This window comes from Lolium perenne, chromosome 4, assembly GCF_019359855.2.
Source record: "Lolium perenne isolate Kyuss_39 chromosome 4, Kyuss_2.0, whole genome shotgun sequence".
Taxonomy (NCBI): domain Eukaryota; kingdom Viridiplantae; phylum Streptophyta; class Magnoliopsida; order Poales; family Poaceae; genus Lolium; species Lolium perenne.
The window spans coordinates 8,261,636-8,322,583 of record NC_067247.2 but is presented as its reverse complement, the minus strand read 5'-3'; the positions used below and the strand labels follow the sequence as shown (position 1 = coordinate 8,322,583).

Below are 60,948 nucleotides of genomic sequence, written 5' to 3'. Positions count from 1 at the left end.
ATGGGTCCATAGCAGTAGCTAGATGGTCGTCTTCTCCTCATTGTGCTTCATTGTCGGATCTTGTGAGCTGCCTAACATGATCAAGATCATCTATCTGTAATGCTATGTTGTGTTTGTTGGGATCCGATGGATAGAGAATACTATGTTATGTTGATTATCAATCTATTACCTATGTGTTGTTTATGATCTTTAGTGCTCTCCGTTATTAGTAGAGGCTCTGGCCAAGTTTTTTACTCTTAACTCCAAGAGGGAGTATTTATGCTCGATAGTGGGTTCATTCCTCCATTAAATCTGGGACAGTGACAGAAAGTTCTAAGGTTGTGGATGTGTTGTTGCCACTAGGGATAAAACATTGATGCTATGTCCGAGGATGTAGTTATTGATTACATTACGCACCATACTTAATGCAATTGTCTGTTGTTTGCAACTTAATACTGGAAGGGGTTCAGATGATAACCTGAAGGTGGACTTTTTAGGCATAGATGCATGCTGGATAGCGGTCTATGTACTTTGTCGTAATGCCCAATTAAATCTCACAATACTCATCATATCATGTATGTGCATTGTCATGCCCTCTCTATTTGTCAATTGCCCAACTGTAATTTGTTCACCCAACATGCTATTTATCTTATGGGAGAGACACCTCTAGTGAATTGTGGACCCCGGTCCATTCTTTTAATCGAATACAATCTACTGCAATACTTGTTCTACTATTCTCTGCAAACAATCATCATCCACACTATACATCTAATCCTTTGTTACAGCAAGCCGGTGAGATTGACAACCTCACTGTTTCGTTGGGGCAAAGTACTTTGGTTGTGTTGTGCAGGTTCCACGTTGGCGCCGAATACCCGGTGTTGCGCTCGCACTACATCTCGCCGCCATCAACCTTCAACGTGCTTCTTGGCTCCTACTGGTTCGATAAACCTTGGTTTCTTACTGAGGGAAAACTTGCTGCTGTACACATCATACCTTCCTCTTGGGGTTCCCAACAGACGAGTGCTTTACCGTCACAAGGAAGCTACTACGCCCACGTCAACTGTGCGCAAGCACTACTGTCGAAGCGGAATGGCTTCGTGAGCTCTTGATGGACTTGCCTATGGTTAAAAAACCAATACCGGCCATACTCATGAACTTTGATAATCAAACTGTGATTATCAAAGTGAAAAGTTCTAAGGATAATATGAAAAGTTCCAAACATATCAAGAGGAGATCAAGTCTGTCGTAAAGCGAAGAACTCCGGAGTGATAGCATTGGATTATGTCCAAAGTGCTAAAAATCTGGCAGATCCTTTCACAAAAGGACTATCAAGAAACATGCTAGACCTTGCATCGAGGGAGATGGGTTTCAGACCCACTTGAGTTGCCGAGGGGGTAACCCAACCTATGTGATCGGAAATTCCGTGAACTAGGACCTGGAAAAACAAACCGGAGCAACTGAGTTGAGAGAAAATTTAATACTCCCACTCTGCTGCAGATGCAATTCTCTCATAGCTACTGTAAGGCAGGTTGACAATGTCATAATGTGTTCTGAGCGGCTCTTGATGAGCGAAGACGCTGTCCTACAGGGCGATCTTTGAAGAGCACACCTATATAAGTGACAATACTGGTCATAGTGTGGGAGATTTGGGTGAATCTCTATTAAGCTCATGAAGGGCCGAGGAGTATGACTTATAAGCTCCACCCGAGGGGAAGGCTATGGTAGCCTAGTACTGTGCCGACATTGAGTGAAACTTACTGCACAAAGACTGACAATTCAAGGCATAGTCCATTGTTCAGTTGTAGTCAAGCGTAACTCCTTGTCTAGGTGGAATTCAACTTAAAAGTCTCCACTGAAGTGGAGGTATATTAAATAGTAAATGGAACTAAATGTGTCATCTGATGTGCATATGAGATCTGGTGGGGGATTGTTGAATGTAGATGGGTTGCAGCCCAATAAGGCAGCCCATGTGGTCTACAATTCCTGAAATCTCAAGGCCCATCACGTTGGCAGCTTGGGACAGCCTTGGGAGACAAAACTTTTGTCCCACATTGCTAGTTGGGAGAGAGTTGGAGTGGTATATAAGGGCTGCTGTTCTAGTCATTCCAAGTGAGTGAGAATAGAAGGAGTCCTCGCGCACTCCTCCTCCTCCGCCCGCCCCGCCTCGGCTCGGCACGTCGCGTCGCGTCGCGTCGCATCGCGTCGCGTTTCGTGACTCGAGTTCGAGTTCGAGTTCGAGTTCGAGACACACTCAAAGAAGCCTAAATTTTTTGCTTGGTGCACCAACTGAGTTGGGTACGTGTCGACCTGCATGTGCATGCTCGCCGCGTGTCCCTGGCTTCCTACGCGTGTCAACGCGGTCGGGGCGGTTCTCCTCCCAGGCTATACAAGGAGACCGATCAGATCTGGAGAACAGTGCTCTTAGATCTCTCTCTCGCGAAGTTCCTTTTGCTGTGTTACTCTCTAGTTTTCCGCATCCCGGCGACTGCGTGCACAGCCGTCCGGGAGAGCAGGCCTCCGAAACCCCGTCCGTTGAGATCCTGCACCGGGAGACGGGCGATAAGGTTTTTGAGGAGCGTCTCGGCGCGACTGCTCGCTGCTCTTCTTCGCCGGTTTGATCGCTTCATCGACGTCTCCGACTACACCATGGGCGACATCAACAACTCCCATGGTGGTGCTGGTGCTGCTACTGGTGCGACCTTCCCGGTCGCGATGTACGTGTTTTTCCTCTCCTACCTTGCACTGCTACTTGTTCCATGTTCAGATCTGATGCATGTGCTTAGTCTGATGTGTGTGGTTAAGTATGTTTGTGCATCTGTAATGTTGCTTTCGGCAATTAAACTCACACGAAAATTGCCTAATAATCCAACATGCATTGTATTCCAGTTCAATCATGTGAAATTATATGTTCTCTCTATAAACATCACTGTTCCATCGACTTGGAAACTAATATTGATTGTTAAAGTTTTATATTCTATCTTTTAATCAACGAGCACGATTAACATTTCGTGAGATAATATTTTAGTTCGACAAATAACATTTGAGTCAAGCCCAGGTGCATGTATCGGTGACTAGAAATTAATAATTAAGTGCAACCCTGTGTTTTGAGGTCAACAATGTTCATATTTTCTGCAATTGATCTACCCAAACTAACTTGCACTATTTCTAGTTTTACGTTGTAACCAGTTGATTGACCAAAATTTTGTTAAATATTCCCAAGGAAAAATATTTTGCAAGACAGGGCGGAGAGTGAGGAAGGGATCTAGAAATATTTTGCCTGCGCAGACAAAGGTAAAATTGGTGCAGCTGTAGGTAAAGCAATTTTTCTAGCGGTGATCTGCAGGTCAAGTATCTACCATCTGTTTCGCTTCGTGATTAGCGCTACGGAATACATAGACTTCACGATTCAGTTGCAATACTGCTTGTAACCTGATAAGTAACTAACGGTACACTAGGAGGTGCACCGTGCACGCATCATGATGTTTTTCAATGGTGGATATTTGACCGGTAGGTCACGGTGCTGCCAAATTTGCATTTCCGCAGCTGTAGGTCGATCTGATCCTCGCGAAATTGGTTGATGGGGAGGTCTATGTACGGCCACTTGAAGGGAGTGTGCATGCATGTTGTGTGTCTTGCACTCTCGATAGACGATAGGGTTATGATGACGCTGACCATTCTGGTGGCTCAGCCTTGTCTGTGCTTGCCTCCGCCCTTGTTCACCATAGTGCCAACGATTGCAGCTTCCTCCTCTTCATGGTCATCTTCAGTCGTTGATCATCATTGTCATCCTTGATTGCTTCTTTTATTTTTTGCGTGGAAGTAATTAGTCTGAGAATACTGCAACAATTACTTGGCAGGTAAAAAGAAGTGGGTGATGCATCAAGTTGATAAGAGCAGACTTGCAAACATAACATTTCGCTTGTATATAAATATTAGATGCCATATATGGCTATACACGGGTTGAACCATAAGGAAATTTGCACATCAAAGTCTGCAAACTGTAAACAAACGAAAATTCACACACACTGTTGTCCGTGAAAGCTTAAAACGTAGATGAATTCGCTCCTCCAACGACCAAGTGAGCTAGGTGAACTAGACTCAATTAACGTATATACGGTGGAAGTTCGACATCTTATTATTCTGCAAAGGTAGCGGGGGCGGGCTGACCGCGCTTAGTGCTGTCCAGGCAGCTTGTCCTTGATCTTGTCCATGATGCCCTTCTTCTCACCGGTGCCGTCGGTGCCGTGTGTCCCGGTGCCAGTGGTTCCAGCGGTGATTCCAGTGGTCTGCTGGTGGTCAGTGTGGCCACCGGGGAGCTTCTCCATGACGTTCTCCATGACGCCCTTCTTCTCGCCGGTGCCGTGCGTCCCCGTGCCGGTCACTCCGGTGTGTCCCTGCTGCCCGTAGGTGCCAGTGGTCTGCTGGTGGTCAGTGTGGCCACCGGGGAGCTTCTCCTTGATGTTCTCCATGACACCCTTCTTCTCCCCGGCGCCGTGACCCTGGTGCTCCATCTTGCGCTGAACTTGTCACTCGGAAAATCTATTAATTAGCACTGATGTTTACTTGCCTTGTTGTGTGAAGCAGGTGGGTTGTGTAAAGCAAGTGCAGCACGAGGCACTATTTATAGGCCGTTCGAGGGTGGACAGAGCACCACGTGTGATCTAATGAGTGGATGGGCAGGTGACTGCCGACTAGCTCATAAAGTGGGGTGGTTAGATGAGTTTGAGATACGTTAACAAGATTGACGAATCGCCGCAGCAGGGCGCGACGTGTGCTCGCATGAGTGGGCAGGCAGGTGGCTGCCGACTAGCCTAGGACGAAGAGGTGTCGGGCCTCTGATGGCACAGGGTGCGTCTCCGTCGCATTCGTATTCGTCCGGGAAGAATTATTTCCGCAGAAACATCTGATCCTTCTCTTCGTTTGCAAAAATGGTCTTGTTTGCCTCGGTCGGCACGTGATGACAACGAAAGTAACTATTATGTCACTACAATCTTGGTTTATAATGGTCTTGTTGATTCACCAGCAAGTATGTGAATCACGGTCACTCATAAATCCCAGGAAGCCAGCAAAAAGGGAGAAAAAAACGCTAGAGACCCTGCAAATTTTTGGGAATCCTGAACGAAATTGACCGTTGAATTGTGTCCGTCTTGACTGATGGATAACTGAACTAAACTGGTACGCTTTCAACGTTAGGTGTCTATCTTGTTCATGTATTCAGAGTTTCAGACATAGACAGTGTAGGCTGTTGACAGGCGAGCGGCCGTGGATCGGCGTCCTGCAGCCGGAGTATCACCACTAGCTGCAGCATGCTTTTCTGACAAACTGTTTCAGCCATCTAAACTGTTTCAGCAACAATGGCCATCTAAATTAAATGCTTAGCCATATAGATCTACCTGAAGGAAGAGAGAATATGCAACACAATTGTATTCATCATATTGTGGTGTATATATACACATTACAAAGGGGCAAACCACACCTCTAAACCCTAGCTCTACCCCTTACCCAAGACACAATCAAAACAAGATTTTGGTCGGTTGGCTAGTTTAGGAAGGTTTGGTAAGATAACAAACAGAGAGCATTATTTCCGTTTACATCCCCAGCAGTCGAAGCATCGTTGGAGATGATGCCGAGGCTGGACCGAAAAGACTCGAACGACGCAGTCAGAAGCCCCTTTGTCATGATGTCTGCAAGCTGTGAGGTAGTAGGAACATGCACGACATGAAACTGACCAAGAGCAACCTTCTCTCGTACGAAGTGGATATCCAACTCGATATGCTTAGTCCGTCAATGATGAACTGGATTCGCCGATAAGCAGACCGCCGAAACATTGCCACAGAAGACAATAGTAGCCTTGTCGATGACACAGAAAAGCTCCCCAACCAACTGTGGAAGCCAGCAGCGTTCTGCCACGGTGTTGGCCAAGGACCAGTACTCAGCTTCGGCGCTAGAATGAGAGACAGTGGCCTGGCGTTTGGAAGACCAGGACACGAGACTGTCACCAAGATAGATGCAGAAGCCCGAGGTGGAACGCTGTGTTTCTGGACAACCAGCCCAGTCGACGTCAGAGTATGCGGCGAGCTCGAGGTTGGTGGAGGCCTTAATGGCGAGACCATCCACCGTAATGCCGCGGATGTACCGAAGAAGGCGTTTGACGAGCACCCAATGGCAATCTCGTGGTGCATGCATATGTAGGCATATCTGTCCAAGCGCATAAGAAATGTCCAGGCGTGTCAGGTACTAACAGCGCCGGCAATGCTGCGGTAATGTGTGGCATCGGTGACGAGTGTACCCTCTGTGGCGGACAGTGTTTTTTTTCTCGGCCGGAATTTTCGAGATATCGGCGAAAACCGGTTTTACCGGTTACCACCGAGAAAAAGAAATACCGAACGAAATTCGCCGGTATTTAAATAATTTGGTCAAATTTAAATTTTTTATATAAATTTTGAACAAAATAGTGAGTTGGTTTGGCAAATCTCGGCCGGTATTTGGCCGGTATACCGAACGAAATACCGGTACCCACCGATATTTTTTGCCTACCGAGAAAAAAACCTTGGTGGCGGAGAGCTTGGGCTTGGTGTCAACATGCGTGGCGGCATCCTTGCAATTAGACATTGCAGCTCGATCAAGAAGCTCCTCAGCATACTTCTCTTGCGGGAGGAAAAATCGGGTGCGCGTACGCCGGACGTTGACGCTAAGGAAAAAGTGCAGTGCGCCCAAGTCTTTAGTTTGAACTCACAGTGAAGACGAGCAATGATGTGTAGAAGGAAAAAGTGAATTATTTCCGTTTGCACTACCAATCAAGCGAGCGAGAATCAATATTACAATTCCACCAGCAAGTTTATTCAGCGGAAGCATTCGCAAATGCGAGTAGATATTACCGGAGTAAACAACCAAAACTGGTCCTCATAACGAAAATACAAAACATTGTCTCCAAATGAAAACAATGCTTGATGCTTAAATCACCGGAGGTAAATAACAGAAACAATCAAACACGGTGCATGTAGCAAGTAGCAACTGAGAAACAACATTACAATTCAGCGGGAAAGTGTTCAGCAGAAACGAACCCATATGTGAGCAGAGATTTACAATAGCAAACAACCGAATAGCAATACAAGTTGTTCAACGGAAACATAATCCATGGTATCCCAGTGCAAACAAAGCTTGAGTTTTAATCGCCAAAGGTAAAGAATAGAGACAATCATATCGAACACAATTAAATGTAGCATGGAGCAAATGAGTTCACTCTTTGTGGAGGTGAACCTGTTTCAACTTCTGTTTTCCATCTTCTTGTCTCGAAGGGCAAGAAACAGCAGCTTCAGACCTCTTTCAGTATGTTTTTTTTTAAACGGAGGCAAAAGCTTTGCCTCATCCATTAATTAAGAAGAAAGTGCCCAATTTTTAGGAGAAAATCGGGCGAAAACCAACAACACACTGGACACCCCGACCAACCTGGCTACCCACACGGAGCATACACGCCATCGAGAAGAAAGACCATCGATGAGGATGTCATCGAGCGTCATCGTCGTCACTCCTCCACGAGCCAGCGATTCCGACTTCACCTTAGACGACCGCCACCGAGACCCTCGCCGCGAACGACACTGGAGCCAATGTGAGCCTATGCCAAACAGTCGACCCCCAAGCACGTCGAGGAGGAGGCAGCTCCGACTTCAACCGTGACCTTCATAGGAGAAAGTTGCACGCCTTGCACCGACGCAAGCACCAATCAAGTGGCATCGTTGCCACAAGTCGCCTCGCAGCTCCGACTTCACCATCACGGCAGGGGTGACGAAGGACATGCCGCAACTCCGATCCGCTCACCATTGTCATCGTTGCCACGCAGCCCACGACGCCAACACAAACCATCTTCCACGGGTCCCTCCGACCAAAGCAGCTCCAAATCGATGCCCTCAAGAGGGAAGACGACACAAGAGCGCCGCCATCGACCGATCACGGCGGATCTAGGGATTACCCCGGAGCTTTCCCAGACAGGATGAAAAACATCACCTCGGCGATGCCTTCAAGAAGGAAGCGGCGCCCAAAGCCATCGTCATCGCCGGCCTCGGCCAGCTGCCGGCCGGCCAGCCACCGAGGACAAGGCATTAGCCCGGAACGTATCACGCCATCCTGCTTCGTGCTTCTGGCCAGACCACCTCCCATCCCTCAACCACCATCTCCACCACGGCCGCCACACCCGCCCCAGCCCTGGGCTGCACCGCCGGCCGACCTCCGGGCGCCGGCAGAAGCACCACCGCGCCCCTCACGGCCACCCCAACCTCCCGCAGCACCAGGTACCCACACCATCAACGGAACTGCAGCCATGGACCACCACCACGAGCTCTTCCGCGCCACTCCAACACGCCCCTGGGAGGGCCGCCACTGGCCAGGGCCACCGCACTGGCCTCCGAACGCCGGCGAGCTCCAGCCGCTGCAGATCTGGACGGAAACGCCCATCACAGAATCCTCCCCGCAGCCCCGCCCTGAGCTCGACCTCCGCCCTCGCCACCACGCCGGAGATGCCGGCGAGCAGCCGCCGCCACCACCTTGACCCGAGCCCGCCGACTCGCCATCCCCAATCCCGGCCGCCGACGCCCCCACGGGACGGCCTTCCACCGAGAAACAAGCCCCCCCCCCAAACCACCTTTGGCAGCGGGGGATGCCGCCACCGCCGCGGAGGAGGCCAGCGACGGCAGCGGCAGGGGAGCCCTTGGGCGAGGGTGACCCGGCGGCGTGGATTTGATTGCCGGGTTGGTTTCAAATTTTGGTTTGACCTCTTTCAGTATGATGTTGCTTCCAAGCAAGCTTAGCTAGAACATTATCCTGGATCAGTAAAACTAAATGTTAGAGCATGTGAATTTGACAAGCATTCAGCAGGATTGGACAAACTAGAGATTACGTATTTAATTTGAAGGATAAAACAACAGGTTGATGTTTTGAGTACCTCTTACAACTTAGAAATTTTTTATCCGGAAGGATGACCATTTTAATGATTGTCCACTGGAGGGCCAGGCCGTACCTTCCTCGTTACCATGATAAGAGCATTAGGATGGTTGGGATGGGCACCTGCTTCGTTATTGATCACATCTGCCGCAGCCTTGGATTCTGAAGGTGTGGCACTCTTGCTGTCATTTATTACTTCTATTACTATCAGACATGGGAGATGCTCAATGCCTAAATAAAAGCCATAAGGTTCTGCCACTGATACGTCCAATGACAGATAGGGGGTGTTTGTTTGGGCTTTTGGCTTCGGCTTTTGGAAGCCAAAAAGCACCTAAATAGGTGCTTTTTGGCTTTTGGCTTTCGGAAGCCAAAAGTTAAGATTTTTGATTTTTGGCTTCCAAAAGCCGAAGCCAAAAGACCAAACAAACACCCCCTAAGTTCCTCAAGCTTCGGCATAATCCCTTTCATGAACGTTATATATGCCCCATCCCTAGTAAAGAGACCAAACCTCTTCAGACATGGGAATAGTCCAATCCGGAAAGCTTTTCCTTTGGTCTTGTATACAAGAACAAGTCTAGAATAACTAAGGATGGGAGCTCACCAAGAGTGTGCATAGCTTCCTCACTTAATTCAGTTAAATTAATGTTCACAATAGCAAGGCTTGTGAATCCCCGAGAAATCCACTTTGGAATGTTCGCTAAATATATATTAGACCGAACATACGGAATATTTGGAAGCAAGATGGTGGAGGAGACAACGAATCTATAAAGCTCACTGAACCATTATCCCTACTTACAGATAAATTCTGGAGTTTGCTAAGTTTGCGTAGTGAGGAGATTAGTATCTTCTCGTGCCTCTTGTACTCGTCTCCACAATCCAACCAAAAATGGAGTTTGTTTAATGTGGTCAGGTTACAGGAGCTCCTCCACTACATCCAAAGTGTTAGAGTATATATCTGTATATTGTAGTTTCCTCATATGTTAGGGGGCTTCCTGCATATTTGCGCCTGTACATGTACTATATATTGTGGCCTTTGGCCCCCTGGTAATACAATAAGCATATTGCCATAATATGATATCAGAGCAAAAATTGGTCCTCTAGTCCGTACGGCCGCCGTTGCCGCTTGTTCCGGCCGCCGTCTCCCGGCCGTCTCTCCTCCGGCCGCCATCCGCCGCCGCCGCCGGCCCTCCTCCTCCTCCTCCGGCCGCCGCCGGCCCTCCTCCTCCGCCCCGGCCCTCTCCACCACCGGCCCTCTCCGCCCCGGCTCGTTCCTGCCCCGGCTGCCCGCCGTCCACGCGCCTCCGCCGCCGCCAGCCGCCCGCCGTCCACCGCCGGATGCCCTCCCCCGGCTGCCCTCCCCGCCCGCCGTCCGCCGCCGACTTCGTCCCTGGCTGCCTCGTCCCGCAGTCAATTTTTCGATCGGGTGTGATCCCGATCTGAGTTGATTCCGAAAAAAAGAGATAAAAAAAAAGATATGTCTTCCTCGTCGGGCAATGTTGCGATTCCTCGCTGCCCGGTGATTTTTGATGGCGCGAATTATCCTGATTTCGTTGCCTTCATGCGCGTTCACATGCGCGGTCTTCGTCTTTGGGGTGTGCTTTCTGGTGAGGTCTCCTGTCCGCCGCGCCCCGTTGCTCCTACGACGCCTACTGCACCGACGTCCGTTGCCCTTGCCCCCGATGCTACTCAGGCGGTCAAGGATGCAGCCCAGAGTGCTGATGATACTGCTCTGGCTGATTATGACCGGAAGGTCCATGAGCATTCTACTGATGTTGCGACGTATCGGCTGGATCTGACTGACTACACTCAGTGGATAGATGAGGATGCTCGTGCTGCTGCTGTTCTCACTTCCAGTGTTCTGCCTCAGTATGCTGCTGAGTTCATGGGTCTTCCCACTGCTGCTGCTCAGTGGGCTTTTCTTCGTCAGCGCTATCAGCCGTCTGGGGATGCTCTTTACCTGTCTGTGGTGCGTCAGGAGCATGCTCTTCAGCAGGGTGATTCCACTATTGATGAGTTCTATACTCAGAGTGCTGCTATTTGGCGTCAGGTTGATTCTTTTCGTACAGCTGTGTGTGCCACCTGTCCCTGCTGTCTGATTGTGCGCGCGGATCTGGAGTTTCAGCGCGTTTTTGAGTTCTTGTCGCGGCTCCGCAAGGAGTTTGAGCCGCGTCGTGCACAGCTGCTTACCCGTGATCGTGTTCCGCTCTCTGAGGTACTGGCTGAGCTTCGTGCTGAGGAGACCCGTCTTCGTGGTGCTGGTCTTCTTGAGGTTCCCTCTGTACTTGCTGCTCGTGGCCCTCCTGTGCTGTCTGCTCGTGGTCCTCCTATGCCACCGGCTTCGTTGCTGTCTCCAGTACCGCCGATACTCTCTACTCCTCCGGTCCAGGGCCAGAGTCAGCCTCAGCAGCCTCGTGGTATGACATCAACTCCCTGCACCTACTGTGGCAGGTCTGGCCACCATGTCTCTAGCTGCTGGAAGAGGGATCACAGCTTATGTCAGCGGTACCATGCTCATCGACAGGCTGGTTCTTTAGGATCTTCTGCTGTTGCACTGTCTGATCAGGACATTATCCGTGGTCTTCATGGTCTTCTCGCTGCTACAGGCTCTTCCTCATCGGGTACTGGTTCTGTGCCTAGCTCTTCTGGCACCGCGCGACCACCACCTTCTACACAGTCAGGTACGTCATCCCCGTGGTATCTGGATTCTGGAGCTTCTTTTCATATGACTTCTGCGTCTTCTATTCTTTCTGCTCTTCGCTCTCAAATTTTGTTGTCCGTGTTCTCACGGCTGATGGTACCTCTCTTCCTGTTTTCAGTCGAGGCACCCTTTCTACTTTCTCTTTCTCTGTTCCTGATGTTTCTCATGTTCCTAGTCTTAAGATGAACCTGTTTTCTGCCAGTCAGCTTACTGATTCTGGCTGTCACGTCATTCTTGACGCTGACTCTTGTGCTGTTCAGGACCACCATACACAGGCCCTGGTTGGAGCTGGCCCTCGCAGCCTTGAGTCCCCGGGGTTATGGGAGTTAGACTGGCTTCGCGTTCCTTTTGCTGACTCTTCATCTGCCAGTTCTCCTGCGGTTGCTGCTTCCGTCACTGGTTCTTTTCAGCAGTGGCATCATCGGCTGGGTCACCTTTGTGGCTTCCGTTTATCGTCATTAGTTCGTCGTGGTCTTCTGGGGTCTGTCTCAGGAGATGTGTCTTTACATTCGTATCAGGGTTGTAGGTTAGGTAAACAGATTCAGCTTCCCTATCCTACTAGTGTGTCTGTATCTCAGTGACCTTTTGATTTAGTTCATTCAGATGTTTGGGGTCCGGCTCCCTTTCCTTCGAAGGGGGGCCATCGATACTATATTTTGTTTATTGATGATTTTTCACGGTACACCTGGTTATTTTTTATGCACTATCGTAGTGAGGTGTTCTCTATTTATCAGCGTTTTGCGGCCATGGTTCGTACTCAGTATTCCACGCATATTCGTGTGTTTCGTGCTGATTCTGCAGGAGAGTATATCTCCCAGCACCTGCGTGGTGTCCTTGCTGAGCAGGGCACCCTCACTCAGTTCTCGTGTCCCGGCGCCCATGCTCAAAATGGTGTCGCCGAGCGTAAGCATAGTCATATTCTTAAGACTACCCGTGCTATGATGATTGCTTCCTCTCTTCCGCCGCATTTCTGAGCTGAGGCTATCGCTACGTCGACTTACCTCATTAACATTCAGCCTTCTGCTGACCTTCAAGGTGGCATTCCTCTCGAGCGTCTCTCTGGTAGCTCTCCAGACTACTCGACTCTTCGTTTATTTGGTTGCGTTTGCTATGTCCTTCTCCCTCCTCGTGAACGCACCAAACTGACCGCTCAGTCTGTTGAGTGTGTTTTTCTCGGATACTGTGATGAGCATAAGGGCTATCGCTGTTGGGACCCCGTTGGTCGTCGGATGCGCATCTCTCGTGATGTCACGTTTGATGAGACGCGTCCCTTCTATCCTCGCCCCACCTCTGGTACTTACCCGGTGGATGATATCTCTTTTCTTCTTTTTCCTGATGCACCTCCCGCTGTCCCTTCTCCTCCACCTCTTAGTTCTGATGTGCCCCCTTCGATTTCGGCGCCATCCTCTCCTCCGTCTAGTTCCCCTAGTTCTCCATGTTCTCCGCCTTCGGACCTTTCCTCTGCTGTTCCTTCTTCCTCTTCTTCTGATGAGTCGTCTTCCGCCGATGAGCTTCCCTCTTCACGGCCTGTTGATGTCTACGTTCCCCCTCCTTTCCTGTAGACAGTGTTGGGCCTCCAAGAGCAGAGGTTTGTAGAACAGCAGCAAGTTTTCCCTTAAGTGGATCACCCAAGGTTTATCGAACTCAGGGAGGAAGAGGTCAAAGATATCCCTCTCATGCAACCCTGCAACCACAAAGCAAGAAGTCTCTTGTGTCCCCAACACACCTAATAGGTGCACTAGTTCGGCGAAGAGATAGTGAAATACAGGTGGTATGAATAAGTATGAGCAGTAGCAACGGTGCCAGAAAATAGCTTGCTGGCGTGTAGTTGATGGTGGTAGTATTGCAGCAAAGAGTAACACAAAGAAACAAGAAACAAGCAGCGATAGCAGTATTTAGGAACAAGGCCTAGGGATTTCACTTTCACTAGTGGACACTCTCAATATTGATCACATAACAGAATAGATAAATGCATACTCTACACTTTTGTTGGATGATGAACGCATTGCGTAGGATTACACGAACCCTCAATGCCGGAGTTAACAAGCTCCACAATTTGTTCATATTTAAGTAACCTTATAGTGCAAGATAGATCAACATAACCAGATAGATCACATCAATACCATCATAATGATAATTAACTCCGCAATCTACAAGAGATCATGATCATAGCCTACGACAAGAACCACACGGTGCACACACTAGTCACCTTTACACACGTGCAGGAGGAATAGAACTACTTTAATAGCATCACTAGAGTAGCACATAGATAAATTGTGATACAAAACTCATATGAATCTCAATCATGTAAAGCAGCTCATGAGATTATTGTATTGAGGTACATGGGAGAGAGATGAACCACATAGCTACAGCGAAGCCCTCAGCCTCAGGGGTGAATTACTCCCTCCTCATCATGGGGGCAGCGATGGCGGTGAAGATGGCGGTGAAGACGGCGGTGGAGATGGCTCCGGGGCAATTCCCCGTCCGGCAGGTGCCGGAACAGAGTTCTGTCCCCCGAATTGGAGTTTCGCGATGGCGGCGACGCCCCTGGAGTCTTTCTGGAGTTTCGTCAATTGGTGTCGAGGTTTTAGGTCACGACGACTTAAATAGGCGAAGAGTCGGAGTCGGAGGGGGCCTGGGCTGCCCAGACCATAGGGGGGCGCGCCCCCCCCTTGGGCCGCGCCACCCTAGGGTGTGGGGCCCCCATGGCACTCCTCCGACTCTCCTTCGGTGTTCTGGAGCCTTCCGGGAAAAATAGGAGGTTTGGCGTTGATTTCGTCCAATTCCGAGAATATTGCCCGAACAGCCTTTCTGGAACCAAAAACAGCAGAAAACAGCAACTGGCCTCTCGGCATCTCGTCAATAGGTTAGTTCCGGAAAAACGCATAAAAATGATATAAAGTGTGAACAAAACATGTTGGTATTGTCATAAAACAAGCATGGAACATCGGAAATTATAGATACGTTGGAGACGTATCAGCATCCCCAAGCTTAGTTCCTACTCGTCCTCGAGTAGGTAAACGATAAAAGATAATTTCTGAGGTGACATGCTACCAACATAATCTTAATCATACCATTGTAAAGCATATGAGATGAATGCAGCGATTCGAAACAATGTAAATGCAATGAGTAAACAATTGAATCATATAGCAAAGACTTTTCATGAATAGTACTTTCGAGACAAGCATCAACAAGTCTTGCATAAGAGTTACTCATAAAGCAATAAATTCTTAGTAAAGGTATTGAAGCAACACAATGGAAGATTAAGTTTCAGCGGTTGCTTTCAACTTGTAACATGTATATCTCATAGATAGTTGTCAATGCAGAGCAATATAACAAATGCAATAAGCAAGTATGTAAGAATCAATGCACAGTTCACACAAATGTTTGCTTCTTGAGGTGGAGAGAAATAGGTGAACTGACTCAACAAGAATGGTCCTTCAAAGAGGAAAGCATCGATTGCTATATTTGTGCTAGAGCTTTGGTTTTGAAAACATATAGAGAGCATAAAAAGTAAAGTTTTGAGAGGTGTTTGTTATTGTCAACGAATGGTAATGGGTACACTAACTACCTCGCCAACCGGACTTCCAAGAGCGGCTCCCATGAATTATTTTATTTTTGGGTGGCACTCCTTCCAACCTTTCTTTCACAAACCATGGCTAACCGAATCCTCGGGTGCCTGCCAACAATCTCATACCATGAAGGAGTGCCTTTTTATTTTAGTTTTATTATGATGACACTCCTCCCAACCTTTGCTTACACAAGCCATGGCTAACCGAATCCTTCGGGTGCCGTCCAACAATCACATACCATGGAGGAGTGTCTATTTTTGTTAATTAATTTGGGACTTGGAATCCCATTGCCAGCTCTTTTTGCAAAATTATTGGATAAGCGGATGTGCCACTAGTCCATATGAGAGTCCGTCAAAAGTAAATGACAAGGTTGAAAGCTAAACACCACATACTTCCTCATGAGCTATAAAACATTGACACAAATCAGAGGTGATACATTTTGAATTGTTTAAAGGTAGCACTCAAGCAATTTACTTTGGAATGGCAGGAAATACCACATAGTAGGTAGGTATGGTGGACACAAATGGCATAGTGGTTGGCTCAAGGATTTTGGATGCATGAGAAGTATTCCCTCTCGATACAAGGCTTAGGCTAGCAAGGTTGTTTGAAGCAAACACAAGTATAAACCGGTACAGCAAAACTCACATAAAAGACATATTACAAGCATTATAAGACTATACATCGTCTTCCTTGTTGTTCAAACATCTTTACTAGAAAATATCTAGACTCTAGAGAAACCACTCATGCAAACCAAATTTTAACAAGCTCTATGTATTTCTTCACTAATAGGTGCAAAGTATATGATGCAAGAGCTTAAACAAGAGCACAACAATTGCCAAGTATCACATTACCCAAGACATTATAGCAATTACTACATGTAGCATTTTCCAATTCCAACCATATAACAATTAACGAAGCAGTTTCAACCTTCGCCATGAATATTATGAGCTAAGAACACATGTGTTCATACGAACCAGCGGAGCGTGTCCCTCTCCCACACAAGCATTTATTCAAACAAAAACAAAAACAAGAAACATACAGACGCTCCAAGTAAAGCACATAAGATGTGACCGAATAAAAATATAGTTTCAAGAGAAGGGACACGATAATTTGTCGATGAAGAAGGGGATGCCTTGGGCAACCCCAAGCTTAGACGCTTGAAACTTCTTAGAATATGCACGGGTGAACCACCGCGGCATCCCCAAGCTTAGAGCTTTCACTCTTCTTGATCATAGCATATCATCCTCCTCTCTTGACCCTTGAAAACTTCCTTCACACCAAACTTCTCATAAACTTCATTAGAGGGGTTAGTACATAATCAAAAACTCACATGTTCAGAGGTGACACAATCATTCTTAACACTTCTGGACATTGCCCAAAGCTACTGGAGTTTAATGGAACAAAGAAATCCATCCCACATAGCAAAAGAGGCAATGCGAAATAAAAGGCAGAATCTGTCAAAACAGAACAGTCCGTAAAGACGAATTTCTAATAAATACTTCCGTTGCTCAGATCAGAAAACTCAAAACTAACGAAAGTTGCGTACATATCTGAGGAACACGCACGTAAATTGACATATTTTTCTGATTTTTCTACAGAGAGAAAATCCCAGATTCGTGACAGATAGAAATCTGTTTCTGCGCAGAAATCCAAATCTAGTATCAACCTTCGATTAGAGGCTTCACTTGGCACAACAAAACACAAAACTAAGATAAGGAGAGGTTGCTACAGTAGTAAACAACTTCCAAGACACAAATATAAAACAAAGTACTGTAGCAAAATAACACATGGGTTATCTCCCAAGAAGTTCTTTCTTTATAGCCATTAAGATGGGCTCAGCAGTTTTAATAATCCATTCGCGGGAAATAGTATTTGAAGCAAGAGAGAGCTTCAAGAGGCAAATTCAAAACAAATTTAAGTCTAACATGCTTCCTATGAAGAGGAATCTTGTACACAAATGAATTCATGAAGAACAAAGTGACAAGCATAAGAGGATAAAACACGAGTAACTTAAAGATTCTCAACATAAAGAGGGGAAACTTAATATTATTAAGATGCATATAACCATATTTCCCTCTCTCATAATAACTTTCAGTAGCATCATTGATGAAATCCACAATATACCCATCACTTAAAACATTCTTATCATGGTTCATATGCATAGAAGTATCATTAAATTTGGCATAAGAAGAGTTATTCTCATTAATAGTAATTGGAGCAAGATTATTATCAAGAATTTGAACATGGTAAACAAGTTGCCTATTAAGGGGATTGTTTTTGGTAATCCAATCATGACTATGACAAGTTTCATAAGGATAGTTAGAACCTATATCATAGCATTCTTTATAATAATCATTAGAGATCGGAGGCATAGTGTCATCATAAGAAATAGAATAGTTATCCTTCACAATCGGTTTATCTGTGTCCACACCATTATTGTTATTAGAAGGAGATGTATCAAGAACATAATGACCAGTAGCTAAAGGATTTGCAAACACCTCTTCCCCAAGCTTAGAGCTTTCTATATCATTATGGGAGGAAGCATGGATAGTACGACACTATGGCAATTATTATCATCATCATTTTCAGAATTAGTTTCCAGATTTGCAATATCAAAAGTAGTGTGCTCATTCAAATCATGATTGCTAATGTATGTAAAGGGCATAGGAAGATCATCATATTCAGATTCATTATCACAATAATCATTAGGAGCAACATACTTACGGTTACCTATTGTTATCTCATATACGCGGGGATATGATGTTACCTCTTTCTTTTTATTCCCCTTCTTCTTCTTCTTCTTCTTCTTCTTCTTCTTCTTCTTCTTCTTCTTCTTCTTCTTCGTTCCCTTCTTCTTCTTCTCCTCCTTCTCCTCGTTCCCTTCTTTAGGAGGAAGAGGCTTGAAGGGTGGCTTGTCCGCATAACCTGATTTACTTTCTAAACAATAGAAGAAACTTGGGAGAATCCCTCCTTTTCATTAATTAGTTGAAAACACACAGCAGTCCTATCATATTTTGGCAAGGTGTCATCTTCTAAAATATTTTGTATGTAAGTATTTGTATGGCTATTATCAATGCAATAAGAAAAACACCCATGCAGGACATCATCAATATCAAGATCACTCATATGTAACAAAGAGATTTTTCTCGACAATTCTTCACACCCCAAAAATAAAGTAAGTTCATCATGCTGATTAGGAGTAATTTCATCATCACAATACAAATTTGCAGCACTCATTGGGTTCAATATATCACTGGAGGAGCATTGAAAATTAAAATGACCCACTTCATGGCAAACTTCACAAATAAAAGGATAGAGGGCACAAACTTTTTTACCAAGATCATCTAGAGCCCTAAACCACTTTCTAGTTTTTTCATTAGCATGATGGATACAATATTCATCTTTGATTTGATTAATTCCACAAGGTCTATGTATTCCACAAAAATTAACATGCTTATAGGAAATAGCATTCTTAGGAGTTTGAGCATGCTTATTGCAATAATTAACAACAATTTCATTCTTCATGCAAGCCTCTTTAAAAGGTTCATGATACTTATCAAAATTATTTTTAGGCAATTCGAAATGAGAAGCAAAGGCTTTATAAAGATTTGCAGCAACTTGAGAGTCAAGACCATAAGTAGCACTCATATTTCGAAATTTATCGGTATCCATAAAAGCTTCAATGCATTCATAATCATAATTTATACCTGACTCTTTACCTTCATTGTTCTCCCATCCTTCAGCGTTGTCCTCAATCCGATCAAGGAGGTCCCACCTAGCTTCAACCTCCTTGCTTGTGAAAGATCCCTCCGAACACGCGTCCAGATAGTCCTTGTGTTGTCCTGAAAGCCTCGCATAAAAATTGTTAACAATAACATTACGGGGGAGCTCATGAATGGGACATTTGAGCATTAGTGATTTCAATCTCCCCACGCTTGAGAAATACTCTCTCCATCACGAGGATAAAAGTTATAAATATAATTCCTATCAATATGCACTTCATGCGGAGGATAAAATTTAGAATAAAAGAGAGATGCAATTTCCTCCCAACCAAGAGAATGCCTATTCTCCAACAATTTATACCAATGCTGCTTTACCAGACAAATAAACAGAGAATAGCTTCTTCCTCACTTCATCCATAGAGATACCTGCACACTTAAATAACCCACATAATTCGTGCAAAAACAGTAAATGATCTCTAGGATGGACAGTTCCATCCCCATTATAGTGGTTGTCCATAACACGTTCAATAATTTTCATGGGTATTTTATACGGAATACTTTCAGCAGGTGGATTTAAAATATCAGAAGCATTATTAGAGTTATCGCATATGGGAGATAAAGCATTATCAGAACAAATTTTCTCCCCTAAAGATGGGAAGCTAAAAAGACCACAAAAACTAGCTTCCCCAAGCTTAGACTTCTTCATAGCATTAGCAGTAATTGCATTCATACTAATAACATCGCTACTAGCATGCAAATAAGGTTCCATAGGTTTTTTAATTTTCGCATCAAACAATTCTAAATCAGGAAAAAGATTAAAAAGCTCACCAATTTTTTTGTTGTTTTCCATTATGCCTAACTAGTGTAAACAAGAAACAAAAAGTTGCAATTGCAGGATCTAAAGGAAATAGCTTCGAGCACAAACACAATGGCGCCAGAAAAGTACTTTACCTGGAACCGGAGTATGAGTGCCTTTTACCTTTCCTCCCCGGCAACGGCGCCAGAAAATAGCTTGATGTCTACGTTCCCCCTCCTTTCCTCAGACAAGTGTTGGGCCTCCAAGAGCAGAGGTTTGTAGAACAGCAGCAAGTTTTCCCTTAAGTGGATCACCCAAGGTTTATCGAACTCAGGGAGGAAGAGGTCAAAGATATCCCTCTCATGCAACCCTGCAACCACAAAGCAAGAAGTCTCTTGTGTCCCCAACACACCTAATAGGTGCACTAGTTCGGCGAAGAGATAGTGAAATACATGTGGTATGAATAAGTATGAGCAGTAGCAACGGTGCCAGAAAATAGCTTGCTGGCGTGTAGTTGATGGTGGTAGTATTGCAGCAGTAGTAACACAGTAAAACAAGAAACAAGAACAAGCAGCGATAGCAGTATTTAGGAACAAGGCCTAGGGATTTCACTTTCACTAGTGGACACTCTCAATATTGATCACATAACAGAATAGATAAATGCATACTCTACACTTTTGTTGGATGATGAACGCATTGCGTAGGATTACACGAACCCTCAATGCCGGAGTTAACAAGCTCCACAATTTGTTCATATTTAAGTAACCTTATAGTGCAAGATAGATCAACATAACCAGATAGATCACATCAATACCATCATAATGATAATTAACTCCGCAATCTACAAGAGATCATGATCATAGCCTACGACAAGAACCACACGGTGCACACACTAGTCACCTTTACACACGTGTAGGAGGAATAGAACTACTTTAATAACATCACTAGAGTAGCACATAGATAAATTGTGATACAAAACTCATATGAATCTCAATCATGTAAAGCAGCTCATGAGATTATTGTATTGAGGTACATGGGAGAGAGATGAACCACATAGCTACAGCGAAGCCCTCAGCCTCAGGGGTGAATTACTCCCTCCTCATCATGGGGGCAGCGATGGCGGTGAAGATGGCGGTGAAGACGGCGGTGGAGATGGCTCCGGGGGCAATTCCCCGTCCGGCAGGGTGCCGGAACAGAGAGTTCTGTCCCCCGAATTGGAGTTTCGCGATGGCGGCGACGCCCCTGGAGTCTTTCTGGAGTTTCGTCAATTGGTGTCGAGGTTTTAGGTCACGACGACTTAAATAGGCGAAGAGTCGGAGTCGGAGGGGGCCTGGGCTGCCCAGACCATAGGGGGGCGCGCCCCCCCCTTGGGCCGCGCCACCCTAGGGTGTGGGGCCCCCATGGCACTCCTCCGACTCTCCTTCGGTGTTCTGGAGCCTTCCGGGAAAAATAGGAGGTTTGGCGTTGATTTCGTCCAATTCCGAGAATATTGCCCGAACAGCCTTTCTGGAACCAAAAACAGCAGAAACAAAGAATCGGCCTCTCGGCATCTCGTCAATAGGTTAGTTCCGGAAAACGCATAAAAATGATATAAAGTGTGAACAAAACATGTTGGTATTGTCATAAAACAAGCATGGAACATCGGAAATTATAGATACGTTGGAGACGTATCACCTGTTCATCAGCGTCGTGCTCCAGACCGTTACTCTCCTAGTCAGTATGGTCTCTCTGTCGTCTCCGAGCTGACTTCGTATCGGGATGCCGAGCGTCATCCTGAATGGCAGCTTGCCATGGCTGAGGAGATTGCTGCGCTTGAGCGCACTGGCACCTGGGATCTTGTTTCTCCCCCTTCTGGTGTTCGTCCTATCACGTGTAAGTGGGTCTATAAAATTAAGACCCGCTCTGATGGATCTCTTGAGCGCTATAAAGCGCGTCTTGTGGCTCGTGGCTTTCAGCAGGAGCACGGCCGTGACTATGATGAGACTTTTGCCCCTGTGGCTCATATGACCACTGTGCGTACTCTTCTTGCTGTTGCTTCTGTTCGACGCTGGTCTGTGTCCCAGCTTGATGTTCAGAACGCTTTTCTTAATGGTGAGTTGAGTGAGGAGGTTTACATGCAGCCTCCTCCTGGGTATTCTGTTCCCGATGGGATGGTTTGTCGTCTTCGATGTTCTCTCTATGGTCTGAAACAGGCCCCTCGTGCCTGGTTTGAGCGCTTTGCCTCTGTGGTGACTGCTGCTGGTTTCTCTCCTAGTTTTCATGATCCAGCACTTTTTGTTCACAATTCTCCTCGTGGACGCACTCTTCTTCTTCTCTATGTTGATGATATGATCATTACTGGTGATGATCCTGAGTATATTGCCTTTGTCAAGGCTCGTCTTCGAGATCAATTTCTTATGACTGATCTTGGTCCTCTTCGCTATTTTCTTGGGATTGAGGTTTCCTCCACTTCTGATGGCTTTTCTATCTCTCAGGAAAAGTACATTCAGGATCTTCTTGCTCGTGCTGCTCTTGGGGATGAGCGCACGGTTGATACTCCTATGGAGCTTAATGTTAAGCTTCGTCCTACTGATGGTGACCCTCTTCCTGATCCCACACGTTATCGCCATCTTGTTGGGAGTCTTGTTTATCTTGCTGTCACTCGTCCTGATATTTCTTATCATGTTCATATTCTGAGTCAGTTTGTCTCAGCTCCTACCACCGTTCACTATAGTCATCTCCTCCGTGTTCTTCGTTATCTTCGTGGCACGATCACTCGTCGCATTTTCTTTCCTAGTTCCAGCTCTCTCCAGCACCAGTGCTACTCGGATGCTACGTGGGTGAGTGATCCTACGGATCATCATTCACTTTCTGCTTACTGTGTGTTTCTTGGTGGTTCGCTTGTTGCTTGGAAGACGAAGAAACAAGTAGCGGTTTCCCATTCGAGTGTTGAGGCTGAGTTGCGGGCTATGGCTTTGTTGATTGCTGAGGTGACCTGGTTATGGTGGTTGCTTGCAGATTTTGGGGTCTCTGTTACGACACCCACTCCACTTTTGTCTGACAGTACAGGTGCTATCAGTATTGCACGTGATCCGGTCAAGCATGAGCTGACCAAGCATATTGGTGTTGATGCTTTTTATACACGTGCTCAGGTGCAGGATGAGGTTGTTGCGCGTCATTATGTGCCTTCAGATTTGCAGTTGGCGGATTTCTTTACAAAAGCACAAACTCGAGCGCAGCATGACTTCTTACTCTCCAAACTCAGTGTTGTGGATCCACCATGAGTTTGAGGGGGGGGTGTTAGAGTATATATCTGTATATTGTAGTTTCCCCATATGTTAGGGGGCTTCCTGCATATTTGTGCCTGTACATGTACTATATATTGTGGCATTTGGCCCCCTGGTAATACAACAAGCATATTGTCCTAACACAAAGAACTCTCAGTAATTTGAAAATATGAGATCACCCGTAAGCTTCTCATATACCCGATCCCGTTAGGTACCTTACAACATTGTGCAAGGAGTAGATGTCGCAGCTTAGTGAGCAGAACAACTCCAGCCGGAAGCTCTACAATGGATGTCTTCTTAATATCTAGGGTCTCTAGATCCTTTAGCATCTCAATCTTTGATTGTTGCTTTGATATGTTTGTGCCCCTAAGGCTGAGGTACTTTAGTTGCAATAACTTGTCCATATTATTCATATCATTTTCCTTCACATCCTGGCAACCTTCGAAGTCCAAGACCCGTAAAGCTTCAAATTTAACAAGACTAGGAAAGTGTCTCATGCAAACAGATGATGTTACTGTCAAAGATCGAACATGGCTTAGATCTTCATTTTCCAATGCAGATGCCAACTCCTTGTCAAGATACTGAACTGATAGTTGCCGGATAAAACTATGCCGATCGGCCAAACTTGTCTGGCCTCCACCTACCACGGTGACAAAATTATCTTCAACCGATTTTGAAATGAGGATTTCAAGCATCATGTCATGGACACGACATGCCTCAACCTTACCATCATACCCAATGTCCACTGGTTGGACAATACTTTTGTTGATAAGCTCATAAAAGTAGCTCTCGGCAACCTCATGTTGACTTTGTCCACGAGCTTCAGAAATAAATCCTTCTGCTATCCATCGTCTCACCAACCACTCCCTTACGATCACATAATCCTCAGGGAATCCACTTAAATACAACAAACATGTCTTGAGATTAGGTGGCAAATCATTATAGCTAAGGGATAGTATGTTATTCATTCCCTCCAGACTCTGTTTTTTTTCCAATGCGTAACCAATTGATCTTTTGATCTTCTCCTATTCATCCTTGGTAGCAGGGCGGTTTGATAATAAACCAGATATACTAATAATTGCCAATGGCAGGCCTGCACACTTTTTTAGGATTTCATTTGAAACTTCTTTTAGCATAGGAGGACAAGAGTCACTTGACCCAAATATTCTTTCCAAAAACAATCTTCTTGAGTCAAGAACACTTAGGCCTTCCATTTCATACATGCGGTCATCAACACTTGGACAACATGACTTTGCCACCTTCTGCCAGGGCCCAAACCCCCTCCCGACCCCACCCCCTCCCGACCACCAAACCCTAGGCGCCGCCGGGCAAAGACCGCGGGGCGTGGCGGTGGCAGCGGCTTTCCCTCGTGACGCGGCGGGGACGGCGGCCAGGGAGCCTCTCACGACGCGGCGGCGGCGGCCCTCCCGCCTCCCGGATGGCTAGGCAGGTCGGACGGGGATGGAGGACGGCGGCCCCCTGCCTCCCGCATGGATGGACGGGGACGGTGGCCAGAGTCTGTGCTGCGGCCTCCCCGCCTCCCATCGGCGGCGCGCCGGTGGTGGCTGGTGGTGGCGGACAGTGCCATCCCCTTCGCCTCTCACCGGTGCGGGGCGATGATCTTGGGCTTCTCCCGCGGTACGAGGTCGCCCGGGGCAGCAGCCTTGGGTTCGACGGTGGAGGCGGCCTTCTTCTTCGCCGGAGGAGGTCGGCTGGTAGCTGGGGTGGCGGATCATGAGATCCCTCTACCCCGGCGATGAAGATCTAGTCGACGACGAGCTAGCGGCGAAGGGGCCACCGGTGAAAACCGCGCCTTGACTTCGTTCTTGGCAGATGATGGCGGCGGCTATTGGCGTCGTTCCCCTGCGAAGGCATCATCTTTGTTAGCCTCTCCGTTTGCTCTCGCCGAGTTGGGGACTCGCGGCTGTCGGTGAAAACCGTGTCAAGATTGGCGGGCGATGGCGGCGTTATGCGTCGTTTCCTTCTTGAAGGCATCGTCGTCGCAGTCCGCGGGAACTCACTCGTGCTGCTCTGGGGGAAACCCTAGATCCAGCCAGGATCGGACGATGACGGCGCTCCTTGCGTCGTGCTACCTCTTGGGGCATCGTTTTTGGAGCAGCGGCTGGATGGAGGTGGTTTTTGGTGGAGTGGTGTTCATCTACCACGTTGTTGTCGATGATTCTTAGCGGCGTGGAGCTGCGGGGTATCGAAGACGGGCGAGGACTGCTGGACGCGGACAGGATGGTGGAGCTGTTTGGTGTTATGGTGACATCGACGGCAGGCCTGGCACGGTCAATGCGTTGATCTCGCTTGGAGATGGGTTCGAGATAGATGGCGGTTGCGAACTCTGCGACGTGTGCAATGGCACACCCTCAGGGTTTTGCTTTTTGGATGATGTGTGTTGGTGTACCGTCAGGGAGTATGCCCTTGTTCATGGTCCCCCCTTCATCGTAGGTATAGCGAGTTGTCGCTAGGAAGGAGGCTTCGAGTTGATCTTTGTATTCCCCTTGTAAGGCATTGCGAATAATTTAATAAAGAAGAAAGTTGTGTGCATCCTTTGGATGCAGAGGCTGGGGCTATGCTCCTTGATCGAAAAAAAATGATGCGTGTAGTAGCTATAATTCTGCTAGAACAATTATTTTCTGGAAAAACACAATTGATAATGTTCCATACTTGTGTAGACCAGACATCATCAATGATGATGAGATACCTACACAATTAGTTGATGATGCCAATCATAATAAGGAAATTCAGATTGAAAACTTGAACATGGCATGAAACCTCAACAATGCTTATTCTCAATGTACTTAACTAGTGTAGTTCCTAAGTGTATGACACTGATTTCTTGTAATTCAATATATACCTTGCAAAATTTACTGAGACATAACCATGATTGGAAATCAACGCTGGAGTTAGCCAATCACAAACTAAATCTTAATTTGACAAAAAAAATTGTACAACATGCAGACACTTTTACAATTCTTATTTGGGTCTATACGAAATTAAAATCTAGTTGTGCGGTACTCTTCGATACGGGATAAACTGCATAAGTAATAACTTCCAAAAAGTAATGAGAATTGGCACCGCACTTCGCTGGAGACCTCGCCGGAGTCCTCGCAACAAAAAAAAATTGTACTAAACAAGCAAAACAGCAGAACAATTGTAGCAAAACAATTATATTATTGTAGCATTGCAGTGTTTTGTTCTATTGTAGCAAAAACCGACCTCGTTGGAGACATCGCCAGAGACCTCGTAGCAAATAAATTATACAAAAGTAGCAGAACTGCGAAACAATTGAAGCAACAAAATTATACTATCATAGCATTGTTGTAGCATTTTTTCTGTGATCTCTGGCGAGGTCCTTGCAGCACTGCCGCTTGCTCATTGCAGCACCGGCGTTGACCGATGGTAGCACCCGCGCTCTTCATTGGTAGTACTCGGAGACTCGACATGCAGCTTCGCCCTGCAACATTTGCAGCTCCGCCCCGAAGGAAGAGGAGGAACGGATGGGAGCGGCCGGCGACGATGCGGCAGCTGTGGGATGAGCAGGGGACTGGCTGCCTCGTGCCGGAAACGGTACGTGTCGCAGTGGCGGTGCACGGCCTCGCTGGGTCGGTGGCGCCGTGCTCGTGGTGGCTGTAGGCGTGGCGGCGGAGAAACAACACGGGGTCGTGGGGGCGGCGAAGGAGCGGCATGGAGTCGTGGAGATGCCGGAGGAGCAGCACGGTCATGGGCGGCGGAGGAGCTGCGATGCGGCAGCGGCGGAGGCGGCGCATCGTAGGGAGAGCAATGCCTGGGCGTGAGGCACGCCGGGGATCGAGGTGCGGCACACAACTAGGCGACGGTGGCGCGTGGCTGGGAGAAGTGGAGGCGGCTGGTGGCCATGCATGGAATTTTTTCTCCATGGTTGTGACAGGAAAAAGGATAGAGGGGGATGGGAGAGATGTGGGGCTGGGAAGAGATAAGGCAGCTCACCTTTTTTTTTGAGAGATAAGGCAGCTCACCTGTGGGTCCCACAAACGCGTGTCATCGCCAGGAGCAGTAGGCGGAGGACGCCAACGCGCGATCCCCGGAGGGATCTAATCATTTTCCTTTGCCTTTTGTGGTTTTACTAGGTCCATCTGAATACGGGAATGGGCCTGCTCAACCTGTCGGGCCATTGGCCCGACCTAAAAAATCGATGCTGTTGGGCAATCGGGTCGGCCTCGTATAGGAATCGGTCCAGTGGAGCCGGCATTGTTGACCACCGAAAACCAATGTCCATTACCATTATTAGTAACACGGATGTGTAGAGTTTAGAAACAGAAAATGGGTTCTCGCGCGGCCATTAGTAAAGCTTTTATTTATTTCCTTTTACATTTTAGAAAAAATTCGTTGATCTATTAATAATCATGAACAACAGTAGAAACAGCCTTAAAAGTAATAAAAATTACAAATAGGACTTTAGACCACCTAGCGACAACTACAAACACTAGCGCGAGCCGAATGTACGTCTCCGTCCTCGCCCCTCCATCACCGGAGCCGGGCCAAACTTATCTTAGTAAATCTTGTCGTAGTAGACAGATGGTAAATCGTCGAGTTAAGGGCCCTAAGGACAAGCGCACCAAAACAGCAACCATCGCCAATGATGATAACCGTAGATCGAAAGAAACTAACCTGAAACCACAGCAACGAATACGAAAACCGATCGGATCCCAATAGATCTGCCGGGTACGCGACTCAACGCAGCCTCCACCGGCGCTAGACGCACCACTGGCGAGAGATAGGGTAGGAGGACCTAATTGAAAGTTTTTTTTTGAAAGAGAAAGTAAACGACAGATACATGGCATAATTGATAATTAGCGAAAACATCTGATTCACTAGTAGAGAAACCCCCCTTTAGTACCGGTTCCAAAGGGCCTTTAGTACCGGTTTTGGAACCGGTACTAAAGATTCGGTACTAAAGGCCTCCCACCTTTAGTACCGGTTCCTTACGAACCGGTACTAAAGGTGCCTCCACGTGGGTACGGAGGAGCCCGCGGGGCTGGAGACCTTTGGTACCGGTTACGAACCGGTACTAAAGGCTATTTTCGTTTAATTTTTTTATCCATTTTTTTCTAATTATTTTTCACTCCCTTTTTTATTTTATTTTTTTCACTCCCTATTTTTTTATTTTTTTCCAGAATTTCTAGTATTTTCGTTAGTCTCTAACTACACTTTATCTCTAGTCAAATTACTTAGCCGCGGTCAAACTTCCCGGTCGGTCACCCATCCTCACACTACTCCTGCACTAGCAGGTTTAACTTCTGAGTTCCATCCCGTTCCACTTCCAAGTGCTTCGCGCGCATGTATGTGATAGTAGTATCATATCAATCCTATTAACATGTTGATCGATGTCACGCTTCTTTATTGTTTAAATTTCCAAATAATTCTTTTAATAAAAAAGTAATGATGTAATAATAATGTTGAATAAATAAATAAAATTAAATTTTTTAATTTGTATTATTTTTAATTATTTTTTAAAATTTTAATATTTTTTTGCCAAACCTAAAACCTGAAAATTTGAAAATCTTATAATTTGCTAAAAGTAATAGTAATATTTTAGGACTCAAAAAATCTTATAATTATTAATTTTAATTTTTTTAAAAAATAAAAATATATATAAAATTCTAAATTTCTGGAAAAAAACTAAAATCTTCCTGCTTTCATATTTTCATTTGGAATTTTGAGAATGTAAAAATTGGCTAACCGGGTAAACCCAGGTGAATTCGGATGTAACTTTTTCTCACGATGATTTTGATATATTATACGCATTTTTTCGACGTCGTATGCAAAATTAATGCGATTTTACCATTTTTTAAATTTTTTTGCAAAAAAAGTCAAAATTCGAATTTCTTAATTTCATCGAATAGTAGGTTGCATAACATACAAGAATCTGAAAACATTTTATTTTTTGAATTTTCTATCATTTTCATTTGTATTTTACAAAGCAAAAAAAGGCGATCCAGGGAGGGGGTGGAGGTGCGTGGGAAGCAGGAAACCCTTTAGTTTTCCGCCTGACGCTAACCCTTTAGTACTGGTTCGTGACACGAAACGGTACTAAAGGTCCTTACGAACCGGTACTAAAGGCCTAGGCAGTGCAACCGGTACTAATGCACCCTTTAGTACCGGTTCGTAAGGAAACCGGTACTAAAGACCTGGACGGAAGCCCCTTTTTCTACTAGTGATTGATTATTGAAGACATGAAGAACGTGTCATGAGTTCATGTGCAGCGTGCGCCTTGCAGACTAGTCTGTACCCATTCATTCTGATGCAGTTGCTTGATTAAACTGCAGCTTTCGCAACGTGTGCCCAAGCATCTGGTAATCCTTGGCAAATTATAAGAAAATATGCATGTGAATACATATTTCGGTGGATTTCTTGTTTCCATCGCATTAATAATCTCAGTGGAGGGAAATTAGTAACAACAACGTCGTGATTGGTTTGTACCTAAGAAGTGGGTAATCCCTATTCCCCCCTCAGCGAGTGCGGGAGCGATTCGTTCCCCCTTGAAGCGGCGGACGGGGTCTAGGTCTGTACGTTTTTTTTCATAGTTTTTCGGTTTTTCACAGGTTTTCTCAGGTTTCTTTTTGATTTTTTGCTGATTTCGAAATTTGTTTAGATTTGAATTTTGTTTTGATTTAAAAATGTATAAATTGAAAACTATTCAAATTTGAAATTAGTTTGATTTTGAGAATTGTTCAGTTTTGAATTTTGTTCAGATTTGGAAAATCAAAACAATAGGGTAACTCACGCACGCGAAAGAGACATAGGGACCGAATAAATGGGCCTGGCCCAGCGAACGGTTCCTTCAAGCGGGACGGATTCAATCCCGCTTAAGGCAGGAAATTGGAGCACCCAAAGAAGTGTGAGACGACGGTGACTGACTTGGATGTAGACTTAGATGTACTGTCGTATCTCTTATTTTTTGTAGCACTCACTGTATGGCGATGCAGGAATACCTTGTGTGCTGGTTACTGTCACTTACCTCTCGACGCTCTCCTAAAACGGCCTGTATCGGTCGGCATTTTTTTTATTACCCCCTCCGTCCATAAGTAGATGTTTTAGATTTGTCTAAATTTGGATGTATCTATACATCCAAACTAGTGTATGGATGAAGATGGCGGTCATTTCCGACGATCCACCTGATGCACCGCAAGCAGGAGCGAGATGGCCCGTCAAGGAGGTGGTCCACGTCGACAGGAGCACTGACCCAAGGCAAGCCGCGCGCATCCGCTAACGTTGCAAGTATGCAAGGGGATCCAAATCAAGGGCGATAGACGCATATTCCTTGTGCAAATCGGCAAATCGCAGTTTCCATATATGCATTCTCGCTCCAAATCCTATCTTCTTTCTTTGTCCGGCAAAAGGAAGGAAGGAAGAGATTGGTGATTCCGTCTGAGGAGACAGATCATCCGAGGACTATCGGCAGTATGGGGAGACTCCGGCCGTGCTACCCGCCGACGGCCGAGAAGGAGAGGTGAGTTCCTAGCTAGCACGTTCATGCAGTGGTACGTATCAGAAATTGGTGAAGATTAAAACGCACACACCGTACCACCTGATCACCTAGGTCGCCTTCGGATGCGTATCTACTTAGTTTAAAATAGCGGGCTATTTCATTTAGCCACGACATTTTCAGAAGCTAAGAAAGGCTATAGCCAGGTTATAGCGGGCTAATCTATTTAACTTTTTTTTAAATAAAAATAGGATAAATTTCAGTTATATCTTGCCAAGAAAGGAGGAAAAGTAGGACTCAAACATGATTCGAGCTACAACTCATTCCACTATTGAACGCAAACAAATATTCAACTATTCAACTAACAAGATTTATTGAACCATATTGAACAGGAATTCAGAAAACATGAATTAAAAAGTAGAAGAGAAAACAAATTCATAAAAAAGGATTAGCGGCTAAATTAGAGCCTTATTAGAGCATCCACAACGCGACGCTAAAAAGCGGGCGCCAGGATCAGAATCCCTATCTTCCGTCGGTTGCTCCCCTCAACCCCAGGTGCCCGGCGCAAAAAGTATCCCCCGACACTATTTGGTTTTCTGGCTTGCGGTGTGAAAATCGGAGATCTCCTTGCGCTAGCAGCTAGGCTAATTAGGGTCTCCAATAAAATCCCCGCGTTGCAAGGGATGGGAGCTTAGCCACCTATTTTATTCCGTTCTACCTTTTTGTTGTTTATAAGCGTCTCAATAAGCGTTTCGCATTGTGCTTGCTCTTAGGGGCATAACCGGCTAATAGCAGTTTTTCTCATTTAGCCAATAAATGGCATAGCCTTAGCGGTAGGTCTCCCCAAAGGCTATAGTCGCTATAGCGAGACTATAGTCGGCTATTTAAAACTTTGAAAACACCCAGATGATGGTGGCATGGACCCTCGTGTTGTCTGGATCACCTGTTGCAGCCGCCTTCCCCATCAGCAGTTGCTACGGCAATCGGGCCCTCGTCGTCCCGGCACCATTCGGCCGGGGGACAAAAAAGGAGCAGTACCACGCCCCGGCGACAGGGGGTGGCTACTGCTTCGCGTCCTTGTCTTCACGCACAGATTCCTTCGGTCCGGACATGTTCCTCGCCATGGACGCGACGGAGGGAGATTTTGTCGTTCCGGCCCGATGCTTGCCGACGGACGGCATATCGTTTCCCAGCGGAATTTGGTCATTGCCGAGCGGGCCTGCTCATACGGAGGGAATCCGGTTGTGTAGGGAGGCGAATTGACTTTATCTTATCTTTTTTCCACATTTCACAACCAGGATTTACATCCAAAGTACAAGTTTTATCTTATCGTTATAAATATATATGCGGAATAGGGAGACTGACATGGTATACTACTGTACATTATTAAAATATGTTGTATATATATGGTATGGTTATCCAAACACATGTTTTCATTCTTTGTACTTTGGCATTGATACAAAAGAAATTTTGAGCAACTGGCAGGAGCACTGCCTTTTCATATAGAAGAGGGAAAACAACGAACACTGTACAAGAGTGGCATGTTTAAATTAAGGTGGAAACATGCCAGAAAGTACGCCAAATAAACAAAAAGCAAAGGAAACCTAATCCGGTTTAGCCGGGATTGCAGGAGCAAAACCAGCGAAATCGCGTTCTCTTTGGAGAATGTCCTCTCTAGCGATGACAGCACGTCAAGGTAGGTAAGACGCCATCCAGTGAGGATTCTACGGTTTCGTTCTTTCCAAGCGTTCCAAAGAACGTACAGGAGGCAACCATTTGTGCATCGTTGCTCTTTTATCGGCTTTCCAGTGATGAGATCGTCCCACCACTCGGAGATGGTAGGGAAGCTATGTCCCGGGGCACTAGCTGCCTTGTTGTCCTATGCTTGGACATGATTCCAGATCGCGGAGGTGAAAGGGCAGTCTTTGCAAAGGTGGTCTGCCGTCTCTGGGGCACGGAGGCATAGGGGGTAATTTGGATCGTGGGGTAATGGCAAGCATGTCAGCCGTCAGGAGCTCCCCGTGGAGCGCGAGCCAAGAGAAGATCTTGCATTTTGGCTCAGCATGAGCGTTCCAGATCTTGGAGGCGGTGAATCTGGGGTGGCACCTAGGAACTGGACCTGCCAATTGATACAAATTTTGTTAATCATATATTGTGGCTTTTATGAAACAAACTATTTTCCTTTAATGCAAATAATGACTAAGGGGCTGTTTGGTTCAGGGGATATCGTCAAGTGGCTAGGAGTAGCCACTGAAAAAGTGGTTGTCATCTGTTTGGTTTAGAGGGTGAGAGGGGATAGGGATAACCAGATTCTGAGAATATGCACCCAAAACGGTGGTTGAGCTCATCTGGCCAAAAGTGGCGGACGACGTCAACCACTTTTGGCTCGCGCGTAGAATTACCTGAAACTCGTGTGAAGGAGGCGGCTCCGCCAAATTGATTGACACAAGCGCGGCGACTCGACCTTGGAAGACGCTGGATCGACTCCAGACAATGTCGGCGGTTCACAGGGCTTTTCTCTCTCTATCTCGGTCGGCGGAGGGGCTGCTCCCTTCTAGATCGTCTCTCTGACTCGGGCGTATTTGGGAGAACGGCGAGATGGTACCTGCGGTGCCGGAAGACCATACTAAAGACGCACGATGCCGGTAGGTACCTCCCTCCCTCTCGCCTATTTTGCTTGGTTGGTAGCAGGCTTCTCCCTCCTCGCCATCCTCTCTGTCCCAGTCGGCGTTGAGGCGGGAGGTGGCCTGGTATGGATGGGCGGCGGGGATGGCCATGGAGGGGCGACGGGAGCGATGGCCTATGACGGGTTGGGCGACGGGGGAGATGGCCAGGGAGGGGCGACGGGAGCGATGGCCTAGGATGGGTTGGGCGACGGGGGAGATTGCTAGGGAGGGGTCAACGGGCGATGGACTGGGAGCTCGACGGGGCAGTGGCCTGGGATTGGCGACGAGTACTAGCAGATCAGCTACCGCTTAAACGAGCAAAATTACAAGTTGTGGATTTTGCACGGTACTAGCAAATCCCCAACTATATTTCATCCTTTCAACCAAACAAAAAATTAGCTCATCCCTCACACTCAACCAAATAAGAAAATTGGCTATCTCTAACCAGGTGGTTGGGATACCCTCAGCCAATAAAGGATACCCCTGAACCAAACAGCCAAGTCTACTTGATTCACTTCCAAAGTTAATATAAAAATAATGGATTGCTAAAACAACACAGGTTACATAACATTTCGCTTGTATATAACTATTAGATGCCATATATAGATATACTCGGGTTGAACCATAAGGAAATTTGCACATCAAAGTCTGCAAACTGTAAACAAACGAAAATTCTTGACACACTGTTGTCCGTGAAAGCTTGAAACTTAGACGAATTCGCTCCTCCAACGACCAAGTGATGCCATATATAGATATACTGTGGAAGTTCGACATCTTATTATTCTGCAAAGGTAGCGGGCGCGGGCAGACCGGGCTTAGTGCTGTCCAGGCAGCTTGTCCTTGATCTTGTCCATGATGCTCTTCTTCCCACCGGTGCCGTCAGTGTCGTGTGTCCCGGTGCCGGTCGTTCCAGAGTGTCCCTGCTGCCCGTAGGTGCCGCCCGTGGCGGTGGTGCCATGTGTCTCCGTGCCGGTGATTCCAGTGGTCTGCTGGTGGTCAGTGTGGCCACCGGGGAGCTTCTCCATGACGTTCTCCATGACGCCCTTCTTCTCACTAGTGCCGTGCGTCCCCGTGCCGGTCACTCCGGTGTGTCCCTGCTGCCCATAGGTGTCGCCGGTGGCCGGGGTGCCATGCGTCCCCGTGCCCGTGTGTCCCTGCTGCCCGTAGGTGCCAGCGGTGTGCTCGTGGTCAGCATGGCCACCGGGGAGCTTCTCCTTGATGTTCTCCATGACACCCTGCTTCTCGCCGGTGCTGTACGTCCCCGTGCCGGTCACTCCGGTGTGTCCTTGCTGCCCATAGGTGTCGCTGGTAGCCGGGGTGCCATGCGTCGCCGTGCCGGTGTGTCCCTGCTGCCCGTAGGTTCCACCGGTGTGGTCGTGGTCACCGTGGCCACCGGGGAGCTTCTCCTTGATGTTCTCCATGACGCCCTTCTTCTCCCCGACGCCGTGGGTCCCCGTGCCGGTCATCCCGGTGTGTCCCTGCTGCCCGTACGTGCCGCTGGTGGCCGGGGCTCCATGCGTCGCCGTGCCGGTGTGTTCCTGCTGCCCGTAGTTGCCACCGGTCTGGTGGTGATCACTGTGGCCACCAGGGAGCTTCGCCTTGATGTTCTCCATGATGCCCTTCTTCTCGCCGGCGCCGTGCCCCTGGTGCTCCATCTTGCGCTGAACTTGTCACTACACTCAGGAAATCTAATAGCTCTGCTGTTTACTTGCCTTGGCTGTGTGGAGCAGGTGGGTTGTGCAAAGTAAGTGCAGCACGAGGCACTATTTATGGGCCGTTCGAGGGTGGACAAAGCACCACGTGTGCTCTCATGAGTGGATGGGCAGGTGACTGCCGACTAACTCAGAAAGCGCCGCGTCAGTATGCGCGACGTGCCGGGCAGTGCAGGTAGCTGCCGACTAGCCCATAAAGAGGAGCCGGGCCTGTGAAGGCATAGGGCGCCTCGGCCGGTCGCCACGTCCCAACTCATTCGTATTCTTCTGGAAAGAAGATTGTTCCCCGGAAACATCTGATCCTTCTTTTCGTTTGACACTAGTAGTATTATCCCAGCCCACCGAGTTCCATCCCGTCCAGCTTCCAAGTGCTTCGCGCGCATGTATGTGATACTAGTATCATATCAATCCGATTAACATGTTGGTCGATGTCGCATTTCTTTATTATTTGAATTCTAAATAATTTTTTTAATAAACAAAAGTAATGATGTAATAATAATCTTGAATAAAGAAATAAATATTAACTTTTTTAATTTATATTATAATTAATTTTTTTAATTTTTAACTTTTTTAATAAACTTTTTTTGCCAAACCTGAAAATTTGAAAATCTAAAAATTGGCTAACTTTATGGTTAACTAAACTTAATGCCGGATGCAATTATTAATTTAAAAAATTTAAAAACATAAAATCCTGAATTTATGGCAAAAACTAAAATCTTTCTGCTTTCGTATTTTTATTTGGAATTTTGAGAATTTAAAAATTGGCTAACCGGGTAAACCCCGGTGAATTCGAATGTAACTTTTTTCCACGATCATTTTGATATATTATATGTCATTTTACCTTTTTCTAAACTTTTTATGCAAAAAAAAAAGTTGAAATTCAAATTTGTTAATTTTCCCTAATAGTAGGTTGCGTAACATACAGGAATCTCAAAAGATTATATTTTTTGAATTTTCTATCATTTTCTTTTATATTTTACAGAGCTAAAAAAAGCGATCCACAGGGGATAGAGGTACGTGGGGAGGCAAAAAAAACGTAAAAAGCCTTTAGCCCCGGTTGGTAAAGTGAACCGGGACTAAAGGTCTAGGCCTCAGACCTTTGTGTCCCGGTTTGAGGCTCCAACTGGGACAAAAGGTCCTTAAAAAACTGGGACAAAAGAGCCCGTGCCCTCTCGCTGATTTCGGGACGACATGGCCTGATCATTTGTCCCGGCTCTAGACTGGGCCGGAACAAAAGGTTTGGACGGAAGGTCCGTTTTCTACTAGTGTGCAACAAGTGGCTCATCTCGCTCAAAGATCAATAAGCTAATTCGTGCCTTCCTCTCGAAGGGAACCGACGATCGAATGCAACGGGCTGTTTGTTGAACACGTGTTGCCTGCCAAAACCCACCGGCGAGCAGCGACGAGCAACACGAAGAGCCGGGAGGCTCCTAGAACTGCTGGTGGGCCCTGGTCCCTCGGGCAACGGCCCGCAAAACTCCGGCACACGTCCTGGCTGTTGCGAGCGCGTGCCACCTGACCTATACCTGGTCAGGAAGGTGATGGATTGCTTCAATTAGTTTCCTGCATGGCAGACACGTAAACATTAAATCCGAGCCTCGATCGGCTCTCAGGTTACCCCTGTGAATCGGCTCAAGGAGCCGATCGACCCATGGTTCGTATTGGATCCACGATAACATGAGGGTCCTGCTTTATCAAAACCAAGTTAAATCGACCTATGACAGTCTAGGGTTTTCACCGCATAATTGGAACGTCCTACACGTAGTTGAGCCTGGCAGATACGAAAGATAACAGAAAACTAGTCCTAGAAAAGGCCTAAAAACCAACATAGGGTCGATTCTCGGAACAACTCCTCTAGGATCGGCAAACCATACCTTACGCACTACTGGATCATTCAACCCGTTTGCAAGGCCTAACCATGCGGATATCAAACTAATCCTTGGAGAACAAGGAACAACTATAACAGATCAGATCTACTAAATAAAGACGAAGCAAGTTGCTACCTTTACACCCAAGATAGGTGCAAAGGCAGCTAGATATGTAAGGGTAGCCTAACTAAGCAAACATATCAAAAAAGTATCGATGCTAGCCCCAACACATCCATGATAACGGTGTTACTCGCCATCAACAAGGCTTCAGTACGAGCAACACAAAACAACAAATAAACTGATACTGCTCAGATCGCAAGATGCGATCTGGGCAGCATGGCGCTTACCCGGAAGAAACCCTCGAAACAAGGGGTGGCGATGCGCCTAGATTGTGTTTGTTGTGAACGTGATCGTCCTCTTTCCTCAATAACCCTAGGTACATATTTATAGTCTGTGGACTTTCTATCTTTGGAATAAACCTAATTGTGTACGAACTAAACTCTATCTCTTAATTCTAACTGAAACGTAATCTACCATAATGTACAGATACACGGGCAATCTAGCCCAAACTCTCGCAGGAGGCCGATTCAGAAACACTCTATGTGCATATCCTCTAAGCCCATCTCAATCACGGCCCAACTCCCAATGTGGCTAAAATCCGGCTATAACAACACGTTCATCTGATCCCTTTGGAAAGCCTGCTGGCCCAAGCAATTAGAGCATCTCCAGTCGCCGTCTCCCAAAACAACGTCCACTGTAAGTGCCGGATCGGTTGATTGAAGGACGCCGCCCCGTGGTGCCGCCTTTGGGACGTCCGCCACAAGCGTCGGATCGGTCGGCCCAAGCAATTAGGTTGCCTCGGCATCAATGACATGGCCACTTTAAGTTCGGCCTTGCGCCAGCGAGATTGGTTATGGCATGAATGGATTGATAAGTCTAGGCCCTGTGTCGGAACAACTGTGCCTTGCTCGGCCAGCGACATTGATATTTTTGCGGCCTCGACAACGATCACTTTAGGGCACGGTGCTACGGCAAAATTCCGGCGCTCGCGTTGGCTTAACGGGACGGCTCCTGTAGACCTCGACCCAGGCTGAAACCGATCGGAAGGAAGGTAACCGCACCTCCCAGGTCGCCTCCGCTCGGGTGACTCCAGAGGTTCTACCAAACCCTAGCCAAGCCCTCCCCCAGTTCGATTCCCCTGGCTGCCGGCGCTGGCGTCGGCGGCGGTGGCGGCGCCCGTCTCGCCGAAGGCGGAGGGCTAAGGAAGCACGCGGTTGCAGAGCATCTGTGCGGAGATGCACGGCGATGGACGCGCACGCAAGGTGCCCTGTGGAGTTGAAGACGAGATGGGCGGCGCTGGGCGATGGCGGCGGACGTGGTCGGGCTCCGATGGCGCGATCGGAGAAGCTGCTTCCATGGCATGCGGTGGCAGCTGTGCGCATCGGACGGCCCCTTGGGAGGTGGCGGCGCACCCTGTTTGGGTCCGATCTAGGACCAACGGGCGTCGGCAATGTGCTCCTTAGCGCCGGAAGACCAGTGTGTCAGCTGCTTTCGTCTTCTATTCTGTAGCCGGCCGGTGGCGTGGGAGCTGCTGGCTCGACCTGAATGAAGGTGGTTTGGCCCTGCAGTTCTTCGAGCGCCATGTCATCAATCTGCTTCATGCTGGCCTCCTCGATCGGGACGCCGACGAGTTCCGGTTTTCCTATCGGAGATGTCCGCTGTTTGGCATGGAGCAACAGGATATCTAGATCGGAATCGATCCGGTCGTGTGCTCCCTTATCTTCAGCCAGCGAGGCTTCATAAGGGCGTGGTGCGAAGCTTCGCCTTCTTGTCGGTGCCATGGGACATGTCTAAATATAGATTTCCATGGGATTGATAGAGGTGGAGAAAGTCATGGTGGCTGCTATCGGAGGTTTGTAATGGTCGAGAGGTGTATTTGTGGCAGTGAAGAATGGCGGCACTGGTTTCTTGTGTGTCGGGTGTTGGTGACTTGCAGCTGCGGCGTTGGCAATTGGGGGTGGCTGCATAGGTGGACTGCTTTTTTAGTGGTGCTTCTTGAGTACCGAGTCGTGATTTCCAGGGTAAAAGCTCAACGTCTGGCCTTCATTGGTTGTGCCTGGCAATGGCCTTGCTGAAGGCATTGTTTTGTGAACTCAGACTCTCTCCAAGGTGAAAACTCAAGATCTTTGATTGGGCGACGACAACGCTTGTGTATTGTTTTCTTCTTGGAGACATCGTTTTTCACTACTAGAAAAAGGCTTAAGGCCGCAACAGCAACCATGACGCAAAACCGAAGGTCTGACGGTGGTAACCCGTACCGGTGATGGAGAATATAAAACCTATCACCGGTACATTGTCCCCAGTCCCCGCGTCGTGTACCCCTGACGCGCAAAATAAAACTACGTTGTTGGTACTTGCTTCCGGGTCCAACCTGGGGTGCTGAAAACAGCAGTGACATTGGACTATTTCAGAGCGTCATGGGTCAAGGACAAAGCAGTGAGAAAGGCCCACAAATCATCTGTCGCTGGTTCTTCTCGGAAACTAGTGACATACTTTTTTTCTCAGTTTTCACTGGTTATAGGAATACCGTTGACAAGCATATATAGGCATACGTAGTTTGGTTCTAATTATTACTTGCGACGGTCGTATTATCGCCTACATCTTCTTTTCATGATATATCATCGACGACCGAGAGAAGAACATACGTTGCTGGTGTTTGCTAGTAGGCAGCGTCAGTCCAACAATGGCTAGCTTCTTCTGCACAGCCCCTCTCCGGCCCGTACCTATCCGCACGCGCGACACTAGCAATCTTCACCGCGATTTCGTCGTTGCCGCCGCCGATTTCAGCAGGGGAAGGTCGAAACCGATGGGGATCGAGCCTCGCCGTCGTCTGATCCGCCTCCCGCCCACCGGTTGTCTGGCCTAGTCACCATCTACCCCGCCTAGTCTGCCGCCGAGCTCTGCTCCGTCAGATGTGGACGCTCAGCTAGTCCTCCAGATCGAGACACCGCACTGCCGCTCGCTCGACCCCGCCGTCCTGGGTGCTCTTGGTGAACCATGGCAAACGACGGCGCGGGCAGGAGCTCCCAGGACGCCTTCCCACGCCGCCGCGTGGTGTCCCACAACTCTGTGCGCTGTCTCCTGTGGTTGCGTGGGACGCGCATCGTCACTGCGCCCGCACCTACGCCCCTCCCTCGACCCCGCGTCGTCCGGGCGGATTTTTGCAAACCACTGCAAACGACGGCAAGGCAGGGACCTCCCGCGCCGTCGAGCGGCGTCCAACGCCTCCGCGTGCCGTCCCTGGTGCCCGCATGGGATGCCCATCGTATTGCCACCCCTACGGCCGTCGGGGACGCTCCCGCTCTTCGCGCCGAAGATCAGACCGTCAGGGAGGCGCACAACGAACAGTTTGTGATGCTCTATGCCTTTGCTAAACCGGCAGAATTGCATGACATGTTGTAACATCCCAAAAATTTCAAAACAAAGAAAATGAATTTCCCTTTTTCCAAATTTTGGAACCAACAAAAACTTTTCTTAAATTAAGTTTGATGCATAGTACTCATGCTTAATTCTTGTGCTATTGCCATAATTGTTTGTTGAAGTATATTGAAATGATCTTAAACCCTAAACCCTATCCTTTTCACCATCCAAGTTAAAATAAAATAAAAAGAATTTAAATAAGAAAAGGGCCTATGTGCCTATGGCTACTTTTGTAAAACTTTACCCTAGGCCTTTCTACTTGGTTTAGAGGATTGGAAAACCTTCATAAACCTTACCTAGTACTTATCAAACCAAATCCAAGGTGAAACCAAAGAAAATAAAAAGAAAATAAAAATGCCATAGAGGCATATGAGAGTAAATAGCAAATTTGTGAAATTGAGGATCTTGACCCTAAGACTTGTTGTGAATAGTTGGATCACTCCTCTATACCATGCCAACACTCAACCACATCAAATGGGTCAATAAAAATCAAATTAAAGATCCAATACAACATATGCATAGAGGTATATGTGGCACTTGGCCATTTTACCAAATCTTGCCCTATGACCACTTACTCTACCCAAATGGTGTGAAACCATCTCTAAACCTAATCTCACACTAAATGGACCCTAAACCATGCCCAAGTAAAGCAAGGGGAACAAAATAGAAGATTAAGAAAAATGGGAATTTCACCTCTTATATGCTTATGGACATTTTGCAACACCTTGATCTAGGTCAATTTGGTTTTAACCATTAGTTGTAGAATGTTAATAAACACTTAATAACACTTTTTGAATCAAAAAAACTCAAATCAAATCAAATTTGGAACCAAATTATGCTCACATAAGATAATGGTCAAATCTGCCCATTTTAACATGACACCTACTTTAAGCCCTTTTATCAAGAGATTCTTAAACTAGACCACCTCAACTCTTTGCACCTCATCCAATACCACATCAAGGAGAACAACTTTGCTCAAATACACCCCTGCAAATTCTTGCTAGATTTCAAATGAGGATCAAGCAAAGTAGCAACCTTGACACAAAAACAAGATCATACACTTTTTGGATTTTTACAAACCAGCACCATTTTGCTCACAACCACCACCACTATGCTTCAAATAATATATGAATCCAACCCAACAAAATTCACTGAGAATTTCCAAAATTATTTTCTTTCGGCCATATCATCAAACACCTGGTGTGCAACAATCCACCAACTCCATACTCCCTTTTATCCAACATGTTTAAGCCTCCACCATCCAGCCTATGTCACCACCAGCTCCTCCTTACACCCAGGGAACAAAGCCAAGCATCAGAGACCTTTGTGCATGCATGAAAACCTCAAGGACAAGTCCATGCCGGCCATCATGACACTCACCATGCCCAATCCCTCTCCAACCCTCTCTGGTCATGCTCACCGTGTCTACTAGCTCACCCTCACTCCCCTACACCTGCCTGTACCCTCCCTGACCAGAGACAAGCATGCCATCGACCAGAACGAGACGTGCCCCGACGTGATCACCACGCCCAGAGCACGCCAGTACATGCCACGGCCATCACAGTGCACCTGCTAGCCCTCGTCACCCTGACCTCCTCTCGCCCCCTTTCTTTCTCCTACACGATCACCAGGACCACGGCCACCTCGTAGACACGCTCGTTTGCCCTCGCACGCCCTGTCACCGTCGCCATCGTCACCGATCTTCCGCCAGTACACCGCACGGACATGACGTCACCAGCCTGCTCCTGTCCATCCCCGTCCTCGCCACAAAGCGCGCTAGCACCGCCTCGACGTCGCCCACAGTGCGCAACCACCCCGCTGACCTCTCGCGCCCTCTAGCCTCGTTGTCATCACTCACCTGCCGGCACCCCCACGGCCTCGCCTCGACCCTATAAATAGAGGCCACTCCAGCCCTCATTCTTCACACCAAGCTTCGTCCCTCACCTCACAACCTCCCCTCGAGCAGCGCCGCCGCCCAATTTCCACCGTAGCCCATCAATTGCTTGCCGGAGCTCCGCCGGTACCCCTGCAACCTCGCCGGCAATTGGAGGCACCATTGGTGCTGCTGCGACCACCGTCTGCCTCGCTGTCGTCTCCGCCGTCGATCGTCCGCCTCGCCGACCCCGCTAGACGCCGGTAACCCTCCTCCCTGGACCCTCCTAGCCGCCGGCTAGGGTTCGTGCTCGTCGGAGCTCGTCCCCGACGAGGATGATCTCTGGACCGCACGATCTCCTCCTAATCCAACGGCCCACCATTCACGTACCGGTTCGCTTGTTTAAGTGGCGCTGACATATGGGACCAACCTGTCAGGCGGCCCGCTGCGCACCAGAGTGAAGCTGGGCCGGCCCATTTCTCTTCCCGCGCCCGTTTAAATTCAAATTTGGTTTAAATTTATTTCTGTGAAATTGCTCTCAGATGCTTTGCTAAATATTTAATATCTCCCAATCTACTCGGCCAAATTTGATAAATTTTATATATTTGGAAAGCCTGTGAAACTATCTATCCAACCCAATTGGATTCAAATCAAAATAAGTTGTAGAACTTGAATAGTAAAAAGAACAAGACATAGAGTTTTCAGAATTCAAATAAATTTATAAAATCAACCTTAATGAATTTTGAAGTAAATCCAATTGCTACGATTCACATTTTCAATACTCTAATTGTTGATGTAAAAATATGGCATAGTTGCTTCACATGATCATGGGCTAGAATCAAAAATTGGCTATGTAGTCAATACTAGCCCATTTAAATCATTTCAAATTTAGGATTTTAAATCTATGAGGTGTAGCACCTCATTTAAATCATATTTCCAAGTAATGTGAAGTAATGTGGTGACCCTTGTTGCATGGTCTCATACTTGCCTACTTGAGGATCTTAAATCAATAAAGTAATTGAAATGGCATGAGATGATGAATCTCATTTAAATCTTTTTCCCCAAATGATAAATATGAGGTGATGACTTTGGTCAACATGGTCTCATCCTTCTTATTTGAGGAAATTAAATTTTAACAATGTTCCAATAAGATAAGTTTACTTTCAAATAAAATAAATAGAAAACCCTAGTGAGTATTAACTCATGTAAACCTCAGCTAGTGAAATCTATTTCTCCAAATCAAATAAAGAAAACCCTAGCTTAATATTAAGTAATATTAGGTGATGATATTAGATCATCTTGAGTGAGCCATTAAGGCTACTTAGGCTCATTAAGTATTGATTGGTGTTTGTATCCTCGTATTCGTTTATAGACGCTACTACCGGAGACTATCAGGAGGAGGAGGTCTTCTACCAAGAGGAAGGAGAAGAGAACTTTGATCACTACCCCAACCAAGGCAAGCTAATATTCTTGCAAGTTACCCAAGTGCAAAGCTCTACAAGAGCAAGGCACCATTACATCTTACCTTATGCTTAATGATCCTATCCCAAGTTTTTACCTTACAAGTTTTTACTTTGGTGTATCAAAGTTTATTTTTGATTCATGATTTACTTGGTCTAGATATGGAATAGTACAAGAGCATCACACTTAGCCTAGAAAGCTATAAGCTAGTTAGCACCCCTCATGACTAGTTGCTAGTGCTAAAACTAAAAGTGATTACTTTAGATGGGAACTTGTGAAAACCAATGACTTTGAAAACCTTGGAATGATGAGTCATTCTATTGAAAGAGGTTGAAGGTGAATATGACTGGTAAATGACTTGGTGAAACTTACCAAAAACTGATGGTTGGGTTCGGATGCGATACCATTCCAATTCTTGAGTACCCCCACAATACCTGATTATGGGTAAAGGCTTAACTGGAAGTTTATGTGCTTTAGTATGTGTTCCCTCTAAACAAGCGTCATCGGGGTTATGCCGAGGGCTGCCTCCACAAAGAAATGTGAATAATATGAAATGACGTGAAATGAGGTGAATGTCTGGCCCAAGCCCTGTGCAGTTCCCAGGCTGACGGTTTGTCTTCACTAGGAGGCCAAGCTCATGGGGAGAGGCGCCTATACTAGGGTATGTAAGTGAAAGGTTATGGTTGGTAGTCCGCACACGGAGTGTGATAAATCAGGGCCAGTTAACCCTGACGGATTATTGCAAATGTTGTGGCAAAAGTGTGCGACCTCTGCAGAGTGTAAAACTATTCGAATAGCCGCATCCGCGGTCATGGACAATTGGAAAGGCCATACTGTTCCGTCATCAGAACTTTTCCAAAATATGAATGGTGACTTGTGACTTATGACTTGAAAGTGAAATGTGACTTTGACTTTGAATCACAACTGAGTTGTGGGAATGACACTAATGTTCCCATTTGAGTTAAGTTAGGCAAATGAAGAGTCTTTGTTTACTACATGCCTATGAAATAAAACTGGCTTTATGCAAATGAACATAGAGATTAGAACCCCATTGATATAGTTGATGGTACTTACATTAGTATTAGTTTGCGAGTACTTTAAAGTACTCATGGCTGTGTCCCTGGCTATTCAAATGGCCAGACTATGAAGAGGAGTATCAGAACCAGGAAGAAGGACAGCAGGACGTCTACGACAACTAGGACCACTCCCGACGTCAACAGTTGCCTGTGGAACAGATGGACCGCAAGCGCTACTTCGCTTCCGCTATGTGTTTTGTAATATGATCCTTAGATCAACTGTGTTGTATTAAGACTGGATCATGTGATCCTTTATTGTAAGACGATTATGGTATGTAATGAATGATGTGTTGTGATATCAATCTATTATGTCTCGCAAAAACAATATTCCTGGGATTGCGAGGTATGGCATAATAGGCATCTGGACTTAAAAATCCGGGTGTTGACACATGTATCCCCGTGAGCACACCGGGTTCACCTCTGAGGCCACAACCAAGTTTGCCGGTGACATGTATGCGGCCATCCTTGAATCCAAGGCATATTATGAACGCGCGAAGCTCCGTTCCACAGTCATCCTTGAGTGGTTGTAACGAGTTCATGGGTGAGGACTCCGGCTTTATGAGGTGCTTAAGTTTGAACTATTTATGTTGCTTAATTTGAAACTATGTCTGTTGCTAAGATTTGTCGTTTAGAGCTTTTCCCTTAGGTTATGTGTTCAACTATGTTTTTTATTGAATATTGTGTTAATTTATTTTAATTTTGTTGTAGTTGTTTCATCCTTCTTTGATGAATTTATAATTTGGATTAAACCATATGAGAAGAGGAGAGACAACAATATGGGTACGCTGTTTTGTACAAGTGGTAACTATATATAGTAGAACAAATAAAAATAGTTACATCTGACTTAGTTCTTCACTCTAGAAAATGCAAATCAATCACAAACTAATTGGAAAGTGCAAACTTGATATCACAAACTAATTGTTCTTCAGACATAACTTCACAAATTTACAAACTACTACAACAACCTAATTCACTCTAGAAAGCTTGACCAAGCTAGTTGCAACAATAGTGGATGATCTCAACAACGTTAAGACCATTGTACTCCTGCGTTGGCTCTACCTTGATTAGAAGAACTGATTCTTGGCCAATGTTAGCTGCATCAGTGAAGTCAGTCCAACCTTGCTGAAAGCAGACATGTCCATACAGTCCACAAAATCTTCATCTTCTCCTTCTAGGCGTTGTCCATCCCTGGACAGAAGTGTTGTGCCAAAAGGTGGGTACCTGTTGCCATCCACAGCCTCAGTAGGCATGTACTGCATGATACCAACAACAAAACCAACTTTTGCTCACAAGTTGGTGTCCTTCATGCGAAATTGGAATATGTTGAGCAATGAGACATGGAACAAGGCATTCATGCCTGGGAATGAGATATATTGTGTGATATTCGATCCAGCCCATCTTCGTCGATATTGACGAATTCTGCCTACAAATGAATAGAACAAATTAGTATAGTGGCTAGGACAACAACAAAAAATTCGTAGCTGTCATCTAATCAGCAACAAAAACAATTTCACCTGCATGTAACGCTTCTCCGTGGAGAGGAAGTGTTTAACAAATTCAACTGTTTCATCCAGATCATTTGGGACGATAAAATCTACAGACAAAGACTGCATGTTGCGGACAAACAGAGTCGTGCTGGTAGGGATAATTCTCCAGAGGATAACGGTACATATATCAAGAAAATAACAAAAATGTTAATTTCAGGAAGAAGAAGATGGCAGTTCTACCTGATGAGCGGGCGGTATGCCTCCAATATGAAGATCGCAAGTTTTGAGAGCCACGTAGCCCAGCAATATCAGTTTTGGTGCGCTGGCAACCTTGATTGATATTGGACTCGCTGGACCAAATACGATCAATATCTCAAGGCAAGGTGCATGTAGAATGACCAGCTCCTCAAGCACATCATCAAAAATGAGAAAATGGTTCATCGTCCTACTCGACACCGGCATGAAAGACACACATTGGATATTCGGCGAGACGATGCGGAAGATTTTGAAACCGTAGATCCCCTAAAGCCGAAGGTCCTTGAGAGTAGTACAGCCGGCGAGCATGTGTTGGATAGCCGCCTCCGAGATGAATATGTCATAGAGCTCGAGCAGCTTGAGTCGAGGGAAAGAAAGGTTGGGGTTGTCTAATTGACAGTGCCAAAGGCGGAGGATGCACAGCGTTGGCGGGAAGCGGAGCATGGACTATGGCACAGAGCGCGCCCCGCTTATTCTACCATGGAACGTGAGGTCCTTGAGGCGATCTAGGGCGCTGGATCGGAACCATTTGCCGAACTTGGTGCTGAGGTTACGTTTGGTGCTTAAGAGGCCGATGGATAGGCTTCTGGTGGGGCCAGGGTGTGCGGTGAGGATCTTGGAGGCTGCGACGAGGGCTTTCCTTGTTGGAGACGTTGTGGTCGACGGTGAGGTCGAGTTGAACGGAGCACCAAAGGTGGCGCCGCCGGTTTGAGAGGATGTGTCAACACCCGGATTTTTAAGTCCAGATGCCTATTATGCCATACATCGCAATCCCAGGAAGATTGTTTTTGTGAGACATAACAGTTGGATATCATAGAGTCATCATTCATTACAACACCATAATAGTCTTACAACAAAAAGGATCACATGATCCAGTCTCATTACAACACTTGATCTAAGGATCAATACATAACACATAGCGGAAGCGAAGTTGTAGTAGTCCATCTAATCCACAGGCAACGCTTGACGTTAGGAGAAGCTCCTAGTTATCATAGACGTCCTGCTGTCTGTCCTCCTGATACTGCTGCTCTTCTCCATAGTCTGGCCATTTGAATAGCCAGGGACACAGCCGTGAGTACTTTCAAGTACTCGCAAACTAATACTAGTGTAAGCACTAACAGTTTTAGTGAGAGTGTTCTAAGCTCTAGGTTATTTGCATAAAGCCAGTTTTATTTCATAAGCATTTAGTAAACAAAGACACTTCAATTGCCTAACTTAACTCAAGTGGGAACATTAGTGTCATTCCCAAAACTCTGTTGTGATTCAAATCAAAGTCACCCTTTTCAAGTTCAAATCACAAGTCACCTTTTGGAAAAGTTCTGATGACGGAACAGTATGGCCTTTCTAACTGTTCATGACCGCGGATGCGGCTATTCGAATAGGTTTACACTCTGCAGAGGTTGCACACTTGTGCCACAACATTTGATTACATCCGTCAGGGATAACCCTGAATAATCATAACTCAGTATGCGGATCATCAACCATTAACCTTTCACTTACACATCCTAGTATAGGCACCTCTCCCCATGAGCTTGGCCTCCCAGTAATAACCAACTGCTATCCTGGGAACTGCACAGGGCTTGGGTAGGACATTCAACTCTTTTCATGTCATTTCACTTTCAACGGAGGCAGCCTCGGCATAACCTCTATGACGCTTGTTCAGAGGGAACCCATACTAAGACACATAAATTTCCAGCTAAAGCCTTACCCATAATCAGGTATTGTGGGGGTACTCAAGAATTGGAATGGTATCGCATCCGAACCCAATCATCAGTTTTCATCAAAACCACCATTTCATCCAAGTCACATTCACCTTCAAAATCTTTCAATAGAATGACTCATCATTCCAATGTTTTCAAATTCAAAAGTTTCACATGTTCCCAGCTAGAGTAGTCACTTTTAGTTTAGCACTAGCAACTAGTCATGAGGGGTGCTAACTAGCTTGTAGCTATCTAGGCTAAATTTGATACTCTTGTAGTACTCTATACTTAGACCAAAGTTAACTATAAAAGGAAGCTTTGATAATCAAAGTAAAAGCCTTGTGAGATAAAAACTGGGACTTGGAAAGTAAAACACAAAGTAGTATGGTAGTGTTGCCTTGCTCAAGTAGAGCCTGCACTTGGGTAACTTGCAAGAGTATAGCTTGCCTTGAGTGGTACAGTGGTCAAAGTGCTCTTCTTCTTCTTCAAAGTAGACCTCCTCCTCCTGGTATTCTTCGGTACTAGCGTCTATAAACGAATATGAAGTATACAATCACCAAACCAATCTTAAGGGCTAGACTAATCACACAAGTGGTTCACACAAGCTATTCTAGCATCACAACTTTATCACAATGGGGTTTGACTTTGGGTTTAATAAACTTGTAAGAGAAATAATTTCCTCTCATTTAATCTTATTAAGATTTAATCTCCTCCAATAATAGGGTATGAACACATGGTGACCAAGGTCAACACTTCACCCTTATCACTTGAGAAAAAGGATTTAAATGAGATAGTAAACCTCATGCATTTTAACTACTAGTATTGCATCAATTTAATGTCTCTAAGTAATTCACTATGAGATGCTATAGACCAAAGTCAACACTTCATATTGAATTGCTTAGGACCATGATTTAAATGAGAGAGAACCTCTCATACTATTTAAGAAATAATTTTGGATCATTTTAAATGGACTAGAAATAGCTACATAGCCATTATTTTGCTCTTGCCCATGATCATACAAACAACTATGTGATCTTTTTACATAAACATGTAGAGTATGTGAAATGTGATTTATGAGAGTTGGAATCAACTCAAAATCACTTATGGTTGATTTTTAATAAATGTTTGAATTTGCAAAAGGCCCTGCCTTGTTATTTTCACCACATTAATTCTACAAAGGTGCTAGGGCTGAGACCAGTGAGGTTGGTTAGAGCTTTTCACAAGCTTTCCAACAATACCAAATTCACAAAATTTGGCCCAGTAGATCTCCGTAGATTTAAATTTGAAGTTGGAACTAGTATTGAATTTGAAATAAAACTGAAAATCACAATTTGAATTCGTGGGCTTGGCGGGAACAGCCTAACGGGCCAAAGGGGGGAAAAAGAACTGGGCCGGCCCAGCTACGCATCCAGCGCGAGTGGGCTGCCTGACAAATTGGGCTCCACCTGTCAGCGTGACTTAAACGCCGAAACGGTAAGCTCTTTTCTGGGACGCACGATTAGATCGTGATCCAACGGCTCACGCTCGTCGTCATCGACGGCGAGACGCGAGCGTACTGGCGGCGCAGGGAGGGGGTCGGAGAGCTCACCGGAGATCCGGCGATCATCGGTGAGGTGCGCAGCGATGTTGTGGAGGACGACGGCTCGCCTGGTACCGGTGGCGTCGCTGGAGGTGGCGCCAATCTTCTCCTCCTTCTGCAGTGGATCCACGGGCTCCGGCGGTGAAATTGGAGGGCGACGGTGGCTAATGTGGCGGTGGAGATGGTCGAGGAGAGGTTCTGAGGGGAGGGGATGCTGGTGGTGTGAAGATTTGAGAGAGGGGAGGCCTCCTTTTATAGCGGCGGGGCGAGGCCGTGGTGCTGCGGTGAGGACATCCATGGCGATGTGTCTACAGGGGCGCGGCGTGCTGGGCGATGACGCAGCGGGGTTGGCGATGTCCTGGCGAGCATGACGCGCGTGATTGCACAGAAAATGGTGCACTGACACGGGCAGGAACGTGACGCGGGCTCGCAGTACCGTGGCGGAAGTGGTCGACGGTGACGACGGCGACCGTCCTCCCCGGTGCGATTGGGCGTGTCTGGGAGGGAGCTGGTATATGGGCGCGTGCGTGTGCGAGAGAAGGGAGAGTGGCGAGGTCAGCAGCGATGGGACGAGGCAGTGCTCTGGCGCACTCTGCGTCGCCACCATGCGCGCGCTGGCGTCACTGTGGGACTTGGGCACGTCCTGGCCTGGCTGCTGCCTTGCTCTCCTTGGCCAGGGGAGGTGTCCAACGTGTTCAGGGGAGAGAGGGAAAGGTTGCTGACAAGGTTGTGCACGGTGGAAATGAGTAGAGAGAGGAATGGCATGGTGAGGTGATGCCATGCCACGACATGGCTTTGTTTTGTCAAAATCTCCAAAGGACAAGGGGTACCAAGGCCTGGCTTTGCTTGCTGGGTGGAAGAGAGAGCTAATGCTGACCAGGGCTTGATGGTTTAGGCTATGATCTGCTGGGTATTAGAGTGAGAGGAGTTGGCAGAATTGTGCACCTAAGGTGCTCGACCAAATGGCCGCATGAAGTAAATTTTGGAATTTTGCAATGATTTTTGGTGGAGTTGATTCAAATAATGTTTGGCACACAATGGTGGTGGTGGTGTGCAAAATGGAGTTGGTTTGTGAAATTTCAAAAAGGGCACAATCTTAAATCTGATTTGATGTCCCTACTTTGCTTGATGATATTGAGAAAGAATTTGCAGGGGTGTGCTTTACCAAAGTTGTTCCCCTTGATGAGGTCTTGGCTGAGGTGCAAAGAGTGGGGAGGTTTTAGTTTAGAAAACTCTTAATCCAGGGGCTCAAAGTGGGCATCATGAGATAAATGGCAGTTTTGACCATTATCTTATGTGATCTCATTTTGAATTCAAATTTGATTTGATTTGAGTTTCTTTGATTCAAATGGTGTTCTTAAGTGTTTAGTAACATGCTCCATCCAATGGCACAAACCATTTTGGCCTAGGTTGTGATTTGACAAAAATGGCCATAAGCACATGTATGTGTTGATTTGGATTTTTCTCATTTCTTTTTCTTTCTCTCTTATGGATCATAGGATCATATGCTAGGGTTTTAGCATCATTGGTGAGCACCCAAGCAATCATCATGGTAATAACACAAGAATTGAGAATGAGCACTATGCATAGCACATATTCAAAATAAAAGTTTTTGTAAATCCTAAATTTTGAAATTTGGAAACCACCTTTCTCATTGATTTGAAATTTGGGATGTTACAAACCCTTCCTGTTGTGGGTATACTTCATGGGTGTACCATCGACAGTGCCTAGATCCGGCAAGCCCGGGTGGCCCACAGACGGTGATGAGGCATGTGGCCCATCGGGCGGCCCAGTTGCTGTTGATCATGAAGGAAGAAGTCCAGCCCAGGATCAGCAGGCCGGATCCGTACCGACCTTAGGAGTAACCCGGATCCATGGAGGCCCATGAGGAACCCGGATCCAGTACGACGTGTATGGAAGGCGGATCCGTGACGTGCACGGCAAGATATTGTACCGTAGCTAGGCTATCTGTAATCCGGCTAGGACTCTCCATGTAAACCCTAGATCCTTGCGCCTTTATAAGCCGGATCCCGGGACCCCTAGAGGGACAACCACAACTCATTGTAACAACGCGAAAGCGCCCAGATAATTCCAGACAAGCAGCAGTAGGCCCTGTCATCGTGCAGGTGTTCCGAAGCTGGGTAACTCGCGTACCACCGTCCCGAGAGCACTCCGCCCTATGGCCCCTACTTCTTCTCCCCCTCGTGAGGATCCCTCCTCCGGGGTACCGTCGATTAGGCAACGACAGTTGGCGCCCACCGTGGGGCTGTGGCGTGCGGAGGCCGGAACCGGGAGGGTTCCGCCATGGGAAGCTACGACGACACCATCGCTGTGGGACGCGTCCTTTACGCCGGGAATCTGCCGATCGTCCCTCCGGATGAGTGCTGGATTCCGGCTAGGACAAACCCCGTCAAGCTCTCCATCGTCCCAATTGGCGGCATACACATCTTCATCGGGGAAACCGTCGATTCCGACGGAAACCCGCTGGTAAGTAACGCAGACGCGACCGCCGCAGAGCTGGACGCTGTCGCGAAGATCCGATCTAAGACGCAGGAGCTTCCCAAGGAAGATTCCGCCTTGGATCTGGAAATTTCAAAGCCCACCCAATCCGCCCCTGAGCAGGAAACAAAGGTGGAAGACCAATGCAGATCCACCTGGGTCTCCCAAGTGTTAGAAAAGCAGAGGTGCCACTTCGTACACTTCTTGGCCCATACCGCCGGAACCGCCCCTCAAGAAGACGGAGCTGGTCCTGAGCAGGAAGAGGCACCGGAACACAACGCGGATCCAGATCAGGCTGAGCTTGTCGGAGAGAGCGAGACTCCGGTTGAAGAGTCGATTTTGGGCAACCTGAGCCCAATTTCCGGAGATACCCCCTCCATGGAGTCTGATGACTTCGTTCGCAAGATAAGGGAATACGGATACAGTGATCAGCCTGAAGTCGACTCCGCCCAGCCTAAGCAGGTTCTCGCAACGATAGCAGCGCAGGGACAAACTGGATCTGAAGAACCAACCAGCCAATCTGACCCTCAACCATCCCAACAAGGATCTCCAATGTCTCGGGTACGACCCCAAAGGGATTCTTCCTCGGAGGAAATCCTGTCAGCAGAGGAGGTGGCCGCGCGAGCAGTTCTTAACACACCTATAACCCCGGGCGACGCCGCAGATCTGGAGGCTCTAGAAACCACCAGAAAGGAGATGCTGGCCACAGCCAAGAAGCTCGCCGATACCGAAGCTGCGTTAAAGGTAGGGAGGGCAGATCATGCAGCCTGGGCGGAAAACTTCGACAGACAGGACCGCGAGATTGCTGCCACACTCGAGCAAGTCAAGAGCATGAGGGCTGAGTGGGAAGTAAAGATGATCTATGCGCAGGCGGAGGCCGATCGAATTGTTAGAGAAGCAATTCCGCCTCGCAGGATACCCTTCAACACGCCCGCAGAGCACCAGCCGCTGGAAACCCCAAAGGACAACATGCTAAAAGCTGCGGAACTACTGCAGAAGAAGGACGAAGAGGTCGATATCAACTATCTTCGCACACTCGTCGCTTCAGCAATGCAGCAGCAAAGCAAGGCGGATACTTCGCGCAGGTTGGAATCCAATCCGGATATCTGTATATCTACCGCGCAGAAGGACGCCCGCGCTGATCGGCGACCCGATGACGAATCACACACCGGATCCTCGGAGCGCAGAAGGAAAGCCAGGGAACACCCAAATCCAATCCCCGTACCATCAAAGACGCCACCGTCAGATCCAAGAAAGGGAAAGGATGCGATGTACTCTGGACGAGACAAATACCGCAACCCCTCTCCTCCGCCCAACGGTTACCCGCGACCCCCTCGCCGCCGTAGTCCAGCCGGAAACACCAGGCCCCCAGGGCATGGTGGGATTGTTATCCGCGACAACGTGCTGCCAAGAAACAGAAACAGGGAGCGCTCGCCGGAACCTCGCCGGAACCAGAACATTGTTCATGAGCCCGAGCCCAGGAGGAGTCGGAATGAGGACCGCGGTCCAGAACCTCGCCAGAGCCGGGACCCAAAGCCTCGCCGGAGCCGTGATCCGGAGCCTCGCCGGAACGACCAGGGCAGCCAGCGCCAAGGCGAAGGCAGCCACAGGAGCCGGAGCCAGCACCAGGAAGGCCGAGGAGATTCAGATGGCGGAAGCAAGAGGTCAGACCGCCCACCTCGCAGGTCTCCCTCACCACCACCTAGCGGTGGCGGCGGAGGTGGAGGCGGAGGCAATGGCCGGAGATCTCGCTCTCGCTCAAAATCTCCTCGCCACGGCTCGCGCGACGCGCGGGACCGCCTTAACGAGTACAGAACCGACTACATTGGTCCGAAGTGCTTTGGCAGGGATGATTCGAGAGGAACCAACGCCAAGGATGAACCTCAAGCTACCCGGAAATCTGAAGCATTATGATGGCACCGAAAGGCCGGATTCCTGGATTGAGGATTACTATAATGCTGTAACCTTCGCCGGAGGAACCCCTAACATCGCCTGCCGCATGCTTCAGTTGTACCTTGTAGGTCCAGCCCGGATCTGGCTCAGCGACCTTGAGAAGAACTCCATCTTTTGCTGGTTCGACCTGAAGAACGCTTTTGAGAAACACTTCAGGGGCACCTACAAGAGACCTGCCACAACAAGCGACCTGTAGGCATGCATCCAGAAGAAGGGCGAAACATCGAGGAACTTCCTCACCCGATGGTTGGCATGCAGAAACGAGTGCGAGAACGTCGACAACCGCACAGCAATGCACGCTTTCATTGGGGGCTTGCAGCGAGGAGGATTGCTGCGACACAAGCTAACTTGCATGGTCAATGCAAATCAACTGACGTTGGACGACATGATCACCATCGCCAGCGACCACACTGCCGCCGATGACGACGCAGGCGGTGACCTCGCAGCCACAGCAATCCCCCTGCATCAACAAAAGAAGAACCGTGACAACGGCGGTAGCAGCAGCCATAAGCGCAAGAACCCTGATGACCAGAAGAGTGGCGGATCCGAGATGGTCGCCATGGCGTTTCAACGCGGAGGTCCAGGAGGCGGAAGAGGACGCGGACGCGGAGGCGGAGCCGGCAGGGGTCAGCAGCATACCTCCGAGGTCACTGCAGCCGGATCCCACGCCCCGCAAACCTATGAGGAGTACAGAGACATGCCCTGCCTGGCCCATCTGGATCCGGTTACAGGGAAGTCCACTCATACCAACCGCAACTGCAAGTGGGTCAATGATCTAAAGAACGACCCGGAGGCCGGATACAAGCGCGCCGGGTAGCACCGCCTCGCGGAAAAGGTGGCAAGGGCAAGAACAAAGACAAGGAGGACGATAGTTCCGAGGCGATGGATGAGGATGATAACTCGCCGGATCCCAAGGCAGGAGCCGCAGGTAAATCCAATCCATTCGACAAAAAGAGCGTGGGGGCTTACCACACTTTCCTCGGAACCCCAACAGTACGTGCCTCCAAGTCAGCTACCCGGATCCTGAACGCCGCCATAGTCCCGGCTGTGCCGCAGTACGTCAGGTGGTCGGAAATTCCGTGCACATTTGATCGGAAGGATCATCCCGCAATTGTGCCAAAGGAATGCTACGCCTTGGTTGTAAGTCCCCGCATAGACGGGTATGACTTCTCCAAGTGCCTCATGGATGGCGGAGCCAGCTTGAACATCATGTACCTGGAAACTCTAGAGCGGATGAACCTCACCAAGGAACAGCTCAAACACAAAGACCACCGAGTTTCATGGTGTGGTTCCGGGTAAGAAGGCAAACTCCCTCGGCAGCATCACACTTCCCGTGGCTTTTGGCGATGTTCATAATTTCCGCGAAGAGAAGATCACGTTTGAAGTTGTGCCCTTCAAGAGCTCCTACCACGTCATCTTCGGCAGGCCCACCTACCACAAGTTCCACGCAAGAGCGTGCTACATCTACAACAAGCTCAAGATTCCGGGTCCTAAAGGTATGATTACGGTATCCGGAGACTACAAAAAGGCTCATGAGTGCGAGTTAGGCGAAGCCGCCTTCGCAGAGTCTGTGATATCCGGAGAAGAGCTGAAAGGCTACAGAGCCGCGGTGGATCCGACTGAGATGCAGACCACCAAGAAGCAGATCTCCGAGCAGAAAACCTCCTTCAAGCCCGCGATAGAAACCAAGAAGCATGACCTCATTCCAGGTGACTCTTCCAAGCAGGTTTCAGTCGGAGCCAACATGGACCCCAAATAGGAAAGCGCGCTCGTCGAGTTCCTCCGCGCTAACATGGATATCTTCGCATGGCAACCTTCTGACATGTCCGGAGTACCTAGGGAACTCGCCGAGCACTACCTCAACATAAATCCAGGGGCCAAACCAGTGAAGCAAGCTATGCGACGCTTTGGAGATAAGAAGCACCGCGCCATAGGAATGGAACTAGCAAAGTTACTAGAAGCAGGTTTTGTAATGGAAGTTATCCATACCGATTGGGTCGCGAATCCCGTCCTTGTACCCAAAAAGAACACTGAAATACTAAGAATGTGCATCGATTACTCTGGCTTGAACAAACATTGCCCGAAGGATCCGTTCCCCTTGCCGCGCATTGACCAAGTCATTGATTCGACGGCGGGGGCGGAACTTCTGTGTTTTCTTGATGCGTATTCCGGGTATCATCAGATCCGGATGAAGGAATCCGACCAAAAGGCGACTTCATTCATTACCCCGTTTGGTACTTACTGCTATGTTACTATGCCCTTTGGTTTGAAAAATGCAGGTGCTACCTACCAACGTACGATGCAGCGGTGCCTGAAGGACCAAATTGGCCGGAACGTGCACGCTTACGTCGACGACATCGCGGTCATGACCCGGAAAGGATCCGACTTGATCAGCGACCTCACAGAAACCTTTGACAACCTCCGTAGGTACAAGATGATGTTGAATCCGCTGAAGTGCGTCTTTGGCGTGCCAGCCGGAAAACTCCTTGGCTTCATAGTCTCTCACAGAGGCATTGAGGTTAACCCGGAAGAGATCAAGGCAATCATGTGCATCAAAAGGCCAACTTGTCTCAAAGATGTGCAACGACTAACTGGTTGTGTTGCAGCAATCAGTAGGTTTGTTAGCCGTCTTGGCGAGAAGGCGCTACCTCTGTACAAGTTGCTGAAGAAAACAGACAAATTTGTCTGGGACGACGCAGCTGACGCAGCTCTTCGAGGGTTGAAGGAAATTCTCACCTCCCCACCTATCTTGGCAGCTCCAGCAGAGTCAGAGCCAATGCTCCTTTATCTGGCAGCTACCAACAAAGTCATCAGCCTCGTCATCGTGGTGGAGCGAAAGGAAGAAGGTCATGAATATGACGTCCAAAGACCTGTCTACTACATTAGCGAGGTGCTGACGGAGTCAAAACAAAGGTACCCTCACTTTCAGAAGCTAGCCTATGGAGTGTTCCTGGGTAGCCGGAAGTTGAGGCACTATTTCCAAGAGCATCCAAGAATGGGCCGTGAGCAAGGCTCCGCTGTCTACAATTCTCAACAACGCTGACGCAACAGGACGTACGGCTAAATGGGGCATTGAATTATCCGCCTTCGACATCGCTTACAAGCCCAGGACTGCGGTTAAATCCCAAGTCTTGGCAGATTTCGTCGCAGATTGGACAGAAGCTCCGGATGCAAGTCTGGAGCCGGAACCAGAAACATGGGTCATGCACTTCGACGGATCCAAGCAGCATCAAGGCTCAGGAGCCGGAGTCACCCTGAAGTCCCCTACCGGAGAAGAACTGCAGTATGTTCTGCAGATCCACTTCGAAGCTACTAACAACATGGCGGAATATGAGGCCCTACTACACGGTCTGCGCATCGCTAAGGAAATTGGGATCAAGCACATCATATGCTGTGGAGATTCCGACCTGGTGGCACAACAAGTAGCCGGAACCTGGAACGCCGTAAATTCCGTCATGGCGGCCTACGAGACGGTTGATGAGCTCACCAAGTGCTTCCTCGGATACGAAGTCAAGTACGTCAGAAGAGACGACAACACAGCGGCAGACATGCTATCCAAGCTCGGATCCGGCAGGAAACAAATTCCGCCTGGCATTTTCCTGGAGCATCTCCGGATACCCTCAGTTAAGGGCGCTAACCCGGAAAACCCAGAGGTGGCAGTGTCTCCGGCTAGGGAAGTGATGGCTATCATTCCGGCTTGGACACAGCCTTTCCTGGATTACCTCATCGATCAAAAGTTGCCAGAGGACGAGGTCCTCGCACGACAGATCGTCAGACGAGCAAGAACCTACACAATAGTTGATGGACAGCTCTACAAACGAAGTGCAGCAGGGGTATTTCTTAAATGCGTCTCCAATCAAGATGGCATTGAAATCCTCAGAGAGATCCACGCAGGGGATTGCGGGCATCATGCCGCTCCCAGATCACTCGTTGCAAAAGCTTTTCGGTTAGGTTTCTGTTGGCTTACAGCTAAAGAAGACGCTGATAAAATAGTCAAGACCTGCCGAGGTTGTCAGTACTACGCTACTCAACCAAATGCTCCAGCCCAAGAGCTGAAGACCATACCTATCACCTGGCCGTTTGCGGTCTGGGGGCTCGATATGGTTGGTAAGTTAAAAAGATCATCTCCTGGCGGTTTTGAGTACCTCCTGGTCGCTGTTGACAAGTTCAGCAAATGGATCGAGGCTAAGCCAGTGAGAAAAGCCGACGGTGCTACGGCACTAAAATTCGTCTGCAGCCTCGTGATGAGATTCGGCATCCCACACAGCATAATCACAGATAATGGCGCAAACTTCGCTCAGGGAGAGTTAAGGGATTATTGTGACACAATGGGGATCCGACTGGACCTTGCATCGGTGGCTCATCCACAATCTAACGGTCAGGTTGAGCGGGCTAACGGTCTAATATTATCAGGAATTAAGCCGCGCCTTGAAGAACCGCTGCGACGAGCAGCCGGAGCTTGGGCTGACGAGTTGGAAGCTGTTTTGTGGAGTTTACGAACTACCCCTAACAGATCAACAGGGTTTACCCCATTTTTCCTGGTATACGGATCCGAAGCCGTGCTTCCCTCCGACATCATCCACGACTCACCGCGAGTTTCCGCCTACAATGAAGAAACAGCTGACGAGGCCAGACAGCTATCTGTGGACCTGATCGAGGAAGCTCGGAACTTAGCTGACTAGCATTCCGCCATCTACCAGCAGAAGCTCCGACGCTATCACAGTCGTCGAGTTCGGAAACGCTCCTTTATGGCAGGAGACCTGGTCCTCCGCCTTCGACAGGTGAAAGACCATAAGCTGCAATCTCCATGGGAAGGACCCTTCGTCGTTAGCAAAGTGCTTCATAACGGGTCGTACTACCTTGTTGATTTCCGCGAGCTAAGGGATAGACCTGCTAACTGGCACCGGAAACGCAAGCGTGAGGATCCGGATGACATCTACGATGAAACAGATCGCCCTTGGAATATCGCACAGCTACGTCCTTTCTACACTTAGCATATTTTTTCCGAGTTATAAACTCTGTAATAGTTATACATGATCAATGAAATAAAGCTTATGGTTCACTCTTTGAGTCTTTTACCTCCTTTACTTGTTCATTTTAGATCGTGTATGTTTTTCCGACTAAAACCGCAGAGCTGGATATTTCCGCCTAGGCGTGTATGAAAGTTGTGATTTTCAAAATCGTCCTTTAGGACGTAAGCTTAAGTTTTCTGATTAAGTTGTTATCTGTTGCGAACTCGTGGATTCCTAGTAGCGATTTCCGGCACCTATGCTTGGGGGCTTGTTTCCGCGGTTATGGACGGACTGCCATTGGGCTTCGTCGCCGCTGGCGAGCGTTTCCGGCTAAGGTTTTCCGGCTCGTGGAAGGTCAAGCGGGCAAGCCGGAAAATAACGAAGTCAGCACTTGCTTTCCGACATAAAACGAAACATGCACATAATATTTAACGGATAGCAGGATAAGTGTTTCCGCCCCATGCATAATCGTTTCGTTCCTAGCTACTTAAGAATTTAAAGTCTCATTACAAACCCTCGCTGGGGCCAAAATGATGCATTGTTTTTCCCGCAGGAATAAAATTTTTCACTCCCCCTTAGCCGGAGAAGTCTTGCCCTCTGGATCCTGTTCCTTGGCGCCTTCGGCCGGAGAAGACACGTCTTCTTCACTTTCTTTCTCTTCAGAAGCAGCGGTGCTGGTCTTGGGTTCCTCTTGGGAGCATCCTTGGAGCTGGTCCAGTAAATCGGGTTCCGGATTCCGCAGGTCGCGCCTTGGCCTCGAGTTCCTCTTGAAGTTCCGCTTCTAAGGGCTCGTCCGCAGGGAGGACGACCTTGTCGTAGAATTCCTCGTGCCGGATCCTGCGCGCGATACGGGTGTCGTAGCCGCTCACTGCATCAAGCAGCGCGCCGACATCCGCATCCGGAGGAACGACCGTGGTCACTTCATCAAGTTCAAGACCCGGAGTATGTGCTAGGCACATGGTCAAGGCCATTGCAGCTGCGCCTCGGGCTGAAGATGCTTGCAGATCTGTCACCAGCTCCGGCAGAACATCCATCTTACCAATAAGCTTGCGCACGTCGCAAGTGCGGCTCCTCTTGATGTTCAAGTTGTAGCATATCTTGCGGGAGGCGGAGATGAGATCTTTGCAGTCATTGCCCGCGAGTTGCAGAAGGTCGTCCCGCGGGAACAAATTCCGGCGCTGTTCCGGGTACCCAAGCGGCTCTGCATAAAAGATAATCAGGATATAAGCATGCAATTTGAGCGCAAAGTAGCAAAAAATCGGAGCAAATATCTTGACAAGGTTCCGATATCATACCCAAGATGTTCTCATTGAGCAAGTCCCAGTGCTGCTCCGCCGTCTCCATATATTTCCGGAGTCCATTGAGCTCTTTTTGCTGCCTCCTGATGGTCTCGCTATCAGCATTCTTTTTCAGCTCCAGCTCGCCCTTTTCCCTGATATGCTCGGAGTTTTTCTCCGCCAGTTGCTTTTCGGCCTGCTCCCTTTTAAGTTCCGCCTCCTTTAGTTTCGTCTCCAGCTCTTGGTACGAGGAGCGCAGGTTCTCAAGTTCAGACGAAGCTGTTGCAAGGGAGGAGGATGCGCCTATAATAACATAAGTTAACAGCAAATCTAAAGTCGGAATTTGGTTAATGACGAAGAAGGCGGAAACCAACCTTGGGCGTCCGCCAGTTGTTTAGCCAGTTCTGCATTTTCATCCTTCAGGGTCCGGATATTTTCCGCCTGACTCAGAGTAACGCGGCGCTGCAGGGCAATGTTCTTGTGCAGCTCGTAGTGCAGCGCCTGCTGTTCCTATAAAATTTAAACAGTGCAGGAGTAAAAATTCCGCCTGTAGCAGTGGTTTCTTTTAAAGCATCATTGCCGGAACTGTTCCGCCATAATGCTTGG

At 47.6% G+C, this 60,948-nt stretch overlaps 3 protein-coding genes and 1 pseudogene across 4 annotated transcripts; all 4 read right to left on the bottom strand.

The window, feature by feature from the left end:
- Positions 1-3,878: 3,878 nt before the first annotated feature.
- LOC127291716 (uncharacterized) lies at positions 3,879-4,574 on the bottom strand. Its single transcript, XM_051321029.2, has one exon. It carries the CDS (start codon positions 4,488-4,490, stop codon positions 4,152-4,154), a length of 339 nt encoding a protein of 112 aa, XP_051176989.2. The 5' UTR covers positions 4,491-4,574; the 3' UTR covers positions 3,879-4,151.
- Positions 4,575-5,763: 1,189 nt separating this feature from the next.
- LOC139838822 (secreted RxLR effector protein 161-like) lies at positions 5,764-7,499 on the bottom strand. Its single transcript, XM_071828845.1, has 3 exons — positions 7,429-7,499; positions 6,529-6,670; positions 5,764-6,177 (listed from the first exon to the last, which is right to left on the bottom strand). Exons 1-3 carry the CDS (start codon positions 7,497-7,499, stop codon positions 5,764-5,766), a joined length of 627 nt encoding a protein of 208 aa, XP_071684946.1.
- Positions 7,500-23,107: 15,608 nt separating this feature from the next.
- Positions 23,108-26,746, bottom strand: LOC139838821 (disease resistance protein RGA5-like; annotated as a pseudogene).
- Positions 26,747-33,670: 6,924 nt separating this feature from the next.
- Positions 33,671-34,846, bottom strand: LOC139830099 (cold-shock protein CS120-like). Of its 2 annotated transcripts, XM_071818446.1 has the most exons (2): positions 34,300-34,846; positions 33,671-34,110 (listed from the first exon to the last, which is right to left on the bottom strand). In XM_071818446.1, the coding sequence occupies exons 1-2, from the start codon at positions 34,763-34,765 to the stop codon at positions 33,926-33,928; spliced, it is 651 nt and encodes a 216-aa protein (XP_071674547.1). In that variant the 5' UTR covers positions 34,766-34,846; the 3' UTR covers positions 33,671-33,925. The 2 variants fall into 2 exon arrangements, with proteins under 2 accessions (XP_071674547.1, XP_071674546.1); XM_071818445.1 differs by having other exon boundaries at positions 33,671-34,846.
- Positions 34,847-60,948: the final 26,102 nt, after the last annotated feature.

Coding starts and splice junctions, on each gene's coding strand:
- LOC139830099 (XM_071818445.1), bottom strand. CDS start 34,765: ATGGAGCACCAGGGGCACGGCGCCGGCGAGAAGAAGGGCATCATGGAG.
- LOC127291716 (XM_051321029.2), bottom strand. CDS start 4,490: ATGGAGCACCAGGGTCACGGCGCCGGGGAGAAGAAGGGTGTCATGGAG.
- LOC139838822 (XM_071828845.1), bottom strand. CDS start 7,499: ATGACGCTCGATGACATCCTCATCGATGGTCTTTCTTCTCGATGGCGT. Junction 6,671..7,428: donor TGCTCCGTGTGGGTAGCCAG/GTTGGTCGGGGT, acceptor CTTTTTCCTTAG/CGTCAACGTCCGGCGTACGC. Junction 6,178..6,528: donor CCAAGCTCTCCGCCACCAAG/GTTTTTTTCTCG, acceptor GCGCTTGGACAG/ATATGCCTACATATGCATGC.